Source organism: Ovis canadensis, chromosome 6 (assembly GCF_042477335.2).
Source record: "Ovis canadensis isolate MfBH-ARS-UI-01 breed Bighorn chromosome 6, ARS-UI_OviCan_v2, whole genome shotgun sequence".
NCBI classification, from domain to species: domain Eukaryota; kingdom Metazoa; phylum Chordata; class Mammalia; order Artiodactyla; family Bovidae; genus Ovis; species Ovis canadensis.
Window position 1 is genome coordinate 36255848 of NC_091250.1, and position 72089 is coordinate 36327936.

Consider the following 72089-nt stretch of genomic DNA (forward strand, 5'->3'; position numbering starts at 1 on the left):
TGCTTTTTGAGAGTACTGTAAAAATACGCAAGTGGCCTCATATCACATCAACTGAATGCAAAGAAAAACTATGAAGCCAGGCGCATTTCCAGGGACAGCAGAGTGGGGAGAGGGGAGCAAAGAAGATGACAAAGCCTTGGTTTAGTGCCATCTGGAGCCCGCCTGCCTGGCTGAGAATTCTGGATCATCGTATTATCTCAGGAAGTTGTTTAAACACTCTGTGCCTCATTTTCATCCTCTCTAACATGAGGTTTTTGTTGTTCAGCCACTCAGTCATGTCTGACTCTTTGTGACCCCATGGACTGCAGCACATCAGGCCCCATTGTCCTTCACCATCTCCCAGAGCTTGCTCAAGCTCATGTCCATTGAATCGGCTGTGTCATCCAACCATCTCATCCTCTGTCAGCCCCTTCTCTTCCTGCTTTCTATCTTTCCCAGCATCAGGGTCTTTTCCAATAAGTTGGCCCTTTGGAGCAGGTAGCCAAAGTATTAGAGCTTCAGCATCAGTCCTTCCAATGAATAATCAGGGTTGATTTCCTTTAGGATTGACTGGTTTGATCTCCTTGCAGCCCAAGGGACTCACAAGAGTCTTCTTCAACAGCATAGTTTTCAAAAGCATCAATTCTTTGGCACTCAGCCTTCTTTATAGTCCAACTCTGACATCTGTACATGAGTACTGGAAAAACCATACCTTTGACTATATGGACCTTTATCAGTAAACTAAGGTCTCTGATTTTTAATATGCTGTCTAGGTTGGTCATAGTTTTTCTTCCAAGGAGCAAATGTCTTTTAATTTCATGGCTGCAGTCACCATCTGGAATGATTTTGGGACCCTAAAAAATAAAGTCTCTCACTCTTTGCATTGTTTCCTCATCTATTTACCATGAAGTGATGGGACCAGATGCCATGATCTTACTTTTCTGAATGTTGATTTTAAGCCAATGTTTCACTGTCTCTTTCACTTTCATCAAGAGGCTCTTTAGTTCTTCTTCGCTTTCTCCCATAAGGGTGGTTTCATCTGCATATCTGAGGTTATTGATATTTCTCCCGGCAATCTTGATTCCAGCTTGTGCTTCATCCAGCTCAGCATTTAACATGATGTACTCTCTCTGCATATAAGTTAAATAAGCAGGGTGACAATATACAGCCTTGACGGACTCCTTTCCCGATATGGAACCAGTGTGTTCCATGTTCAGTTCTAACTGTTGCTTCTTGACCTGCATACAGATTTCTCAGGAGGCAGCTCTTGTGGTCTGGTATTCCCATCTCTTTCAGAATTTTCCACAGTTTGTTGTTATCCGCACAGTCAAAGGCTTTAGCATAGTCAGTGGAGCCGGAAGTAGATGTTTTTCTGGAATTCTCTTGCTTTTTCAATGATCCAGTTGATGTTGGAAACTTGATCTCTGGTTCCTCTGCCTTTTCTGAATCCAGCTTGTACATCTGGAAGTTCTTGGTTCATGTACTGTTGAAGCCTTACTTGGAGGATTTTGAGCATGACTGTGCTAGTGTGTGAGATGAGTGCAGTTGTGTGGTTGTTTGAACCTTCTTCAGCATTGCCTTTCTTTGGGATTGCAATGAAAACTGACCTTTTCCAGTCCTGTGGCCACTGCTGAGTTTTCCAAATTTGCTGGCATATTGAGTGCAGCACTTTCACAGCATCATCTTTTAGGACTTGAAACAGCTCAGCTGGAATTCCATCACCTCCGCTAGCTTTGTTCATAGTGTTACTTCCTAAGGCCCACTTGAGTTCACATTCCAGGATGTCTGGCTCCAGGTGAGTGATCATATCATCGTGGTTATCTGGGTCATGAAGATCTTTTTTGTATAGTTATTCTGTGTATTCTTGCCACCTCTTCTTAATATCTTCTGCTTCTGTTAGATCCATACCATTTCTGTCCTTCATCTTTGCATGAAATGTTCCCTTGGTATCTGTCTCTAATTTTCTTGAAGAGATCTCTAGTCTTTCCCATTCTATTGTTTTCCTCTATTTCTTTGCATTGTTCACTCAAAAAGGCTTTCTTATCTCTCCTTGCTATTCTTTGGAACTCTATTCAGATGGGATATTTTTCTTTTTCTCCTTTGCCTTTCTCTTCTCTTCTTTTCTCAGCTACTTGTAAAGTCTCCCCAGACAACCATTTTACCTTTCTTTTTCTTGGAGATGGTTTTGATCACCACCTCCTGTACAATGTCATGAACCCCATCCATAGTTCTTCTGGCCCTCTATCGGATCTAATCCCTCGAATCTATTTGTCACTTCCACTGTGTAATCGTGAGGGATTTGATTTAGATCAAACCTGAATGGCCTTGTGGTTTTCCCTACATTCTTCAATTTAAGTCTGAATTTGGGAATAAAAAGTTCATGATCTGAGCCACAGTCAGCTCCCGTCTTTTTTACTGACTATACGGAGCTTCTCCATTTTCAGCTGCAAAGAATAGAATCAGCCTGATTTCAGTGTTGACCATCGGTGATGTCCATGTGTAGAGTCATCTCTTGTGTTGTTGGAAGAGGGTGTTTGCTGTGACCAGTGCACTCTCTTGGCAGAGCTCCATTAGCTTGTGCCCTGTTTCATATTGTACTCCAAGGCCAAACTTACCTGTTACTCCAGGTATCTTTGGCTTTTTACTTTCGCATTCCAGTCTCTGATGAAAAACATGAGGTTAGAAATGGTATCTAGTGTCCCAAGAATGTCCGTGTTGGGTGTGCACTGGTAAAGCTGGTACAGCCAAAGGAGGGAGGCTTTGAAGATGTTGATGATGCCCACGGTTGCAGAGAGGGGCTACTGAACATGTCCCAGGGCTATGGGGGTAGTGCTGGGTCCTGATCAGATGGCAGAAGGCAGGAGGGAGAGGAGAGTCTGAGCCATGATTTTTGTTGGGATTTCCTTGGGAAAGGTAAGGCAGGCAGGGTAAACATTTTACAATGGATAGGTTTGAATAATTCCTGTGGCTTTCAGGCTAAAGGAGCAATTTCTTGTTGCCTGGTCCTGAGGTGATTTAGTGCATGGGAAATATTGGCTTGGTGTGCAAGAATTGGGTATAAAGAGGTGTCTGGGGACTCGGAATTGCCTGGCTAGTATATGAGAGATGTGAGTCTAGTCCAGCCTTTTATTATGTTTAACAATTGGCTAGCCATGCGGGGGCCATTTCTCCCCAGGTCTGGGAGGGGAATCTCTCCCCGGGTCTGCAAGGCCCCCAAATGCCGGAGCACATGTAGCCCAAGCTGTCTCAGGTCCCCAGTCTAGCTGCCTGAGAGGCTGAGGAATGGAAAGAAGCAAACTCTGTGCCTTAAGGAGACAGGGCCCAGACTAATTTGGACTTGTAGAGTATGTAGGAGAGCGTGCAGAGCAGTTGAAGAGGTGTAAAATTAGTCTGGGATAAGTGGCATATTGGGATTGTACAGAATAACAGAGATGGAAAAGCTTATATATGTACGTAACTTTCAAGCAGCTAATTAATTTTTTAAAATGTAGGTCCAATCATATAGAATGTCAAATGAATTAAGAGTTATTTACAGCATTTAACTGCTTTAGAACTGGACATGGAACAACAGACTGGTTCCAAATAGGAAAAGGAGTATGCCAAGGCTGTATATTGTCACCCTGCTTATTTAACTTCTATGCAGAGTACATCATGAGAAACGCTGGGCTGGAAGAAGCACAAGCTGGAATCAAGATTGCCAGGAGAAATATCAATAACCTCAGATATGCAGATGACACCACCCTTATGGCAGAAAGTGAAGAGGAACTAAAAAGCCTCTTGATGAAAGTGAAAGAGGAGAGTGAAAAAGTTGGCTTAAAGCTCAACATTCAGAAAACGAAGATCATGGCATCTGGTCCCATCACTTCATGGCAAATAGATGGGGAAACAGTGGAAACAGTGTCAGATTTTATTTTTTGGGGCTCCAAAATCACTGCAGATGGTGAGTGCAACCATGAAATTAAAAGATGCTTACTCCTTGGAAGGAAAGTTATGACCAACCTAGATAGCATATTCAAAAGCAGAGACATTACTTTGCCGACTAAAGTCCGTCTAGTCAAGGCTATGGTTTTCCAGTAGCCATGTATGGATGTGACAGTTGGACTGTGAAGAAAGCTGAGTGCCAAAGAATTGATGCTTTTGAACTGTGGTGTTGGAGAAGACTCTTGAGAGTCCCTTGGACTGAAAGGAGATCCAACCAGTCCATTCTGAAGGAGATCAGCCCTGGGTGTTCCTCGGAAGGACTGATGCTAAAGCTGAAACTCCAATGCTTTGGCCACCTCATGCGAAGAGCTGACTCATTGGAAAAGACTCTGATGCATGGAGGGATTGGGGGCAGGAGGAGAAGGGGACAACAGAGGATGAGATGGCTGGATGGCATCACTGACTTGATGGACAAGAGTTTGGGTGAACACCGGGAGTTGGTGATGGACAGGGAGGCCTGGTGTGCTGTGGTTCATGGGGTTACAAAGAGTTGGACACGACTGAGCAACTGAACTGAACTGAACTGCTTTGATTGGCATTTTGTTGACATCCAGGAAGAAGAAAAACAAGAAATAAGCTAATAAGAGGTGTTTCCTTTTACCTGCAGTTATCATGGTTGACCGGCATTTGGGACAGCCGCAGTGTTTGCACTGAGGGACACTGAAGGTGATGTGACCTTGAGGATGCCATGGGTGCGACACCATGAAGGGCATGCCATCCGTGCCACTGCGTATGAACCCTAGTTACACGGTGGGGTGTTAGACTTGGATCTACACGATCTGGCTGTGCATCTGTCTCTGGTGATTCCTAGCTATGTGACTTTTTGTATATCTCGTCTGTAAATGGGAACAAGGATGACTTAACAAGACTGGTGGGGTTTCAGTGATATGTTTTTGATTATTTTCAGAGAGAGCTCATTCTCACCATCTGTGGCTTCTGTGTCTAGTCACAGTAGCTGTTCCACAGACATCCCCTGATTTCTGGTGGACTTTACTATGTAGGTAGATGCCACTTTTGGGTACTCAATTCTTAGATTCTTCATTGTGGTTGTAATGGATGAGAGTTCAGGCTTTGCCTTCTATTTGACTTTATTCCTCTAAGCCTTAGTTTTCTCATTATTAAAATGAGGATAATAATAGTATCAACCTCATAGGTTGTCATGATAATTACATGAAATTACACATGTAGAACACTTAGCTTAGTACCTGACACATAATCGTCACCCAATAAGTGGTTGTTATTACTAATCTCATTTAATGGACACATGAAGGGGTTTGATCTACACTTCTGGATTCAGATACAAACTAATCTATGTCTCATTAGCAGAATCAATGAGAAAAAAATAGAAGTTAACCAATGTTATTAGATAATGGGTTAAAAGAGCTATAGAAAAGGACAAATGAATCTATTGTATTTTCAGCCAAGCCCTACTATAACTCAGGGTGTTTGAGAAAACATAGCATTCTACTAAATACCTAGGACACTCTTAAGACATATGAAAAATAAAATTTATTTTTTATTTTTTTATTTTTTATTTATTTTTTTTAATTTTTATTTTTACTTCATTTTACTTTACAATACTGTATTGGTAAAGAGCCCTTTGTTTTAGCACTATCACTTGAGTGATACCTGCAGTGAATGCTGTAGAAATTCCACTTAGTTCCTCTTCAAAGAGAGCTTCTGGGGGAGGCGATGTTTACGTTCATGTGTGCCACAGAAGTTGTGAGATAGTGCCTGATAATTAGCATAAGCTTGCAGCCAAATAGCTGGAAAAACATGTTCCAGGACATTGCAGATCAAATCATATTTCTATAAAAAGAAACTGCTGGATGTTCAGCTGACAGATCATCAACCATAAAAGGATAGTTTAATGGATTTCCATCATTATCTAAACACAAAATCACAGAGCCAAGTTTATGTGCATTGTTAATCATATGCTGTGAACCTGGTAAAAGAAAATGCAACAGAAGTGTCAGATGAGATGGTTTTCCTTTTCTGTTTTTTAAATTGCAATATTCGATTTTTTGAGAATCACTGGAAAAAAAAAATGGTTTCTTGGAGCAGTTGCTCTAAGGGATGTGCATTCTCTTGTTGGAGAAACAAAATGGTGGAACCAGAGGAAGAGCTCTGAAAATTTCATGCTTTATAAAGCTACTAGATTCCTTGCATTTGCTAATATTTAAATTCAGAAGAAAGCATGTCCCAATCCAGAGGATTTTTATGTGTATATGTGTGTGTGTTTTAAATCAGACACTTTTAAAATTTTAAATTATACTGATCACCCAATTATTTTCTAAACTATTTTAAACTAACTGACCTTCTTTGAAAATATTTATCTTGCAGACTTATTAAAATTTTAAGAAAATAAGGATATTCATTATGATAGATGGTTACAAAATAAAATCAGTAGCTTTCTGATATTGTACATTCTTACAAGGAAAACGTAAAGGGAAAATGTTCCATTTATATTTACAAATAAATGCATCTAATATTTAGGATAGTCTTAAGAAATATGCAGGAACTGAATGAATAAAATTATAACATTCTATGTAATAGCATAATGAAAAGTTTTGAAAACACAACAAAAGACTTGAATAGAGGGACGTACCTTGGAAAGGTAGGCTTAATTTTTGTAAAGAGGTCAATTTGGTTTAAGTTTATTCTGTACACAGTATATTATCAATTAAAATACTTATTTATTGTGGAGAGGTTGGTGAGGAACTTGGCAAAATGATTCTAAACTCACTTTGAAGGACAAACATGCATGTAGAGACGAAAGAATTCTGAAAAACAAAAATACTGAGAAGGAATATTGCCTGAACAGATGTTAAATTATATCATAAAAGAGCTGAAATTAAAACAATGTGAGTGTTTATCCTCAGCCTCAAATATGTGTAGGGATTTAGCATCTGAGAAGGTTAGACTCTTGAATCAGTAAGGAAAATATATATTCGTGAATAAAATATTTGTCCAGTATGCAACCAGTTGGGGAAGGGTGTCAGTTTACAGTGCTCTTTACATTCTTGATACTTGTTTAAAAAAAAAAAGACAAAAGTAACAGACAAAAAATATGGGCAAATTTTAAAGAGAATATTGGGGTGGAGAAGGATGATTTTCTTCAGTATGATATGAAAGCCAGAAATGATTAAAAAAAAAACCAGATTGATAAATTTAAGTATGTACTCAATCACTTCAGTCACATCTGACTCTATGCGACCTCATGGACTGTAGCCTGCCAGGCTCCTCCGTCCATGGGATTCTCCAGGCAAGAATACTGGAGTGGGTTGCCGTATCCTTCTCCAGGGGATCTTCCCAAACCAGGGATCAAACCTGAATCTCTTACATTACCTGCATTGACAGAGAGGTTCTTAACCAATAATGCCACCTGGGAAGCTCTATTTAACAATGAAAGTTAAATTTTATAAATGGAATGAATACTGCACATGAGATTTAAAGAACAATGGGCAGGAGGAGAAAGTATTTTTCACATGCATGATAGCCAGAGGTCTACTATGCTTAACCTACAAAGTGACGTGCAATGAAAGTCGCTTAGTTGTGTCCGACTATTTCTGACCCCATAGACCATACAGTCCATGGAATTCTCTAGGCCTGAATACTGGAGGGGGTAGCCTTTCCCAATCCAGGGATTGAACTCAGGTCTCCCGCATTGCAGGCAGATTCTTTACCAGCTGAGCCACAAGAGAAATCCTAACATACAAAAATATCTTGCAAATTAATAAGAATATAACCCCCAACAGAAAAAAATGGGGAAAATTAAAAAGATACAGCCTACCCAAGAAATGTTTTGGCTGTGCAATAAAATTAGTGGAAGATGAAGATCAGAAAAGGAGGAGAACTGACTAAACTTAAGAGGTAGAAGTAAAAAAAAAAAAAAAGCAAAACAGAATTCTCACTAGTTAGTGGAATAGTCAAATGTTTTTGTTACGGTATAACTATTTCAAATTTTATTACATTGTTATATAAATGCTTGTATTATATACTGAATGTGATTCTAGTTTTCACCAAAGGTGAAGGTCTTTTAAAATTAAACTTAAGGAAAAAAAAAAAAAAGTTAAGCAAAAATGGGTAGCAATTGGGTCACATAACTGAAAAGTCCAGAGAGTGAACTACCTTCAGGCATGGTTGAGTTTAGGACCACAAACTTTTATTCCTCTGCACTGACTCCAGTCCCTGATTGGCTCAATGTGGCAGGCCCTGTTTAAGAATTTCATCTTATAAAACTAAGCAACCTTAGTAAAAGGAGTTTTTCTTCCTGCACAGTTCAGTTGAGTACCATTGTACCAAATTGAATCATGTGACCGTTCTGGAACATGTCACTAGGATTCAAGAGATGGAGTAGGCTAATGAGGTCTGAGTCTCATGTCTACCTATAAATGAGACCATCTGAACCTCATGGACTGAAAGTAGGGACAGATGGTTCCAAAAAACATGAGGCCTTGTTATAAGGAGATGGGATGGACTCCATAAGGAGATGAAACAGATTCTGGGCAAAAATTAAACCTTCATTTTGAGATAATTCTAGGTTCAATTTGCAGTTGTAAGAAATAATATAAAGAGATTCCTTTAACCAATTTCTCCCAATGGGAAATCTTGCAAAGCTATAGTACAATATCATAACCTGGCTATTGTTGTTAATGGAGTCAAATGCCAGAAGGTTTCTATCACCACAAGGATTCTTCCTGTTGCTCTTTTATAGCCACACCCACTTCCCCTCTGCCTTTTTCCCATCCTAAACCACTAATCTGTTCTCCATTTCTATAACTTTGTCCTTACAAGATTGTTGTATGAATGGAATCATACAGCTTGTAACCTAAACCTAAAGTGATTAGTTTTTTTCACTCAACATAATTTCCTGGAGATTGATTTAGGGTTTGTTGTGTATATCAATATTGCTTTTGGTTTTTGAGTAGTATTTCATGGTATGGATGTATTGCCGCTTGCACAACCATTTACCTGTTGAAGGTCATCTGGGTTGTTGCCAGTTTTGGGTACTAGATGTAAAGTTGTTAGAAACATTAGTATATAGGTTTTTGTGTATACCAAAACCTGGGATTTCATTTCCCTGAGGGTAAACTTGCAAAAGTAAAATAAAAGTGCTTTTAAAGGAAGACTATTTTATCCTAAAGAATGTCCCCACACTTTTTAAAAAGTGTTTTCCAAGGGTGTTTGCTTGTACTCAGCTAAAGGGCTGCTGATGAAAACAGAGTTAAGGGGGCAAAGAGAAAGTGCTTGGTATACTCACAGAAATAGAACGGATGTACAAACAAGTAAAAAGACAATGGGAAATCACTCTGCTCCAATGATTCCTTAGGATGATAAGGTAAGGCAACTTCGAGCAAAATTCCATAAAGCCAAAAGACTTCCTAGGAAGTTTTGAGATATGACAAATGCTGTGTGACCATCTCAGGACTTTTGACTATGCCGTTTAAAGTGAAAGTTATATGAATGAGTTTGAACTTTTTCTTTAACAATTATATGCTCCTTATAAATGTAATAGTTTCAAAAATGGCTAAAATAAAATCTCCCAGGAATGCTTTTAAGCAGAGGTAGGACTTAAGCTTATTAAAAAAATATTTACTTTTATTTTTGGCTGTGCTGGGTCTTTGTTGCTCTGCTCGGGCTTTCTCTAGTTGCAGTGAATGGGCTTCTCATTGTGGTGGCCTCTCTTGTTGTGGAGCACAGGTTCTGGGTGCACGAGCTTTGGTAGTTACAGCTTGCTGGCTCTAGAGTGTCGGAGCTTCAGTAGTTGTCCACAGGGGTTCATTGGTTGTGGCTCAGGGGTCCTAGAGCACGCAGACATTGGTAGTTGGGGTGTGTGGGCTCTAGAGCATGGGCTCAGTAGATGTGGCACCTGGATGGGCTCAGCAGCTCCAAAGCATGTGAAATCTTCTCGGACCAGGGAGGCAACCTGTGTCCCCTGCATTAGCAGAAAGATTCCTATCCACTACACCACCAAGAAAGTTCTAAGCTTTCTTTTTTATTCAAAAAATCTTTTTTGCCCCATTTTGGATTTCTTGTAGGAAAGAATAATTTTTCTCCCCTAGAACTGAGAATCATTACAGCTTGATAATGTTTTTGAGAAGTAATTTATTATAAGTTAGGAAACTGACACTCTGCAGTTGAAGTCACACCAGTGTACATATTGAAAAACATCATTTGAGCCCAATACATTCCTAATATGACCTGGCTAGGCTGACTGACAGACTGTATGTAACATGCATTCATATCCATAAAACATTTTTATTATAGGATCTCATGTACTTCAAAAGCATAAAGTTGCAACCATGTCAGAGAATCTGAATAATATCCATAGCAGTATTATTATAATTTAATATTCGCTGAGTGCCAGCAGTGATCTAGGCTTTCTATAAAACACAGGAGAGCTGGTTCCTGTCCTCTGGAAAACCACTCTGTATATAAAACTTTTACTGAGGGCTTTTGTTTGTTTGTAAAACAAAGCACAAGAAATTGTCATTGGAAAAGTATAGAATGATTCTGATTAGAAAGCTCAAAATTTAAATCAGCTATAGCACCATACCTTATGTCTCATCATTTCAGTTCAGTTCAGTCGCTCAGTCATGTCCGACTCTTTGTGACCCCATGGTTACTGAATAATTTTTGATTGATTGGTCTAGTCATTGACCATTTATTTAAACTTCAAATTTTATCAACCAGATCACATCCTATATTTTACACATTTATTAAGTACTTGCCATATGCAAATCTAAGTGGAGAAAAGATAGGATGGTAAGAAAGTGTGTGATGTTTGGGCAAGGATTAATTATCCAGTGGGACTGCAGTACATGAAGCAGAATTGACCAGACAGGCTGCTTTGGCTGCAAGTATCAAAAATTGCAAGTAGTAGAGGCTTACATAACTAGGGTTTCATTTTTTCTCACATAGCAGGAAGCAAGAAGATAGATGGTTACTGACAATATTTACATTGCTCACAATGCTATCAAGAATATAGGCTCAGTCCAGTTTTCCATTCTGCCTTCCTTCATTTACTGGGTTTTCCCTCTTCTGCTTGAGGCCCCCATGATTTTTAATATCACTACCATAGAGTTTCAAAGCAAGAAGACATAAGAAAGCCTTCTTCAGCGATCAATGCAAAGAAATAGAGGAAAACAACAGAATGGGAAAGACTAGAGATCTCTTCAAGAAAATTAGAGATAGCAAGGGAACATTTCATGCAAAGATGGGCTCGATAAAGGACAAAAATGGTATGGATCTAACAGAAGCAGAAGATATTAAGAAGAGGTGGCAAGAATACACAGAAGAACTGTACAAAAAGGATCTTCACAACCTGGATAATCACGATGGTGTGACCACTTATCTAGAGCCAGACATCCTGGAATGTGAAGTCAAGTGGGCCTTAGAAATCATCACTACAAACAAAGCTAGTGGAGGTGATGGAATTCCAGTTGAGCTGTTTCAAATCCTGAAAGATGATGCTGTGATAGTGCTGCACTCAATATGCCAGCAAATTTGGAAAACTCAGCAGTGGCCACAGGACTGGAAAAGGTCAGTTTTCATTCCAATCCCAAAGAAAGGCAATGCCAAAGAATGCTCAAACTACCGAACAATTGCGCTGATCTCACACACTAGTAAAGTAATGCTCAAAATTCTCCAAGCCAGGCTTCAGGAATACGTGAACCGTGAACTTCCAGACGTTCAAGCTGGTTTTAGAAAAGGCAGAGGAAAGAGAGATCAAATTGCCAACATCCGCTGGATTACTGAAAAATCAAGAGAGTTCCAGAAAAACATCTATTTCTGCTTTATTGACTATGCCAACACCTTTGACTGTGTGGATCACAGCAAACTGTGGAAAATTCTTCAAGAGATGGGAATACCAGACCACCTGACCTGCCTCCTGAGAAATCTGTATGCAGACCAGGAAGCAACAGTTAGAACTGGACATGGAACAACAGACTGGCTCCAAACAGGAAAAGGAGTACGTCAAGGCTATATGTTGTCACCCTGCTTATTTAACTTATATGCAGAGTACATCATGAGAAACGCTGGACTGGAAGAAACACAAGCTGGAATCAAGATTGCAGGGAGAAATATCAGTAACCTCAGATATGCAGATGACACCACCCTTATGACAGAAAGTGAAGAGGAACTAAAAAGCCTCTTGATGAAAGTGCAAGAGGAGAGTGAACAAGTTGGCTTAAAGCTCAACATTCAGAAAACGAAGATCATGGCATCTGGTCCCATCACTCCATGGGAAATAGATGGGAAAACAGTGGAAACAGTGTCAGACTTTATTTTTTTGGGCTCCAAAATCACTGCAGATGGTGATTGCAGCCAAGAAATTAAAAGATGTTTACTCCTTGGAAGAAAAGTTATGAGCAACCTAGATAGCATATTCAAAAGCAGAGACATTACTTTGCCAACTAAGGTCTGTCTAGTCAAGGATATGGTTTTTCCTGTGGTCATGTATGGATGTGAGAGTTGGACTGTGAAGAAGGCTGAGTGCCGAAGAATTGATGCCTTTGAACTGTGGTGTTGGAAAAGACTCTTGAGAGTCCCTTGGACTGCAAGGAGATCCAACCAGGATCCAATGAGGAGATTCTTTCTAAAGGAGATCAGTCCTGGGTGTTCTTTGGAAGGAATGATGCTAAAGCTGAAACTCCAGTACTTTGGCCACCTCATGTGAAGAGTTGACTCATTGGAAAAGACTTTGATGCTGGGAGGGATTGGGGGCAGGAGGAGAAGGCAGTGACTGAGGATGAGATTGCTGGATGGCGTCACTGTCGATAGACGTGAGTCTGAGTGAACTCCGGGAGATGGTGATGGACAGGGAGGCCTGGCGTGCTGCGATTCATGGGGTCACAAAGAGTCGGACAGGACTGAGCAACTGAACTGAATACCAGGTATCCTATCCATACAGGAAGAAGAGGGGAAAGGAACTTTCAGCAAAGCCTATCCCTTTTTATCAGGAAATATGGTCACTCCTAGTTGCAAAGGAGGGTGGAAGCATAGTAAATATTGACTTAAAATGATCATAATCCACCCCGTGGAAATGAATCCATCCAGACTAGAGTTCTGAGAGCAGAAACAGGGCAGACAGACTGCTTGCAGAGAACTTAAAAGTATTCCACAGAGGTGGAAGAAAATCAAGTTGGTTGCAAAATCCTGGAGTTCTTTCAGGCAGGTTAGGAGGTTTAGGCTTTATCAACAAAGATTAGTATTTGATAAGAGTCTCTTGTGAATGGATTGGGTGTTTGATTGCATAAACTACTGGAATACTTCTAGGGTTTTAGGTTGCATTGTGATTATGAAAATTTTCTTGGTATTCTAACTTTACGTCATAGAAAAATACTTGGCAAACAGGTTTTACAGAGGGAAACTTTTGCAACCTATTTGGCAAAATAGCCTAAAAATTTAGGAGAATGTAAGAAAAGATGGACCTATTATTCATCCACCACAAGACAGCTTTACCCTGGAGCAGCCTATGTAGCTTCAGAATTCCCTGAAGATTTGAGGGAGAGAGGTGCAAGTGTTCCCTACAACCTGGCAGTTTCAAGTGACTGGCAGGCTGTTTTCCCTCCAACTCATGCACTGACTGGCTCTAAGGGAATTTGTGGATACTCAGTCAACACGTACATACTCAGTGCCTCATGTCTAAATGTGACATGAAGGTAACAATGGAATGTTTTTGAAATAACATCTGTATACACAGAATTTTCCTATGTGTCACCATGTTATGCTAAAAGTGTTCATTTAATTAACTCTCAACATAAATTTAACTTACTATTAAAATACCCTGGTGGCTCAGATGGTAAAGCGTCTGCCTACAATGCGGGAGACCTGGGTTCAGTCCCTAGGTCGGAAAGATCTCCTGGACAAAGAAATGGCAACCCACTCCAGTATTCTTGCCTGGAAAATCCCATGGATGGAGGAGCCTGGTGGGCTACAGTTCATGGGGTCACAAAGAATCGGACACGACTGAGTGACACTCATTCACTCACTTATTAAAATACCAATAATCTTTGACCTAATATGGCAGATACTAGGAAGTCTAAAATACTATGATTTATGATGTTTGGGGAAAGATTCCTTTTAAGGAAACTGTTACAAAGGAAATCTCTGAGAATTTAACCAGTTGTTTTCCTACCTAGTGAATATGCCTGTCCTTGGTGTATGTATGTATGATATGGCACTTAAGATGTGGTGGTGGTGAGTGGCACCTATCTTTTTTGGTATTACTTGGTCCTAATTTTTAGTGATTATGTAAATTAGATAAATCTTTGACCTTTTGGAGGTTTGTTTCCTTTTCCATTATTGTTTAAAGAGTTTTTAATAAGTTCTAGATCTTTGTGAGAAATGGGATCAGTATTGGGATGATTTCTTAAAAGCTAAAATCCTTAGTGGTTTTCTTATTTTGAATGAGAGAATATATAAAAGGAAGATTCAGACTTCTTCAGGAAAGAGGGGAAGATCATGATGCGTTAACTTGCTTCTGTCATACCATGTTCCTTTCCTGTGGGAAAATATGAAAATGCGGTGGTTCATTAAGACACGTTAACCAGGAAGTAGAGTCCCTATGGCCATCTCACATCTAGGAGCAAAATTATATAACTGTTGCTAAGACAGATTTAGTCAGCAAGAACCAAGGCTTGAGGCAATCACAGATAAACAGAGATATAAGTACTGGTGACATTGTAATTTTAAAAATCTAATCATTTTTAGCTGATCTAAAAGACCATCTAAGAGCATTTTTTAAGACGTCTTGTATCATCATTGTCATATAGGCTATGCTACCATTTCCATGGACTGCTGGTTCGCTAAATCCACTGGAAATTAGGGACTTTAGTAATAGGGGCTAGCTGATGCAGCCTGGGTCTAGAATGTACATTTTCAGAGCAACTATGCAAGGGTCTACCTATAAAGACGATAGATCTAGGTGAATTCTGAACGTTATCTCAAAACCTCTGCATCTTGAAGTTGCAAGCATAACTTTATTTCTTACATTGGGATTTTTCTTTGTAATAATGTTATTACTTTTTATCTTTTGTGTCTGTGGTATGCAGATCACTTCAGTTTTCAGTGGGCTATTTAAAGTTTTCAACACAGATATGTTCTGTAAATACAGGTGAACCTTGAAGGTTAATCTGCATCTAACTTAGAGCTGGACCTCTATATGCATGGTTCTGTATCCGAGGATTCAACTGATCATGGATTCTGTAGCGATGGAGTATATTTTAAAAATGTCTGCATGTAAATGGACCTGGATAATTCAAACCCTCATTGTTTAAGGGTCAGCTGTAATGATGGCTGTAGTTGGGTTGTCAGAGGATGATAAGATCTGAGAGTGTTCCTTTGGCATTGTGGAGCAGGATGCAAGAGGAAGAGGGTTCCTCCTTCCCTCTGTCCTTCCTGGCTTCCTAGATAGCTTGAATTTCCTCTTGAACGAAATATTTCAAGGCCTATAATTAGAAAATAATTGACAAAAAAGAAAACTGAACATTGAGTGGCTCATAGCTGCAGAGTTAGAAATACTGGTCAGGTCTTCCCTCTTTTGACTCAATGTACTTTCTAACACAGCATTCTTTTGGGTACAGCATTGTTTTTCTGGCATATGTAGTTTCAGAAAGTATTCAGTTGAATCTCAAAATGTAATCTAGGCCATTAAATTTAGTCTATGAAAGAATATTTACACATGTTCTTTATCCTGCAGGTTTCCCTTGTAGCTCAGTTGGCAAAGAATCTGCCTGCAATGCAGGACACCCCAGTTTGATTTCTGGGTCGGGATAGTCAGCTGGAGAAGGGATAGGCTACCCATTCCAGTATTCTTGGGCTTCCCTTGTAGCTCAGCTGGTAAAGAATCCACCTGCAATGTGGGAGACCTGGGTTCAATCTCTGGGTTGGGAAGATCCCTTGGAGAAGGGAACTCCATATTCTAGCTTGGAAAATTCCATGGACTGCATTAGTCCATGGGCTCGCAAACAGACGGCCATGACTGAGTGACTTTTGCTTTATCCTGTTTCTGGCTTTAATGGGTCTGGGGTTTCCTAGGTGGCTCAGTGGTAAAGTCACTGAGTGGTAAAACTCGCTTGCCAATGCAGGAGACGTGGGTTCGATCCCTGAGTCGGAAATTCCCCTACTCCCCTGGAGTAGGAAATGGCAATCCACTCCAGTATTCTTGCCTAGGAAATCCCGTGGACAGAGGAGTCTGGCGGGCTACAGTTCATGGGGTCTCAAAGAGTCAGAAATGACCGACTGAGCACATACACACACATGCATTTACCCAGAAAATAGCTCCATTTGAGGAGACTTTCCACTAAAAAGACACCACGATATTTCCAGTGTGGTGAAATAAACTGCTTCTGTTCTGAAGAGCACTGGATTGCTTATGAAGGGTGTTGGCCCATTAGCACTATATAGCAAACAGGGTAAGAATTTCCAAATCACCTTTGTATTCAAGTAGGTAAATGCCAAAAGCTTACAGAAGAATTAATGCTTACTTTATGGGAAGGGTTGGTAGGAAAGCCTTCTTATGAATCATGTGTTACAGGGAAACTGCTCTCTGGACTCCAAGTATGGTAAAAAGCAAAGAAGGAGATATAAGTTGCTTTCAATTACTGGTGGAAGGATTTCATAATGTGCTAGGAGGACAGTGATGAATCTCCAGTGTGGAACTATGAGTGTGAACTGTACATTCAGGGTGAAAATAACATCAATTATGGAATTCTTTAAGTTGCCTGACATGACATTTTATACTTTAAGCCTGTCTGCTTTCAAATATATCTTAAAGGCAATACTATATATAAATATAAATATATAGATAGATAGATGGAGAAGCTCTATACAGGCAGGAAAAACAAGACTAGGAGTTGACTGTGGCTCAGATCATGAACTCCTTATTGCCAAATTCAGACTGAAACTGAAGAAAGTGTGGAAAACCACTAGACCATTCAGGTATGACCTAAATCAAATCCCTTACGATTACACAGTGGAAGTGACAAATAGATTCAACAGATTAGATTTGATAGAGTTCTTGAACTATGGATGGAAGTTTGTGACATTGTACAGGAGGCAGTGATCAAGACCATCCCCAAGAAAAAGAAATGCAAAAAGGCAAAATGGTTGTCTGAGGAGGCCTTACAAATAGCTGAGAAAAAAAAAGACACAAAGGCAAAGGAGAAAAGGAAAGATATACCCATTTGAATGCAGAGTTCCAAAGAATAGCGAGGAGAGATAAGAAAACCTTCTTCAGCGATCAGTGCAAAGAAATAGAGGAAAACAACAGAATGGGAAAGACAAGAGATCTCTTCAAGAAAATTAGAGATACCAAGGGAACATTTCATGCAAAGGTGGGCACAATAAAGAAGAGAAATGGTATGGACCTAACAGAAGCAGAAGATATTAAGAGGTGGCAAGAATACACAGAAGAACTATAAGAAAAAGATATTCCTGACCCAGATAACCATGATGGTGTGACCACTTACCTAGAGCCAGACATCCTGGAATGCAAAGTGAGGTGGGCCTTAGGAAGCATCACTATGAACAAAGCTAGTGGAGGTGATGGAATTCCAGTTGAGCTATTTCAAATCCTAGAAGATGATGCTGTGAAAGTGCTGCATTCAATATGCCAGCAAATTTGGAAAACTCAGCAGTGGTCACAGGACTGGAAAAGTTCAGTTTTCATTCCAATCCCAAAGAAGTTCAGTTCAGTTCACTTCAGTCGCTCAGTCGTGTCTGACTCTTTGCGACCCCATGAATCGCAGCACGCCAGGCCTCCCTGTCCATCACCATCTCCTGGAGTTCACTCAGATTCACGTCCATCGAGTCAGTGATGCCATCCAGCCATCTCATCCTGAGTCGTCGCCTTCTCCTCCTGCCCCCAATCCCTCCCAGCATCAAAGTCTTTTCCAATGAGTCAACTCTTCACATGAGGTGGCCAAAGTATTGGAGCTTCAGCTTTAGCATCATTCCTTCCAAAGAAATCCCAGGGCGGATCTCCTTCAGAATGGACTGGTTGGATCTCCTTGCAGTCCAGGGGACTCTCAAGAGTCTTCTCCAACACCACAGTTCAAAAGCATCAATTTTTTTGGCGCTCAGCCTTCTTCACAGTCCAACTCTCACATCCATACATGACCACAGGAAAAACCATAGCCTTGACTTAGACGGACCTTAGTTGGCAAAGTAATGTCTCTACTTTTGAATATACTATCTAGGTTGGTCATAACTTTCCTTCCAAGGAGTAAGCGTCTTTTAATTTCATGGCTGCAGTCACCATCTGCAGTGATTTTGGAGCCCCAAAAAATGAAGTCTGACACTGTTTCTACTGTTTCCCCATCTATTTCCCATGAAGTGATGGGACCGGATGCCATGATCTTCATTTCTGAATGTTCAGCTTTAAGCCAACTTTTAGGCAATGCCAAAGAATGCTCAAACTCCCACGCAATTTGTACTCATCTCACACACTAGCAAAGTAATGCTCAAAATTCTCCAAGCAAGTCTTCAGCAGTACATGAATCATGAACTTCCAGATATTCAAGCTGGATTTAGAAAAGGCAGAGAAACCATAGATCAAATTGTCAGTATCCATAGGATCACAGAAAAATCAAGAGAGTTCCAGAAAAACATCTACTTCTGCTTTATTGACTACACCAAAGCTTTGTTGTTGTTGTTTTTTTTAATATTTATTTTTACTTTATTTTACTTTACAATACTGTATTGGTTTTGCCATACATTGACATGAATCCACCATGGGTGTACATGCGTGGATCACAACAAACTGTGGAAAATTCTGAAAGAGATGGGAATACCAGACCACCTGAGCTGCCTCCTGAGAAATCTGTATGCAGATCAAGAAGCAACAGTTAGAAGTGGATATGGAACAACAGACTGGTTCCAAATAGGAAAAGGAGTATGTCAAGGCTATATACTGTCATCCTGCTTATTTAACTTATATGTAGAGTACATCATGCGAAATGCCGAGCTGGATGAAGCACAAGCTGGAATCAAGATTGCCAGAAGAAATATCAATAACCTCAGATATGCAGATAGCACCATCCTTATGGCAGAAAGCGAAGAACTAAAGAGACCCTTGATGAAAGTGAAAGAGGAGAGTGAAAAAGTTGGCAAAAATTCAACATTCAGAAAACTAAAATCTTGGCATCTGGGCCCATCACTTCACAGCAAATAGATTGGGAAACACTGAGAAACTTTATTTTCTTGGGCTCCAAAACCACTGTAGATGGAGACTGAAGCCATGAAATTAAAAGACGCTTGTTCCTAGGAAGAAAAGCTGTGACTTACCTAGACAGCATATTAAAAAGCTGAGACCTTAGCCAACAAAGGTCCATCTAGTCAAAGCTATGGTTTTTCTGGTAGTCATGTATGGATGTGAGAGTTTGACTATAAAGAAAGCTGAGCACGGAAGAACTGATGCTTTTGGACTGTGGTGTTGGAGAAGACTCTTGAGAGTCCCTTGGACTGCAGGGAGATCCAACCAGTTCATCCTAAAGGAAATCATTCATGAATATTCGTTGGGAGGACTGATGCTGAAGCTGAAACTCCAATACTTTGGCCACCTTATACAAAGAACTGATCATTGGAAAAGACCCTGATGCTGTGAAAGATTGAAGGCAGGAGGAAAATGGGACGACAGAGGATGAGATGATTGGATGGCATCACCGACTCTATGGACATGAGTTTGAATAAACTCTGGAGTTGATGATGGACAGGGAAGCCTGGCAAGGTGCAGTCTGTGGGGTTGCAAAGGGTCAGAAATGACTGAGTGACCTAACTGATATATAAATAAACCTGCTTGTTTTATTTTTTAAAAAATATTTACTTATTTGACTGTGCCAGGTCTTAGCCACAGCATATGCAGTCTAATTCCCGGATCAGGGATCGAACCTGGGCCCCTGCATTGGTCCTGAGGCTCTGGACCACCAGGGAAGTCCTGAGCTTATTTATATTAGATAATTGGTTACAGGAATAATGCATAACATCTCCATCATCTTCTATGTTTAATTTAGCTGGACTGAATTCGTGTGTGTGTGTGTGTGTGATGGGATTAACATTTGGAGGTTCTGCCAGGTATCTAAAGGCAGGCCTTCTGTGGCTTTCAAAGCCCACAGAACTCTGCTATCTCAGAGGAGTTGGCTTGATTTACAGCAGCAACCAGGTACAAGAGGAAAAACAAACACCAGATCTGGTTCATTCTAGATTACTATCTGCCTGCTAATGTTGTGTTTGAGCAGCTAGTGGAAAAGGATGGTGAGTGCATGTGTGTATGTATTGGGTGTGGGGGTTAGTTTTGACTCTCACAGGTGGCTTCTTGTTTTGTTCAATTTGTTGACTCTCCTTATAGAAAACAGCCATGTCCTGTTTATCAGGTTTCTTTAAAATCCTTTTTCTCAGTGCTATCCAAAATGCATTAGCTATTATTCGCTTGTGTGTCAACATGCCTTTTTTCTTGAGCATAGAAAATAAGGCAGCTTCCTTCAAATGTAATCCAACCCCTGAAGGGCAAATTTTTTTGTCATCATTTACTTGGGTAATTACAGGTATTTCTGCTGTAATTTATAAAATTATAGGAAGTTTAATTTTTCTTAGTTGTGGGTTTCCAGCACAGAAAGTTGTCTGACTAGTTTCAAAGCTTGCCTTTCAAATCTGTTGTAATACATTAAATTTTGACTTTAAATTGCAGTTCTATTGTTTTCCACCACCATGATGAAAGTGGATGGTAAATAAGTTAGAAGAGCTTAAATCTGAAAAAAAAAAAAAAAAGTCCTTCAGCTAATTCGGATTCCAGTCTATCTGTCTAGAAGTGTTTTGTTTTGTATTTATTTATATATTATTTAGCCAGTAGATTCAGCTACTGACTAACAATGTGCTACTATTGGCTTAACAAACATGCAGTGTAAGAATAAAGGTTAGGTTATTCTACTCCTGTTTCCTCCCGGAGTGTTAATTTATAAACATAAAGTTTTAGCCAAACACAATGAAAGAAATAGTGGTAAATTTTAATCATGTTTCATTCCAGATATAAGATTTTTGTTTAATCATAATAACATTATGTTTTCATTCTCTAGAGCAGTTTATGCACTTGGTTCCTAGAATCTCTTCTGCATAAAAGAGGCTAAGATAAATCACTAGATGGCTTTAAGGAAGTCAAAGTAAAATTGAAGTTACTATTTGAAACAGTCTAAGTGTAAATTCTGTATGTGTTTAAATTTCCCATTGATTATTTCATGTGAGAGTAATCAGTGTCTTTGGCAATAAAAATATTTGAGTGAAACATTGCTTTTCTACTAGGAACAAAAGTAGAAATTTGAAACCCAAATGGGTTTCTCCTGGGTTCTGACATGACCAACTTAGATAAAAGTATGCAACATAAAGTTGAAGAATATTTCTTTTCTTAATTAAAAACAGAGAATCTCTTTTTGAGATAAATATAAATGAGATATATTTCCAAAGTGACCCAAGGAAAGATGGAGGTGGTGGTGGTGATTGTTATAAATGTTCTCAGGAAGAAATCTTCAGAAATATTTAAACAGGACCAGTCATTTAATAAATAGAAACTAATTGTATTCTCCCTGTTTGTGTGTGTGAGTCACTCAGTCGTGTTTAACTCTTTGCGATCCTGTGGGCTGTGGCCCACAAGGCTTCTCTGTCCATGGGATTCTCTAGGCAAGAATACCGGAGTGAGTAGCCGTTCCCTTCTCTAGGGGCTCTTCTCGACCCAGGGATTGGACCCAGGTCTCCTGCATTTCAGGCAGATTCTTTACTGTCTGAGCCACCAGGGAAGCCCTCCCTGCTTAAACCTTTCCTATAGATGTCGTGGGGATGTATTCAAAGGGTCAATATATCCTCAAGCAATCTCTTTTTTGAGGTGTTTTTGTCTTTCCTCTGTATATTCCAGTAGCATCTCAGCTCTTGCAGCACTCTGAATTAAAATTTTCTGGATGACATTTTTGTGGCCTGAGTGAATTAACTATTTCTTCTCTTTAAACCAACAGTAAGCCTTTTCATTACTAACTGACATATGTAAGTTAATATCTAAGTATCATAATTTTTCATATTAATAGTTTTAAGCTATAATGTTAATCTTAAAAAATCAACACATGCCCATTGCAGATTACTAATAAAATGAGAGGCATGAGGAAGTGATGGCTGTGCGTAGTTACATACCTTTCACTTCTCCAGATTAAATGAAGAGAGGACCAAGTGTCCCCATGCTGATCTACTTATCTCTCTTTTGGGGGTTCTCTCTCTCCTAGTGGTCCATTAGATTTTCAGACCAAGAAGGTGGTTATTCTTGCTGCCATTATTTCTGGCTGTACCCTTGTGGTTCTGAAAAGTGATTACCTCTCTTAGGACAACCATTCTTTTTGGCCACTGCAGGAGAGTCTTGCTCTTTCTGCCCTTGCTCCCAGTTTGGACCTATGAGGTATTTCAGTTTAATTTCAATTCAGGTTGCCTCTTCTTGGAGTCCAGGGTTTGTTCTCAGCACCCAGTGACTTGACTCCCCCATGCCAATCTTCTTTGAAAGGACTTTAGTCCCCAGAAGTCCTAGGATAAAATTGATTTGCCATGTCCAGTATGGCCTACAGCCATGTCCATCTTTCTAATCCTGAGAAATCCATCTAGCCATCAAGTGATCTTTCCTTAGAGCCTTCAAAGTGCACTTTTCCTCAGGTGACTTATCCTCCATAGATGACTCTCTGGTATTTGCTCCCAGGAGTCAGCAGGATGAAAACATTCTTATATTTGAACCGAAAAGGCAAAACATGGAATCATTAGTGTAGCAGCCCTTCTATCTAAGCAAATAAAAATTACCTAGTGTCATTCATCCTACTGAGAGATAAGAACCATCAGAGTCACTGGGTGGGCAGCAACAGGGGGTGCTTTTCTTAGTGGAATCCATGTAACTGGCTCCTCTTGGAGTTGTGCTGTGTATAGCTGTTATGGCTCTGAATACTACTTAAATGGACTAAAGTTAAATAATTGTTTTCCATGCACATTTTTGAATCAGTTCAGTTCAGTTCATTGGCTCAGTCATGTCCGACTCTTTGAGACCCCATGAACCACAGCATGCCAGGCCCCCCTATCCATCACCAACTCCATGTTCATAGAGTCGGTGATGCCATCCAACCATCTTATCCTCTGTCGTCCCTTCTCCTGTCCTCAATCTTTCCATATTCATATATATCCACATATATACATATACATGAATACACACACACACACATGTATGTAAAATAGGACATTTTTATTCAAGTGCCCTAGGTTCAGGCATCCAAGACAGTAGCAGTCAAATGACCCTCCCTGGCATATCTCTTGGAACACAGAGACAGCATAGATTTTGCCGCAAGAAAAGTTGGCAGCCTTTTTGCATAGAAGTGTATAGGAACAGAGGGACTTAATAGGAGGAAACTGGAGCCTGGTGCACTGTAGTCCGTGGGGTCGCTAAGAGTTGGACACGACTGAGCGACTTCACTTTCACTTTTCATTTTCATGCATTGGAGAAGGAAATGGCAGTCCACTCCAGTGTTCTTGCCTGAAGAATCCCAGGAATGGGGAAGCCTGGTGGGCTGCCGTCTATGGGGTCGCACAGAGTCGGACATGACTGAAGCGACTTAGCAGCAGTAGAGCCTCAAGATATTTTCCTTTTCAGTTTAAAATTTATTAAAACCTGTAGGATAGACCAAGGTGATGCTAACCAAGTTAAAGTATCAGTGAAGTGTAAAGAAATGTTGATGTGTAACAAGAATGTATTGATAAGGTGTGGCTAGGTTAAACTAGCAGGTAGGAAAATGCATTGAAGGAAGGTTGATTCTGGGTCTACAAGGAGCTTGACTCAGAACGTTTTGAAACCCTACCACTTGGAAATGAAAGTGGGTGTGTGCATGAACCCGAAGAGATGCATCTTGGAGATGGAGCTGGATTTGACACAGGTTGTAGTCCTGCATTGTTTAGAACTTCTTTTCCTAGGTCAAAATCTTAGCTGGAACTTCTGGCAAAGATTAGAGTAGTGTGTCTCAATCCTACTGTGCAGCACAGGGAACTCTGCTCAATGTTATGCGGCAGCCTGGATGGGAGGGGAGTTTGGGGGAGAGTGGATACATGTGTATGTATGGTTGAGTTTCTCTGCTGTTCACGTGAAACTATCACAACATTGTTAATTGGCTATACTCCAATATAAAATAAAATGTTTTTTTAAAAAATAGATGTCTTGGTGCAAACTCACTCTGTGGTTGACCCTGGCTTACTGTTCACTGTGGTGTTGGGCAAGGACACCCAGGGCATGGTCTATTCAGGAAGCATCAGGCATGGCTACCAAGTGTCCAGCACTGATCACAGAACAGCAGTACAGAAGAAGGCTCTGGAACAAACAACACTGAGACAGCAGTCATTAGGTGGACCTCTAGCTTAAGAAGAAATATTTTGCTTTGGGTCTTAGGGCAAGACTATAACAAACAAGTTTGATTCTTTGGGCAGAATAAGTACCATGGGAATAACTGCACATACTGGGGAGAAGAATTAAGAAATAGGCTGGGCAACTTGGAGTTATACTTAGAAATTTTAATACAGAGTCACCTTGTTTGTATCTTAGCTGAGGAAGATAATACCAATTATCTATTCACACTCACTGGTCATATGGAAAACTTTACTTTGTATCTCCCAAGTCATTAAAGGCTTTTCAAAATCATGAGTTTGAATGATTAAATTGTTCAATTTTTTCATCTGTAAAATGGGGTTAATAATACCTCCATTGCTTTACTGTGTGGTTGTAAGAATGAAATAAGACAGTGTTTGTTAAAGAACCTAAATAACAATAGGCAGCCAATATGAGGTAGCTATTGTAATGGGCAAATTAATTCTTTAACTTCTTATTTCAGCAGGATTTAAATTTATACCTTAATGTAGTGGTTAGTAAGGCACACATTTTTAAAAATGATATTTGTAAGTCCTTCCTGTATTAAAAAAAATTGCTGAAAGTAAAAAGAACTGAAACAAACTCCTTGTGATAGCATCTCTCTCTAAATATTATTGCAAAATTGTTGGTTTGCAACACTGCATTAGCTTTAAAAAGTTAAATAGAAATGCAGCATGTTAAAGCGAATATTCTAAATACAGAAGTGACTTTTATAATTCTCAGAAGTCCATATAGATAATACTACAATGGAAAGTTTTACAAGATAATTAACAGTTACGTAATTTTGCTTCTTAAAAATTTCATTATACATACAGCATTACGTTAAGCTAAATTTATAAATTTGAAAGTAAAGGATTAAAACAATTATTTGGAAAACAAATCTCTTGAGGAAAAGGTGTTTGTGGGTCTCACAGATGGCTTGGCTTCTGTGAGCTATCTCATGACATGGAAAGGACTTATCTTTTATCTAGGGTCTTTTTCTAAAAGGACAGTTACATTTAGCATTTGAAGTACTCATGGGGTATTTTTTAAATTGATTTAGATATGTTAATATTTGTTTCAAAACCTCACTTAATTTAAAATTATTATAAAAATATAGTCATGATAGAAAATCTGGAAAATATAGATAAATAGAAGAAAATAAAACCAACTACAATTCCATCAGTTAGAGACAGTTGCTGGATATCTGAGTCTTAAAAAATGTGTTTATATCTGTTTTAGTTTGGGCTGCTCTGACAAATCACTATTGACCAGGTCGCTTATAAATAATAGAAGTTTATTATCTCATAGTTTTAGAGGCTAGAAATTTGAGATCAGAGTGCCATCGTGGTCCAGATATGGTGAAGACCCTCTTCCAGGTTGCTTCCCTGATAGCTCAGCTGGTAAAGAATTCTGCTGTAATGCAGGAGACCCCAGTTCAATCCCTGGGTCAGGAAGATCTGCTGGAGAAGGGATAGGCTACCCATTCCAGTATTCTTTGGCTTCCTTTGGGCTCAGCTGGTAAAGAATCTGCCTGCAATGTGGAAGACCTGGGTTCGATCCCTGGGATGGGAAGATCCCCTGGAGAATGGAATGGCTACCCGCTCCAGTATTCTGGCCTGGAGAATTCCATGGACACAGTCCATAGGGTCACAAAGAGTCGGACACAACTGAGTGACTTTCACTTTCTCTTCCAGGTTGCAGTCTGGTGGCTTGTTGCTGTATCTTTACATGGAAAGAGAGGGAACTAGCTCTCTGGGCTCTTATAAGGGCCTTAATCCATGTGAATACTCAACCCTCATGATTTAATTACCTCTCAAATACCATCACATTGGGGGTTAGATTTCAACAAATGGATTTTTGTGGCCCACACACACTCAATCCACAGCAACACCTTTATATACATGTTTAAAGCAAAAACACAGTCACACATTGAAATATTTACTTTTTCAGCGTAGCGATGTATTTTAAACATTTGGCCATAGTACTTAATGTTTCTTCATTTCCTTTTTAACAACCATAGGTTTCATTTGTATGAATAAGCTGCAATTTGTTTAACCAATCTTCTATCATTAACCTTTTAACTTTTTACAAAATTTCACCAGTTATAAATAGTATTTCTACATTTCTGTGGCTCTTTGCACACATCTGTGATTTTGTATAGAAGGAAATTATGGTTCAAAGGCAATAGGCAAAAATATTGGAAATGTTTGATATATATATTGCATATTGCCCGTCAGAAGAAAGTTACAAAATAACATTCCTTCTTCTGATCCTTCAGTGCATATTTCCTTAAGTCTTCAACACTGCTAATTACTTCTCTTAAAAAATTTTTCTAAATTGATAAGACTAAAATGCATATAATTTTACATTTGTTCTTATTTATCTATGATTATATTTTCTTATATTTGTCTATTACTGGCTGTAAAGGTTCCTACTTGAATGTGCAAATGAATGTTGAATTGTTTGTGTTGAATGCTGAACATAAAAAAGATATATGCTGACTTGTTTTCTTACATTTATTGTCAAGTCTTTACTTTTCTCAGCCCCTTTTGTATAGGATCTCACTCAATTCCTTAAGTAGTCATATTTAATTTAATTGATTAATTTTTTATTCAAGTATGGTTGATTTACAACTTTGTGCTGTATAACAAAGTGACTTCGTTTTATACAAACATTCTTTTTTTATACTGTTTTTCATTATGGTTTATCCCAGGAGATTGGATATAGTTTGCTACACTATACAGTAGGACCTTGTTGTTTAACCTCATTAAATGCAATAGTTGGCATCTACCAATACCAAGCCCCTAGTCTATCCTTCCTCCTCCATCTCCCTGCCTTGGCAACTGTGTATCTGTTCTCCATGTCTGTGAGTCTGTTTCTGTTTTGAAGATAGATTCGTTTGTAATGTATTGTAGACTTCACATACAAGTGATATCATATGGTATATGTCTTCTTTGGATTTACTTCACTTGGTATGATAATCTCAAGTTGCATCCATCTTGCTGCAAATGGCATTATTTTGTCCTATTTTATGGCTGAGTAATATTCCATTGTGTATTTGTACCACATCTTCTTTGTCCATTCGTCTGTCAGTGGACAGTTAGCTTGCTTCCATGTCTTTGCTATTGTGAATAGTGCTGCTGTGGACATAGGGATCCATGTATGTTTTTGATTATAGTTTTGTCTATAATATTATAATATAATATTATAGGTTTATGCCCAGGAGTGGGATGGCTGTATCATATAGTAGCAACATATTTAGTTTTACAAGGAACCTCCATACTGATCTCCATAGTAGCTGCACCAACTTGCATTCCCATCAACAGTGTAGAAGGGTTTCGTTTACTCCGCATCCTCTCTGGCATTTGTTATTTGTAGACTTCTTAATGATGGCCATTCTGACTGGCGTCAAGTGGATACCCTTCCTCATCACTTGTATTCAACATAATACTGGAAATCCTAGCCACGGAAGACAAAAGAAAGAAATAAAAGGTATCCAAATGGGAAGGGAAAAGGTAAAATGTCACTATATGCAGATAACATGGTACTGTATACATTAAGCCATAAAGACTCCACAGAAAATTACTCTATCTAGTAAATGGATTCAGCAAAGTAACAGGATACAAGTAACATTCAGAAATTGGTTGCATTTCTTTACACTAACAATGAAAGAACTGAAAGAGAATTAAAAAAAAAAAAAAAACCTTTTAAAATGCACCAAAAAATACCAAGGAATAACTTGACCAAGGAGATGAAAGACATATACTGAGAAATATGAAACATTAATAAAATAGAGAGGATTCAAAGACACACAAAAATATCCCATACTCTTGAACTGGAAGTATTACTATTATTAAAATAGCCATACTACCCAAAGCAATCTACAGATTGAATGTGATCCCTATCAAATTACCTATGACATTTTTCACAGAACTAGAACAAATAATGCAAAAATTTATGTTGGTGTTCAGTCACTAAGTTGTGTCTGACTCTTTGTGACCGCATGGACTGCAGCACTCCAGGCTTCCCTGTCCTTCACTATTTCACAGAGTTTGTTCAAACTCTTGCCCATTGAGTTGGTGTTACCATCCAACCATCTTATCCTCTGTTGCCTCCTTCTCTTCCTGCCCTCAATCTTTCCCAATATCAGGGAATGAGTTGGGTCTTTGCATCAGGTGGGCCAAAGTATTAGAGTTTCAGCATCAGTCCTTCCAATGAATTTTCAGGGTTGATTTCTTTTAGGATTGACTGGTTTGATCTCCTTGCTGTCCAAGGGATTCTCAAGAGTCTTCTCTAACACCACAGTTCAAAAGCATCAATTCTTTGGCACTCAGCCTTCTTTATGATTCATCTCTCACATCCATACATGACTACTGGAAAAGCCATAGCTTTAACTATTAGACTTTTGTTGGCAAAGCAACAAAGGTTGCTTTTTAATACCTTTGTAGGTTTGTCACAGCTTTTCTTCCAAGGAGCAAGTGTCTTTTAATTTAGTGGTTGCAGTCACTGTCTGCAATGATTTTGGAGCCCAAGAAAATAAAGTCTGTCGCTGTTTCCACTTTTTCCCCAACTGTTTGCCATGAAGTGATGGGACCAGATTCCATGATCTTCATTTTTTGAATGTTGAGTTTTAAGCCAGCTTTATCACTCTCTGCTTTCACTTTCATCAGGAGGTTCTTTAGTTCTTCTTTTCTTTCTGTTTTTATATTAGTATCATATGCATATCTGAAGTTACTGATATTTCTTCTAGCAATCTTGATTCCAGCTTGTGCTTCATTCGGCACGGCATTTCCCATGATGCACTCTGCATATAAGTTAAATAAGCAGGGTGACAATATACAGCCTCCTTTCCCAATTTTGAACCAGTCTGTTTTTCATTGTCCGTTTCTAACTGTTGCTTCTCGACCTGCATGCAGGTTTGTCAGGAAACAGATGAGGTAGTCTGGTATTCCCATCTCTAGAAGAATTTTGCACAGTTTGCTGTGATCCACACAGTGAAAAACTTTTACATAGTCAATGAAGCAGAAGTAGATGTTTTTCTGGAATTCTCTCGCTTCTTCTATGATCCAGTGAATGTGGGCATTTTGATCTCTGGTTCCTGTGCCTTTTCTAAATCCAGCTCATACATTTGGAAGTTCTTGATTCACATATTGTTGGAGGCTAACTTGAAGGATTTTGAGCATTACATTGCTAGCATATGAAATGAGCACAGTTGTGGAGTAGTTGGAACATTTTTCGGCATTGCCTTTCACTGGGATTGGAATGAAAACTGAGCTTTCCCAGTCCTGATGCCACTGCTGAGTTTTCTAGATTTGCTGGCATGTTGACTGCAGCACTTTAATAGCATCATTTTTTAGGATTTGAAATACCTCAGCTGGAATTCCATCATCTTCACTAGTTTTTGTTTGTAATAATGCTTCCTAAGGCCCACTTGACTTCACTTGCCAAGATGTCTGGCTCTAGGTGAATGAACACACCAAAATTTTATGTGGGATGATAGAAGATCCAGAATTGCCAAAGCAATTCTGAGGAGAAAAAGCACAAGGCATAACTCTTCCAGACTTCAGACAATACTACAAAGCTGGAGTAATCAAAACAATGTGGTATCAGTACAAAAATAGGCATATGAATTAATGAAGTGAAAGAGAGCCCAGAAATAAACCCACAAATCTATAGACAATTAATCTTCCACAAAGCAGGCAAGAATACAAAATGGATAAAAGATAGTCTCTTTAGCAAGTGGTTATCGGAAAGTTGGACAGCTACAGGTAAATCAATGAAATTAGAATGCACCCTCACACCATGCACAAAAATAAGCTCAAAATGACTAAAGACTTAAACATAAGATATGACACCATAAAACTCCTAGAAGAGAGTATAGGCAAAACATTCTCTGACATAAATCATACCAATGTTTTCTTGGGTCGGTCTCCCAAGGTAGTAGCAAAAGTAAACAAATGGGACCTAATGAAACTTCTAAGCTTTTGCACAGCTAATGAAACAAACAAGCAAAAAAAGACAACCTAGGGACTGGGAGGAAATATTTGCAAATTATGTGACAGACAAGAACTTAATGTCCAAAATATACAAACAGCTCATATAGTTTAACAACAAAAATATTCAATCACAAAATGGGCAAAAGACCTTAATAGACATTTCTCCAAAGAAGATAGAGGGCCAGCGTATGAAAAGATGCTCAGCATCACTAATTATTAAAGCAATGCAAGTCGTATTTTAAATTGGAAGTTCAAATGGTAGCTCAAATTCATGATTTAAGCTAGTAAAGAAAAGTCTTGGTCAAATTCAAACTCTATAAACATACATCACCTCACATTGTTCCTGCACCTTTCCTCTACAGACCAGGTAGGTTCAAAAAGCATAAATATAAATAATGTGATTCATCATTCAGAGCCCTGAAATGGTGAGCAAAAAGGGCTTTTAAAGTTCTGAAGTTCACAACCTAGTTAGTTCACAGAGGAAGAAATTAAAACTTGGTATAATGGAAAACAGTTAGGCTTCAGAGTTAAGAGTTGGGGGTTAGAGTTAGAGTTAGGGGCTTCCCTGGTGGCTCAGATGGTGAAGAATCTGCCTGCAATGCAGGAGACTCAGGTTCAATCCCTGGGTCGCAAAGATCCCCTGGAGAATGAAGTGGCTACCCACTCCAGTATCCTTGCTTGGAGAAGTCCATGGACAGAGGAGCCTGGTGGGATAGAGTCCATAGGGTCTAAAAGAGTTGGGCATGATTGAATGACTAACACTTTTACTTTTTAGAGTTAGGTGCTTTGATTCAAACCTGGATCCTGCAACTTTTCAAACGTAAAGAGAAGGAAAATACACTCAGACTCTTGCAGTTTATAGTTTTGCTATCTCAAACACAGTTAACGTTAGCTAGTTCACTTAGATGACTGTAAGGTCAGTTCCTTTCCTGCCCTTCAGTGTCTTACCTGAGGTCACTTAACTGGTAAACTGGACAGAGCAGATTAGAGCTTTTGTCCCTTGGTTCTTTTTCATATGCTCTGTTCACTATATCCTGACTCCTTTTCCATTTAAGGATTTTGAAGTCTGACCTATTAGGGTACACCATTTTAATTAGACTAGAATGGAACAAAGTTGTGGCAAATACTTCTTTGGTTGACTGAGTCTTAAATGCCTTCCAGCCAAAGACCACCAGAAACATACCTGTGATTGAACAAATTGGATTTAGTAACATATGACAGGAAGAAGGCCCACAAACCATGGGAAATGTCAGGCATTTCAGTAAAAGGTATTTGAAAGGATTCTCATGGGATGGGGACACACACTAGGGAACTTTGGGGGAGGGTTTTAAAAAGTGGCTTTGTTATGGATTACATGCTTTTGGGAATTGAGGATAAGCCAATAATTAGATATTTTTAAAATCTTATAAGATGGACAAAATAAAATGAGGCTAAAGCTATGGTTGGGAAAGGAGTGACAAGGCTTCAGATTAGGGTGTGGAGATATTTGGAATATTTGTGGTTTGTACAATGGCCTTGTTTCTGTGCTTAGAAGATTATGGACTCATCTTGTTTTTCTCACTTCATCTTGATAGCTGGTGATTTAGAAGCTGGTTTGTGGTCAACAGAAGAATACCAAGGCCTAGTATGAGTGCTGCAATAACTTTTCACAATGTTAAGGTTCAGCTGCGAATGTTAGGTTGATTTCTGGGTGTCAGAAGCTTTTCTTGTTCTCTTTGTCCCCTTTCTCTCTTTTCCTCACCTGTAGGCCAGCGATGACTCTGGGGCAAAATTCTGGTCAATGAAAAACAAACATGTTCTGGGAGCTTCCTCATATAGTGTTTACTTTAGATATTGGCACTGCCTCTTCTCAGTCTTCCATCTTCCTTTTTCATGGTGGAAGAGGGATATGATTGCTGAAGCTGCAGCAACCTTTTTGTAATTATGAGTAATTACAAGGAAATCTCAGGGTCTTTTCCACCATTGATCTACTGATTTAGTTCAGCATTGGTAATTCTGGATTTCTCAGTATGGGAAAAAAAATATTCCCCAATTTTTAAAAAAAAGCCACTCTAGTTAGACTGTTTTTTACCTGTAGCTGAAAGTATTCCTAAAACGTTAGATATTCATGTCCGTTATTTACTGAATTAGACACTCTTCTAGTAGCCAAATATTTATGATGGCTCAGAGCACATTCCATTTGGAAATAGAGCTTGGCAATCCATTCCCCCCACCCCCATGTTTTTTAAATTAGGCTTATGTTAGGTGAATAAATTATTGTTCTTTCTGCTTCATAAGGTTTGTCATTATTACTTCATTCAGATGCAATTGTTTTCTTGGTTTGAGACACCTGCATAAAAATGAAAGCTTTAGAAACCTTCCAGATCAAGTTCAGCAGGAAGAAGAGGATGCATTTGTAGACTTGATTATTGAAAGGGTGAATATAAATGTAAACCTAATTGCTGGATAATTGTAACTTCACTATTGCAATTTGTAGGTCCCTATAGCCTTTGTGATTTGTTAAACTTAATGTGTTGGTTGTTTTAATGATCATTGACTTAGAGGTGGAAAAAACTCCTCTCCTCCTAGGGGGATAATTCCCTGGTTACTCTACCACTGTGGTTATCACATTAGACTCCATCGCACAGAATCAATGCCCACTGGAAAACTGCTAATGTATTGGGAGGTGGGAATAAGAAAGAGTTTATGACCATTAATATTCTGTGTGCAGGAAAGCTAAACCACCATGCTAGTAGGAATCCAATGTCTGCTGGATGCTAGGTGAGAGTTCTTAATAAAAGTGGAAATGTTCAGGAAAACTTCATGTGCTGACAGCTACGATTTGTCTCTTGAAAATTATGTTCCTGTGGTTGGAATAAATTTTACTGTAGCAGACAACTGATAATTATTCTACACATGTTTCTGACTGATCTCTGCACCCTGCACATAGTAGGTACAAAATAGTTGTTCAAGAATTGTTTGAAAATGTATTAAAATGTACCTTTGCATGATGGTTCCATAATAGTGACAGTAATAATTTATCAAAATATTCTCTATAACTAGTAAATTATTTAGCAGATCACCATTTATATATTACAGATATATGACCAAGTAAAATATGTTAATGTTCACTGTTGTGAATATAAAATATCCAGATGCAGGGAAATTAGTAATCGATAAGAAGAATTCTTGTCTACTTAGTTAACTGGAATATGAATCTTGCATGGAGTGCTTGGCTATACCAGGAAAATGTGTCAGTGCATGAAACAGACTAGTGGCTGTCTTTTTCAAGAAAATGGTAACAATAAATTACAACAAAATAGTTTCACAAGGTATATTTAACATGTATTTCATAAACATTTGAAATGCTTATAAAAAGACTGATGTTTTTCCTCTAGTTCTTATAGGCAGATGAAATAAATCTATCCAAATAAAATTATTCATATAATTTAATACACTGCATGTTATGCGTTGTAGGTATATGTTGAAGTTTATGGGTACTGTACACCTTCATGCATGTTTAGTAAATTGCAGAAATTTCCTAACAGAGGTACGTGCAGAATCCTGGTTCCGTGATAGCCATATTCAGTATGTCATTATGCAGGCTTCTCAGAGTTGCTCTCCATTTTGTTACTCCAAGAAGTATGCTCTTTGAAAAGAATAAGAGATCTATGCTGGAAAAGATATTGCAAACAGTTTAGAGGCTGGTCTGTTTTTCTTATTTTGGGATTTTTATTGTGCTGTCAATTTTCCTGCAGAAAACTTAATTCAAATTCTGGTGAAGTATGTGTTTTGATGAATTGATTTTGAGAGAATGAATGAATGAATGCATGAAAGAGAATTCTCAGCATTTATTTAAAAGCAAGTTTACTAGGAACTTCGCTTTGAATTTGTTGAAAGCCATAATTAGGGCAGCGAAGGGACAGTTGCGATTCATTGTTAACAACTACTAGTTTGGATATATATACTCCACAGTAAAGAGAGGAGGGAGCCTGGGAGTGACCTTATTTTCTGGAATAATATTTGAGATCACTTTTAGGGGAGAAGTGGGAGTTTTCCAGATGATCAAAGAATAGGGAGGGCAGAACAGTTTTCTACTGTAGCTAGTGACATTCTTAAAACAGGCCATGGCATCTGAGAAATCTGATGACATTTTATCAGGACTCCTAAGGCCTTTATTTTTTTTCTTTTTCTGGCAGAGAGAAATGTCAAGAGGTGAGCTTCCCTGGTGGCTCAGACTGTAAAGAGTGTGCCTACAATGTGAAAGACCTGGGTTTAATCCCTAGGTTGGAAAGATCCCCTGGAGAAGGAAATGGCAACCGACTCCAGTATTCTTGCCTGGAAAATCCCCTGGACAGAGGAGCCTGGCGGGCTGTGGTCCATGGAGTCCTAAAGAGTTGGACACGACTGGGCAACTAACATTTTTTTTTTTTTTCAAAGCCTTTTTTTTTTTTTTCTCTCTTTCTGGCAGAGAGAAATGTCAAGAGATGGTATGTAGGCTGTTCAGCATTAGACTGTGCAGACATTGAATGACTTGGGAGAGTTTAGACTGTATTCTGTAGTCTCTGTACTGCTAAGCATCGAAGCAGGAAGCGTGTCTGCCTTATTCAGGGCAGCAGTCTTGGTGACGGGAGGGTGTCTGACACATTGTAATTGTTTAGTGTGTATTAAGTGAATGAATGAGGAGCCAATAAAGAATTCAAAGAAAAGGAGCAACCAATTAAGATTTAAATGTTGGGGCCGTCACTGATAGCAGTAAGAACCGAGAAGTGAAGTATGCATTTATTTTCTATTACTACTGTAAAATATTACTGCAAACTTAGTGGCTTAAAACTACACAAATGTATTGTTTTACAGTTCTTTGGGTCAGAAGTCTGACACCTGTCTCACTTGCCTAGTATCAAGGGCTTGGCAGGGCTGTGTTCCTTTCTGGAGGAGAATCCATTTCCTTGCTCTTTCAGCTTCTAGAAGCTGTCTGCATTCTTGGCTCATGGCCCCCTTCCTTCAAACACATTGCCTCTCTTGGACCCTTCCTCCATCTTCCTATCTCTCTGACTTTCATTCAGAAAGGTTCTTCATTTTTAAGGGTCCATGTGATTATATTGAACCCACTTTGGATAATCCAAGAGACTCTCCCCTGTAAGATTCTTAACCTTAAAAACATTTGCAAAAGTCCCTGTTGCTGTGTAACGTAACGCATTCACAGGTTCTGGAGAATAGGATGTGGACATATCTGGGAAGATGTTATTTTGCCAATGACAAGAGGCATTAAGGCCGTTCATAGGACAGGGCTTGATATAGGAGACCAGTTAGGAGGAAGGTTGTGACAGGGATAAAGATAGTTCACTAAGCTATTTCACTTTTCCTCTTTGGCAGAAAGGCTGGCTACATTTGGCACCTTGTTTTGCACTTAAAAATGATTAAGTTCTGATCAATAGGGTTATGTCGACCTCCTCCAGGCCTGACTCATAAAACACCTCCTACTCAATCCTCCATGCTGTTTCTTTTCTCTCATCTGTTGGCTGGATGAAGAGGGATCCAGTCTGCTCTCTGAGGCCCTGAGGGGTGGTAGGGTGTCTAGCTAGAAGCAGCTGGGTTCCTTTGTAGAGCAGAGACCACCCCCAACCAAACACCCGCACCATGATTTGCATGATAAAGAACACCTCTGTTATGTTAGCCTCTGAAAGTGGGAAGCGTTTGCTAAGGTAGCCTATCCTGACTAATACTGAAATTTGTGCCATTTCAAATTTGTAACAGTGGGGTGCTTCTTGACAGCAACAAATGTGGCACTGACTCCTGCTTGGTCAGTGAGGGCCCTAGTATTAGGGGCTTGAAATACAGTAGCTCATGTTCTGAAGGGGAAACATCTTGGATAATCTGATGTTTGGAATAACTTGAAAGGCAAGATTTATGCCTAAAAATCTTAAAACTTTAGGATAGTGATTCTTACCCTTGCCTCTATAGTAGAGTCACTTGGAGGATTTAATAAAACTATCCATGCTTGGACCTGCTTCCAGAGATTCTGATTTAATTGCTCAGTGTGTATATGTTGGGGGAGGGGAAAGGATACTGGTTTTATTTTAACTGTTTTCCAGGTGATTTCTAATGTGCACCCGGGCTTGAGAACCAAAGCTCTGGAACAGGGGTCAACACACATTTTCCATGAAGGCAAACTACTAAATGTTTTGGGATTTGGGGAGCAATATCATCTCTCTTATAAATATTCAGCTCTGCCATTACAGCATAAAAGCAGCCGTGACAACATGGAAGTACATGGGTGTGCCTGTGTGCCAATAAAACTTTATTTACGTAACAGGCAAGTAACTGGATTTGACCTGTGGGCTGTATGGTCCCTTCTCTAGGACCAAGATTCTCAAATGTTTTCTTCTCAGCGCTTCTTCACCCTTTGAAAAACTTTTGAGGATCCCCAAAGCTTTTGCTTGTGGGTTATATATAGCAGGAATTACCATCTTAAAATTGAAGTTAAAAAATACTAATGAATCAAAAATAGTCATAAATCCATTATGTTAATGTAAGCAATATTTTTATGATAACTGTGCTTCCAAAAAATTTATCGAAAAGAATGGCATTTTCTTTTTCACAAAACTGTACTGTCTAGCTTAACAGAAGGCAGCTCGATTCTCATTTGTTTCTTCACTCTATTGTGATATGTCATTTTAACTGAAGTATATAAAGAAAGTCTGACCTCACAGAGATGTATATATATTTCTTGTTAGAAGACCAACCTCCTTCTTTTAAAGGAATATTTTAATAGCCTTTTCAGATAATTGTAGATATTCTTGGATACCACCTAGTAATTCAATAGGTGATAATTTGTTAAAAGTTGATTGCAAGGTGGAATCTTGAAATCATATCAATGAACTTTTCACATGCTTATAACATTAAAATTGGTTGGTATGATTGCACTTTAAAGGAGTCATTTACCTACATATGTTTTAAAGGTATCTTGCATTGGTTACTTAGAAAATATTGTTTCCTTGAGTTTTATCACTGGTATACTTCATTATATTGTATTTTAAAAATCACATTTGCTAATATCACTTACTGGTCTGTTCAGAAAAGTCTTTAAGAATTCAGAAGTTGTCAAGCTCATGGTACAAGTTTTCCAAAATTCTAATTTTCACTTGAAAGCTGAAGTTTTATCATTGTCAACAAATAGTGTCAGGTTGTTCGCCTTCAAGTGACAGGCTCACTTCATTTATTTTCAAGAAAATGACTGTCAAATACCTGAGTCTAAGTAACCATATTTTGTTTATCACTTGTTCTCTCAAGTGAAAATAGTGTTCCACAAAAAAAGAGATAGTTCAGTTCGCAACTCAAACAATCGCACACTGCTTTTCCTCAAGACAAACATTGAATTCAGGTATGCAGCAGAAGTCGTGTGTGTGTGTGTTTTCCTTCCGGTCTCACAGAATATTTAGGACTTGTTCTCCAGGACTGAGATTTAATAAAGTGAATAATTTTTACTGTTTCAAGTACATTTCAAGATGAAACTGGCTTTTAAAAAATCAACTGAGTACATGAAAAGATAGGATGCAATGTTCAATCAATGATACAATACAATGATACAGTTTGATGATATTGTTTTGATTTGTGTTAAATATCAACAGCTTTACATGAGGTCACTTTGGTAGTATCTGTGGGAATGTCAACACAGTGAAAAAAGAAAATAACCTCTTAGTATTATGAAAGTATTTTTGACGTAGTGGATCCACTAAAAGGGGTCTCTGGCATTCTTAAGGTTGGGCAGAGCACACTTTGAAACCTCTGCATTAGGGGATGTGCTTTAAAGACAGTCTGTGTTAGTGTATGATAGCTATTATTGGCTGCCTTTGGTAAGGTGTTTCATAAAAGGCATGAACCCAAAAGAATTGGCCAGTTATCAAGCTGAACAGAAAATGATGGAGCCCAAAGACTTGCAGTGAAAAATGGCTGGAAAGTCAATTGCTTCCAGATCCCAAATAGAGCCACAAAAGGTCAGTAGAACTTCCTAGTTGGACAACATGATTTACTTCCATGGAAAAGGTTAGAATAAGGGTGTGTCCTTGCAGGAAGAAATCATCAAAATAGCTGCAGTTAAGGAGAGAGGGGGCGAGAGGAGAATTAAACCTGAGCATTATAGATGGAAGCAAATACAACAGAAACCTATCAAGATTTTGAAGAACTTGTATTGTCAAGAAGTGCTGAACATCAGACTAAAAACTCTTGGAGCTGTAAAATCACCTTTTGGCTTTCAAACTTTTGAGAACATTCATTTCAGTTGTGTCCAAAGGGAAGAAATAGACAATAAGAACTCCTAAAAGCTAAGGAAAAGGAGTATACCAAGGCTGTATATTGTCACCCTGCTTATTTAACTTCTGTGCAGAGTACATCATGAGAAGCGCTGGGCTGGAAGAAGCACAAGCTGGAATCAAGATTGCCCGGAGAAATATCAATAACCTCAGATAAGCAGATGACACCACCCTTATGGCAGAAAGTGAAGAAGAGCTAAAAAGCCTCTTGTTGAAAGTGAAAGAGGAGAGTGAAAAAGTTGGCTTAAAGCTTAACATTCAGAAAACTAAGATCATGGCATCTGGTTCCATCACTTCATGGGAAATAGATGGGGAAACAGTGGAAATAGTGTCAGACTTAATTGTTTTGGGGCTCCAAAATCACTGCAGATGGTGATTGCAGCCATGAAATTAAAAGACGCTTACTCTTTGGAAGAAAAGTTATGACCAACCTAGATAGCATATTGAAAAGCAGAGACATTCCTTTGCCAACAAAGGTCCATCTAGTCAAGGCTATGGTTTTTCCATTGGTCATGTATGGATGTGAGAGTTGGACTGTGAAGAAAGCTGAGCACCGAAGAATTGATGCTTTTGAACTGTGGTGTTGGGGAAGACTCTTGAGAGTCCCTGGGACTGCAAGGAGATCCAACCAGTCCCTTCTAAAGGAGATCAGTCCTGGGTGTTCCTTGGAAAGACTGATGCTAAAGCTGAAATTCCAATACTTTGGCCACCTCATGCAAAGAGTTGACTCACTGGAAAAGACTCTGATGCTCGGAGGGATTGGGGGCAGGAAGAGAAGGGGACGACAGAGGATGAGATTGCTGGATGGCATCACCAACTCGATGGACTTGAGTTTGGGTGAACTCTGGGAGTTGGTGATGGACAGGGAGGCCTGGCGTGCTGCAATTCATGGGGTTGCAAAGAGTCAGATGCGACTGAACTGAACTGAAAAGCTAAGGACCAATGAGGAAATTATTTTCAGAGAGCAGAATTAAAGTTTAACCAAGTAACTCACCCTCTCTCCATGGTAGGGCACTTCCTAAGGCCTTCCAAGTAGGGTTTCAGAATTGTCATGTGCTAATGAACACTGTGCATCTCCCGGTATTACATACCCATTTTGAAATGGGAGTTTTAATTATATTTTTTTACATCTGTGGTCCACTACTGTATTTAGGCTAATCCCATAACTGAATTCTACCTTCCCTTCTCTCAGTCATTTGCCAATTATGGTGGGGGAGGGGGATGTTGGTCTGGTGGGGGATTCCTCTAGGAGGTGGTGTGGCTTCTAGACAGAAGAAACCTAGTCACCCAAATGGAGCAGATCTTATCCAACCATTTGCACTGGATTGTAACATGAGCAAAGAAAAAAAAAAATTCTTTACTGTGCTAAAGCACTGAGACTTTTGTTATAATCCTTGTTACAAATGTTCTTTGTTGCAATATTTAGACTACTGTGAATAATGCAGAGGCCATTCTATTAATCTAAACTTGTGGCCTTGATTACTATAGTAGTGACATAAAGAATAAGAAGCAATAGCATAGTTTAATGGTAGAATCAATGTTTTTGTAGACCAGGGACTGTGAGAGCAGAATAAAGGGGAAAGAGAGGTCTAACTTCTTATCTTGGGTTGAAGTGGATGGAAGTTTGGACGGTACTCCTAGGACAATCCAATGAAGTTGTCTGACAGGCAGAGACAATTTGGAGACAAAGAGCTTGGGACAGAGGTCTGAACATGAGGCACAGGGGAAAGAGTCATGGTGGATAGAATTTGTTGGGAAGATAGTTCAGCGGGAGAAGAGCACAGAGGTCATTTAATTAACAATATAGAGAGAATAGTCTATCAAACAAGAGTGATAATGAACAATAAGGAAGGGAGAAAATGGCAGAAAGTGGTAGATCAAACTGTTTTCTCATTTGGTTTCTGGGAAGACTGATGAAATGGTTGAGTCAAATATTACAAAGATATTAAATATGATAAGAGCTAAATATTAACTTTTAAAGCTAAGCGTACTGGTGAACTTCATGAAGATAATTTTAAAGGAGCATTGATGTAAAATTCATACCATTTTAGGATAAGTGTCTTATGATTTTATGGATGAAAATGCAGACTGAAGATGTTAGATCATGACCAAAGTCCACAGCACATGTTGGAGCTTGGCTTGGTTCTTTTGCCTATCCGGTACCACAGCCCACGCTCCTTCATTCTTCCAAACTGAACCAGAAAAGGGCACTTCATTAAGATGCTGATTCAGATATAATTTTTAAAGCATGATAAAATAGAAGGTTTCTAACAATCATAAGGATCAATATGTATTTTCAGAGAGAAATGTGTAGGGAGGTTGCTAATTCTTATAGTTCCCAAGAAAGGGTTTTCCTCTTCCCTCCCTCTTATTTCTCTTAAGTTGATTATATTGTCAACTGGAGTTAAATTGTATAATATGGGTATATCAGTGTCATATTTTTAAAAATAGGGTTTTTTTTTCAGTTTTAGAACACAGGGTGTACCATATGCTGAAATAACTTTTTCCTAAAGCTATAATATCTAAGTAAGTTGACTGACAAACTGTTCTCTCTCTAAAGTCTTTATAAAACTTAATTAGCAAGATCAAAGGCTACAAAAGTTTAACAGCCACCTTCACATTTACCAGATGCCTTGTTAGTAATTTTGTATTTAAGGTATAATCTCTAAACAAGCCAAAAATGGAGCCAAATGTTTTTTAGGAGATAGTTATTATAATTTTTTTCTTTAATAAACTTAATAGAAACCCCTAAATGCTGTCATAGAGCACTATTCAAAATAAGCTCCTTAGCAAAATAAATGAAAGACATGTAGAAACCTGAAGAAGCATTTATTCCTGAGAGCCAAGATGTCTGCAAATCTTGTGTAGGTAAATCTCACTTTCTTTCATTTCATAAAGAAATTTTGTGTGAAATGAAGGCAAGTAATTGGCATCACTTGAATCCATTATTCATTAAATTTTACTATTTTGTACAAAGGAAACTTTCTTGGCATGTACTGATTTCCTAATCTGGAATGCCAGCTAAAATATTTTCATTAAGATGTACTATTTTTAGCAGTAAAGAACCTTCCAATTTGGGACTCAGCACATTCAATTTGGAGTATACATAAAGTCAAGAATAAATACAGTCAGCATTCTTAAACATAAACCTTGATACTGCCTTACTTCAGTTGCAGTTTTGGATAGCATAATTGAGTATTATTTATCCCCTTTGCTTTTCTATAGCAACTACTTCTGTGCAACTTAGGTGTTGGGTTGAAATGCCTTAGTAGAATAGAAAAGAAGTATTTATACTTTTTCTGAAGGTTGTGTTGTAATGATGAGGAATGGAGAAATGGCCTGTCTTGTATGAAAGACTAAAAATATATCTCTTTATATGTGTACAAATGTGTGCACCTACATGGGTGATGCATGTCCCATTTTAAAGACATTAAGTCTCATCAGATTACCCACATGCTCTTAAAACAGAGTGGCAGATGATAATCTCATTTTAAAATGTGTTAATTGTGAGGAAACAATTTAAAAAGGAAAAAGAAATATGCGGTCACATCTTCAAAAATCTGTATTATTTTTAAATTGCACATGTGGATCTTAGTAAAATATTAGTAGAAAAATGTAGCTGTCAGATAACTATTATACATGCTATATAAGAGTTAGGGTAGCAGGGTATACTTCTCATTTTAAGAGACAGTATTTTGAAACTCAAACTGCCACATAGGAAATCTAAACAACCCCCTCCCTCCCAAAACAAACCTGAAACAGTTTATGAAAAAACTAAGCCAAGATTATTTTTGTTTCCAAACCAAGCTTATTTCTTTAGCAATGTTAAAACATTTTTCTTGGTTGTTCTCATCAAGACTAAAATGTATGCTGGTCTAACAATGAATTCAGATGGTCCCAAAACTTCTGTACTTATGAAATTGAGTATCTGAAGAGGTCTAAATTTTACAGAATGTTTTCAGAGTCTGCTGTATTATATGCTGGCATCACGGCTTCTGAATCTCTTGCCAAGTGTCAAGACTGTTTAATACAACTTATAAAACCAGTGAAAACAGAAAATTTCACATTTTAAGCTACATATTCCTAAAATATTTGAACAATAAACATGTTTTGTGTGGAGATGAAACAGTAAGGCTGAAACTTTGGTTTTTAAAATTGAAATAGTTGTCTTTTGCAGTATCAGTTATATACAGTAAAAGTGAACTATTTGGTGATTTTATAATACTAATTGTATACATCCATTCATTGATTGTGACAGGTTATTATACTTATATTCCTACATGTATAACAAATGGTTAGCTGCTTAACATTGTCTGGCATTTCAGGACTAATTCTTAATGTCCCTCTGAAGTGAGACCATTTGTAGCATATACACAGCAAAAGAAAAACAAAACAAAAAGTATGTCAATGAATAACAAAAGCTACTATTTAACTGGGTTGGGATCAAAGGTTGTTAGTGCTGTTGACCCATTACTATCTGAAAAAACCCCAAAATGTCAGGCTGACCTCTCTGTCATGACTGGGTGAATACCGAGTGTCAGTGGTTTGTTCTGGGTGCACATCCAAGCATTTGGATGTCTGTCCCACATTTTTAGTTAAGAGTTCTCTTCTTCTATTAACATAGTTTAGAAAACCATAAGAGTGACTTTCATAGACCACTCGTGGTTCTATTTTTATCATATTAAAGAAATGAAAGCAGCCCATTTTTTGGAAGGTACTTCCTTAAGTTCACATGGGGTTGAAGTATGTCAGTTATTTATGAATTGCTGTTGATAGCAGGTATACAAATACTGTGAATTCAGAACTTGAGAGATAGGAAATAAATTATTATGGGCTGTGACACACTCTGTGAAAGGCAGAAATGGGTAATGTGGAGATAGTAACGGGGGCAGAGGGGAGAAGAAGGGCCAAGAAGAATCTCTCTCAGAAGGTAGCATATACACTGTGGTCTGAAGGATGAAAAGTCATAGGAAGGGCTAGGAAAAGAGCCTTCTAGGGAGAGAAAACTGAAAGCCTAGGACTACGCAGGAAGGAGGGTAGCTGAAAGTCCGCTAGAAAGGATCTGTCTGACTTAGAAGATCTTGTATCTAACGGAGAATTCCCTGAGATCAAGCAGGAGAGCCTAGGTTATGCCACAGTAACTAACCGTCCCCTCTGTCAGCCGCTCTAATTAACCAGATGGATTTCTCACTCACTCAGTCTGCCTGTTGCAGGTTGGCCAGCGCGCTGGTCCGCCTCCTTCTCACTCCACGACGCACGCTGACAGATCAGTCACTATCCGCAACGCAGCACTTACAGTGGCAGAGTCAAAAGAGAAAGCATTGCACATTGAGTATAGGCTCTTAAGGCTTCCACACACATCACTTCCACTCTCATTTCATTGGTCAAAGACACTAACCTCAAATCACAAAGAAGTGTAATTCTCCAGCGTCCCCAGAAGAGGAGTGGAACTGGGAGTGTTGATGAGCAGAGAACTATCTCCTCCGAGAAGTCCCTGAACAAGCTGGAATTTTATGTAGAAGTGTGTGTGTGTGTGTTTGTGTGTGTCTGACACAATAACAATTAAAAACTGCTGGACCAGTTGAAACTGTCATGTAAACAACTAATTGCCATACAAGGCAATTTGCAGCATGAGTGAGAGGCTGAAATGATTAAAGAATTGTGGGTTTGTTTATATGCATGCAAGCGTATGCATGGTGATGAGGAAAGAAGTTGGGCAAATTTGTAGACCGAAGGGTAGAAGCCAGAGAGCACGGAGTGATGGATCAAAGACTAACATGTGAAGGGAAATGACTGATGTCATGAGGTCCCCACAAGATGGCTGAGGAGATGTGTCCAATGTCTTATAGAAGTGCCAACTTGGAGGATGAGGAAAGATGACTCTTCTCTGATTTAGGAGGAAGGGAGGGAAAAGATGGGCACCCCGGTGGGTGTCAGGCAGGCTGCAGGCAGAAGGGAAAGAGAGGGCTTCTGTTTTGTTTTTGAGAATGAGGGGATCTCTGAGCATGTTGAAAGGTTAGGACAGCTGTAGGGAAATCTGAAACGGAGCTGAGTCGGGACAAACACAAGGAGTGCCAGTAGCCCTGGGGGCCCAGCCACTGCTGGGGATCATAGACTTGTTGCTGTGCCAGTAAATAGAATTATGGGATTTTTCTTTCCCTGCCCAGCTGCCTGGAAGCAGGAGTGGAGAGTTAGCGGTAGAAGTGACCCAGGGCTGGGGATTGGCAGAGCAGGTGCAGCAATATGTTTTGCTGATAATCTGAAGTTTAAGACTCTCTGGTTAGGGAAAAAGGACTACTTCTTTCACAAAAATCAGTCAGTCAAGAATGGCGAGAAGCAGGTTTACAATTATAGTTACTCTTTGTGAGTTGTAATCCTCAATCCCGGTATGATTTGTTTTGAGCTGACAGCAGATAGAACTGTCTAGTCATGTGGTGGAAGGTAAGTGGCATAGCTCATCCCTCACTGTTTAAGTAAAATTAATCATGCTGCAGCCACCTAAAATTTTATGTGTTCTTAATACTCCCTGACTCCACTAGTAAAATCTGACAGAGGAAGGCAAGAGAAAAAAAACAAAGCTCCAAACACATAATTACATACTCAGAGACAGGATTGCTGACCTAAGCATCTTGCTATTAATTAGTATGTTGTAAATTTTGCTGCCTTGGCTGATACTGAGACATTGTATTTAAAGGAACCATTAAATGAGGACAAAAGGAAAATGCCTGGAGTAGCCTAGCTCCAGCACAGACTGCAGTCTGAAGTGGCATGGTATTGCATTTCTCTTTTCCCGCCTGCCAAATCCCTGAATTTCCCTGATTTGGGTGCCATTGCATCATAAGCATTTGATAAAAAGGTGTTGCTGTTCATGAAGTCTTCGTATGGATCCTGAAGGCAAACATAGCCGTGATCATCATTTTTGTGGTTTGTTGCACCAGTGTCCTTGAAATCTGTCATTTTGTTCTCCATTTGCTCAGAATGGAGGTTTTGTCTCTGACACATCTTTTGATGATGGACAAGTGAGGTGAGCAAGCCAAGTCTGATCATCTAGAATTGCATTTGAGGCTGAAGTTCAATGCAACCACCTTTTGCATCCTTCCTCAACAGAAAAGTCATCAAGAGACGAATAAGTTAATATTCTCAAATATATTGTTGCTGCAAATGGCTCCTCTCCAGAAAACCCTCTCTCAGAATTTCAGTTGTTGAAACTAGCAGGTTTTTTCCTCCGGGAACTAAGATAAATTTCTCTTCGCTCTGGTCTGCCAACTTGTAGACTGTCTTCAGCTGAGGCAGAGCTGCCAGGATGAATAGCTGGAGAATCTATTCGACTCTCTATTTATTTTAGAGTATGATAATTTGAGGGAAAATTAAAATTGTCAGTTTTTCATTACACCCGAAAGCTCTCGGAGCCGGTTATCCCATCAGGCCTCACAAATATACTTCTGCAGAAAATTGTATAAACAGATGGAAAAGCCAGGAAGAAAAAGATTCATGTCTTGCCAGAGCCCACACAGTGTGTTCAGGGCTGAACTGGACACCAGAACCTCCTGACTGTTCTGACCAAGGTCTGCCCATTCCAGCCCCACAGCAGGGGAGCATGTGGGTGCTGGGGTCACAAAGTAACAGCTGGGCAGGGACTTGGTTAAGCAAGCGGCAAGGAGAATGGCTTTTAAGTACATACAAAATGACCTACAGCAAGCTGTACCAGGAGCCCAGAGACTCTGAGTGTTCTGAGGACTGTCTGTTCATTTTTACATGCCGGGCCCCAGCTCAAATGCCTGGCATGTCCGTAGAAACCCAATCAGTGGTGAATGCATTTTGTCAAATTCAGAATCTTTAAAAACATAAGTCAGATAATCTCATTTCTGTGCTCAAAATGCATTATGCCATGGCTTCCCATTTTCCTCTGAGTGAAAGTTAAAGCCCTGACCTGGACAGTCTGGCCTTGGCTGCCTCTCTGGCTGTGTTACCCATTCCCCCTTCTTTGCTGCCTCCTCCGGACCCCGTCCTTTTACACCTTCTCTTACAGGGGACAGCTCACTTTGCACTGGCTGTTCTTCAGGCTTGGACTCTCATTCTACGTATGTAAAAGGCCACCTCTCTTATTTCAAGATTTTTCCCAAATGTTGCTTTTCATAAAGTCACTCCCACTGCCGTTTTAAAAACTTGCAGCTCTTTCCCTGGCCCCCTGACCACACATACTCTTGATCTTCCTTAGTCTGCTCTTTTTCTTTCATAACCCTACTCAGCTGTTAACTCTTATTGACTGTGTCATTTACTATGTGTTAGGTTGTTTTATTATCGGTCTTCCTCTTGCTAGGATGTCCAGGTCTGCCAACAAGGGTGAGGGGTTTTGTCTCTTTGGTTCACTGATATCCCTAGTGTTTCATCCAGCACCCCGACACCCAGGATGCTTTGTAAAAAAAAAAAAGTGTTGAATGAATAAATGAATAGAACCGAATAGTGAAGCAAATGAGTGGGCAAGGAGTTGAAGAAGAGTGAAAATGACAAAGCATCACAGCCAAGTGTAAAGGTGACTGGACCATCAATTGTGATGAATTTAGAGAAATAAACACTCATTTTCACATTCAGAAAGCTTTTGCAACTTTCAGAGTCAAAGCTACAGACATTCAACCTAATAACTGTCAAACCTTTTTTGTTAATGATGTGTAGTTCAATCTCTGGTAAATTTAGGCAGAAAAGCACGAGTATGACTGGTATTTCTCAAAGTGTGGTATGAGGCCCTCTGTATTAGGGTTGCTTGGTATCTATTCAAGTTCCTGAGCCTTATCTGAGTACTGAAAAATCACTATGGATTAGATCCCCAGGTGATTCGAATGCATGCTGAACTTTGAAAATTGCAAATATACAGAAATTTATGGAAAATGATCAAACTGTAGTGTAATGGGATTTCCTCCACTGTAGTGTAATTGTTCTATAAGATGTTGAAAATATTTCAGTTAAAAAAAATTCCATGAATTAATAAAGTAGGGTAACATTAAATTAAGGGATTTTTTTGGTAACAGGAATTCTCAAAATATTTTATAAGCTGACATCACTGAAAACTGCCAATGATAGGATATGGTATGTAGTATACAGTTTGACTCCATCATGGACATTTCTTTTTAAGTACCTCTTATTGAATCTTAGGGGAGAGGTTTTTCTTTAAATAAAAAGTCTGCATGTTACCATTTGGAATAATACCTAAAATTCATTTTTGGTTCTAACAGTCTGTAATTCTCTATAATTCTATTTTCTTTCTGGTTAAGTCCCCTTGGTTTATAATGTAACTGGGGCTTTTTAATCCCTTGAGGAAAAAGCATGCAATAGTATATCTGGATCTCATGGTTCTCAGGTCTCACCCTTGCAGATGGAAGAGGTATTTTGTATTTGTGTGTGTGTGCTCGCGCGTGAGTGAGAGGGAGCAAAGTATGAATGCTAGTTGGAGAGGGCATACAGGCTAGCCTTTACATACAGTACTCCTGAATGCGTGGATCTGCTTGTTAAGGTCCAGTTTGGTAGGTTAGTAAGTGAGGGTGCTGCCCCTTGTGTGGTGGGTTGTATACTAGTGGCATGCACACATATAAACATCTCACTGGGTTTAAGTACGTGTGGGGCCTGGTTGTCTTGTGTTGATCACCACTCACTATTCCTTATGCCGCTTTCCATTCCTTTGGCCTGGCCCCTGGAAACAAGATAGGTTTGTGCCTGGAATAAACCGCTTTCTCCCCCTTTGAAAGCCGTTCGAGCTCTACAGCACATTACCTCTTTCTGTGTAATGGAAGTATCCACACATGGGCGATCGCTGTCCACAGATGTAATGAACCAAGTGGGAGGTAATGAGAAGTGACTGTTAACGCCATCTCCAGGGCCCCGTTCTTCCCACCACACAATTACACTGTGACCCTAGAGAAACAGAGAAGACTATAGCACTCTCCGCTTTCCTAATGGTCTTAAAGCCAGCCCTTGCTTACCAGGGGGGAGCTGAAACACAGCGTTCTTCATTTGACAGTCCAGAGGCCATCCAAGGAAATACATGATGATAACATGGGAGGCAGTTCTATACACAATCATACACTGTTTCCTTAGTTCCGACTTGGCCTTTTGCCTGAAAGATGCCAGCAGACTGAGATAGTCCTTCCCTGCTTCCCCCGGGCATGTGTTTTGGGGGTGAGAACTGTTACTTCTTTCATAACAGAGTCCAGGAACAGGCTACTGGACAGAACTGCATTTTTGTTAGAGAAATACAGGCTGAAGATTTACCAGAAAAGCTCTTTTAAGTAATGATGATAAGTGCAGTGATAACAGCTCTTGAGTGCACCGTCTCACCAATCTTATTTCTGAGTTGCGTTTCACAGAGAGCTCTGATTATGATGTCCATTTCCACTGGCTTGTTCTCGTGGTGAGAGGGAGCCGGCAGGGTGGCAGAAAAGGTAGAATGTTGCCCGCTGAGCTGATCGTTAGAGAGGGAGCATACAGAAAGTGCAAAAAGGTGGAAGCCTTTTAAAATTCCTTTCATTGTCTTCATTTTGCTGCTATAGCTGAGGCTTGCCCAGGCTGTGAGGGAAGTCGGCCAAGTGCTTGCTGCACAGTGAATGGGAGCAAGCTGGGCTGCTGTGTTGCCTGGCAAAGAGAGAATAGTGGTGCAGGCTGGCTGCGGGCAGCATGGTTGCACCGTTTTCCACTCTACCCCGCTCCCCTCCTCGACCATGGCCTGCAGGAAGCCCCCAGGTGGCATTAGGGAGAATTAGCGTGTAAATCACAAGGCTTGCTAATTTCTCACCACTTCATTAGCTGACAGTTCGATGCAAGCCCTCTCCCGCCATTCACCTCATGTCCACAGCGCTGATGCTTCTCATCAGTGAAAACGGGGTTCAATCGTGTTGTGTCGACACGCTTGAGTTTTTGACCGCCCCCCTCCCCACCAGTGCCTGCTACTTTCTTCTCTGACCCTGCTACTAGCAATTACTGCCTAGGATTTCTCTGCAATCTCCTCTTGGTTCAGACATGAGTTAGTATCACCAGGAAAAGGTGGAAATTTCTCTGGATGCAGTTGTGTCTTTATACAGAATAGGTTTAAAGATAAGTAGCTAAGAAAGGAAAAAAATAATACACTATGTTTAAAAGGACTTTTTCTCAGAGCATTGCTAACAGCCAATAGTTTTTTAGTGTTTATCATGTACCAGGTATTGTTCTGAGCACTTTACAGTTCATTAAGTCCTGTTATTTCTATTTTATGCAAGGGGAAACTGAGGCACAGAGAGCTTAAGTTTATTGTCTAGGACATACAGCATTTGAATATAGATGATCAGGATCCAGAGGCCACACTCTAGGTATTTTGCTTTCATTAATCAATTACTTAGTTCCTGGATTTGTTCAGTAAAAATAAAGTACCAACTATGTGTCATTTACTATGCCAGAATTTCTTAGCTATCAATCCTTTGATTTTCATTTCCATCAATCAGAAGCTATTTCTTGGAAACTGCCTATCTCTCCAGGGTTGTGCTCATGCAGTTATAAGAGAAATGCAGGGCATAATTTTGCCATTGAGAAATTTACAGATGTGTGGACCAGGGCTTGACAAACTTTTCTTTTTAAAGGGCCAAACAGTAAATTTATTTTTGGCAATAAAGGACATATGGTCTCTGTCCCACAGATGTGAAAGCATCTATAGGCAATATATAAATAAACAAGCATGTCTATGTTCTAATGAAACTTGGCAAACATGCGCAGCAGGCAAAATTTGGCTCATGGGCTGCCTGCTCTGAAGGATAAAAGAAGCCCCGATGGAATTGTATAGGGGTTCCCTTGTGGTTTAGGGATAAAGAATCTTGAAGTGCAGGAGATGTGAATTAGATCCCTGGGTCGGGAAGATCCCCTGGAGAAGGAAATGGCAACCTACTCCACTCTTCTTGCCTGAGAAATCCTGTGGACAGAGGAGCCTGGCGGGCTACCGTTCATGGGGTCACAAAGATTCAGACATGACTTAGTAGCTATACAACAAGAACAAAGATAACCATATGGAGCAGCAAATAGTGATAGTGTGGCTAGAAGCAGGGCTGTGTGTTGCTGCCTGTTCCTGCCTGTGAGGACCACAAAGTGAAGTATCAGGGAGCAGAGATACTAGTGTGTGCTTTAGTCGGGCAAGAGGTGGAGCGTGACCTTTCCTATTTGATGGGAAGTATTTGATGAATGCCTGGGAAGTTGTTAGGTGGGTTTCATGAATCAGTTCCGTGGTTCTTATTATGATGGATAGCTGGCAAGTTGGTTGAGTGATTTCCTTTGTTGCTTCCTTCTTTGCTAACAGAACCTCAAATTTGTTTGGCAACACCACAGGTTCAGCTCTAAGCATTGACTCATCAGTGATTCAATTCAACTTTAATAATAGTATTCTTTAATTTCCCAGACATTTGGCCCATTTCTGATCAGTGAGATGCAGGGGATTCCTGTTGAGTGAAGTGGTGAGGGACTTTTCAAAAACCTTTTGCTTTTCTCATCCAAGGGACAGACAAAGCTAGTGCTGCACATCCCTTATGTTTTCCTTTCACCGCAGGAACACCAAGCTTCCCAGATGGTACTAGTGGTAAAGAACCTATCTGCCAACACATGAGACAAAAGAGACACGAGTTTGATTCCTTGGTTGGGAAGATCCCCTGGAGGAGGGCATGGCAACCCACTCCAGTATTCTTGCCTGGAGGATCTCCTGGACAGAGGAGCCTGGCAGACTACAGTCCGCAGGGTTGCAGAGTTACACATGACTGAAATGGCTTAGCATGCACACATGGGAACACCAAGAGAAGTTGTGACAGTCATTCTGGGACTTGGAAGAGCAGATCCACATGTTGAGGCCAGGTATGGGGGCCAGAGAAAAAGAGCCAGGACCTCTGATGATGCCACTGAGCTACTGCACATGTGCTGGGCTGCCGACCCCCAGCCTCCTCAAGAGCTCACTAGATGTTTTTATTGCTTTGTTGTTCAGTCACTAAGTCCAACTTTATTGCTCTAAGTCACTGTTAATTGAATAAAAAATGTGTCTCCAAATTTTTTATGAGAAGTAACAAAGAATGAGTTACTTCTAGAAGTTCCCTATTTCCTTAGATATTTCAGAAAGTTGTATGAAATCAGATAAGAATACTTTTCAATACATTTCATTTTCTTGATAATTTCCTTCTCTATAATATGCTAATTAGGAAAGAAAATATATTACTGAAGCATAGTCACTCATTTTTATTTAAAGGCATAAATGTCTTAAGATGTGAACAAGGGGATCATAGTTCTTGTGCATGGGTAATTGTTTCTTGCTAGATGTCAGAATTCAGTTTCAGTTCAGTCACTCAGTCGTGTCCAACTTTGCCACCCCATGGACTGTAGCACACTAGGCTTCCCTGTACATCACCAACTCCCAGAGGTTGCTCAAACTCACATCCATTGTGTTGATTATTCCATCTAACAATCTCATCCTCTGTCATCCCCTTCTCCTTCTGCCTTCAATCTTTCCAAGCATTGGGGTCTTTTCCAATGAGTTAGTTCTTTGTATCAGGTGGCTAAAGTTTTGGAGTTACAGCTTCAGCATCAGTCCTTCCAATGAATATTCAGGACTGATTTTCTCTAAGATTGACTGGTTTGATCTCCTTGCAGTCCAATGGATTCTCAAGAGTCTTTTCCAACACCACAGTTCAAAAACATCAATTCTTCAGCACTCAGCTTTCTTTAGAGTCCAACTCTCACATCCATACACGACTACTGAAAAAACCATAGCCTTGACTAGATGGACCTTTGTCGGTAAAGTAATGTCTCTGCTTTTTAATATGCTGTCTAGGTTGATCATAGCTTTTCTTTCAAGGATCAAGCATCTTTTAAGTTCATGGTTGCAGTCACCATCTGCAGTGATTAGCAGTATGTTTTTGTTTTGCTTTATTTTTCTAACCTTTCTACAGAAAATATATAAACAGAAAAAAATTTAAATGACTCTTGGAAAAAACCAAAACAATTTTGTTTCTAATGCAAGCTTCTTTCCTGGTTTCCACTATTTTCCTCTTTGTTTTTCTTTTGGTTTTCTAAGCTAACCTCTTATGAATTTTCTTTTGCATATTATTGTTTTTTTGTTTGTTTTAAAACCGTTGTCTTTCTAGACATATTCTGTTTTAATGGAGTGTTTAGTATGATGCTGCAAGTATAAATTATGTCTTTGAAGTTGGAGTCTTGTGTTATAGTCATTCATTTATTTAACAGTTATTTTCATGTTGATAGTTTATGTTTCAGAGAAGGTGATGGCACCCCACTCCATGGACAGAGGAGCCTGGTAGGCTGCAGTCCATGGGGTCACGAAAAGTCAGACACAACTGAGTGACTTCACTTTCACTTTTCACTTTCATGCATTGGAGAAGGAAATGGCAACCCACTCCAGTGTTCTTGCCTGGAGAATCCCAGGGATGGGGGAGCCTGGTGGGCTGCCGTCTATGGGGTCGCACAGAGGCGGACATGACTGAAGTGACTTAGCAGCAGTTTATTGGTGTATATTCTTGTCTGGATGGTGGACTCCTTTAGGGGAGCTACTCTGTCATTGCAGTTCCCCTAGTGTCCAGCCCTATGTTACTCTTTTCAACAGCCATATGTAGACCTGCAGTAAGGGCTGTGGCCACATGAATTGCATGCTCAGGTACATGCTTTCTGTGCATAATGCCTGAATATGCCCTCTCTCTTGTTACACCTTATCCTGACTGTCTGTTCTGACCAATGCACTGACTGTGCCCCTTTTTACCTTCCTCCCCTCCTTGCAGCAAGGACTTCCCTGGTGGCTCAGATGGTAAAGCGTCTGTCTACAATGAGGGAGATCCGGGTTTGATCCCTGGGTTGGGAAGATACCCTGGAGAAGGCAATGGCAACCCACTCCAGTACTCTTGCCTGGGAAATCCCATGGACGGAGGAGCCTGATAGACTACAGTCCATGGGGTCACGAAGAGTCGGACACAACTGAGTGACTTCACTTTCCCCCTTGTGGAGCCCTCTCCCCTTGTCTTTTCTAGCCCTTCTTGTCTGTGTGGCCTCCCGAACTTTCTTACTTTGAAAACAAGACCTAGATCTCAGGAGAATAACCTAGGGAACAATTTCATTTTATACTCAGTGAGCCCTCAGTCAATAATGTGTTTCATAGATAGGTGGATGAGCAAGTGAATGTTTGTAGAAAATATACATCGAAAAACCTGGTGCTGTTTATAATAAGTTTGGAGTAAGGGAAAATAAACAATACCATTGACTGCTAGTGTTATTTACTGAAATGTGGGAAGGAACACAAATATAGACCTGAAAGCTTCACTGTGACCCACCAGGCCAGTATTCTCCCTTCATCTGGCCCCTGTGCATCACATTCTTTTTGGTATAGTAATACTCTTTAAATAAGGGGGGAAATAAAGAAAATAAGAATACATGACTCTTTTCCAACTCAAGTTAGATCAGGAAATTAAGGCAATTTTTGGACTGTCGAGTAAAAAGGGAAGAATTAATCCTGCTAGCCCAAAATGAGAAGCTGTCACCACCAAAGCTGTAACTCTCTAAATGAATATAACACCTCTGAAAACTCCCAGATTGGTGCCAAGTATTTACATGTTCTCTTTGAATGTGGCATCTAACAGCAAGTGGTTCTGGTCATGAAGCACACCATCTGTGTGATTACCCACCCCTTGCGAGAGTGCTCTGAACTCCGCAGTTGTACAACAGATGCGTTTAAATATACAGTATTCCTCCTCACATAGTTCAGAATGGGTGTTAAGGACCGACGGAAAACAATCAGCTTTCTTTAAATGCTGGCTCCATCTGACATCTTTCCAGACACTTTCCATAACCATTCTATGCCACATGTAATCCTGGTAGATAAGATTATCCTAATAGATTTTAGATCGTTAAACAGGTCAGCTTGACAGAGAACATCAGCAGCTGCCTTCCCAATTGCTAATGAGTCTCTCAGTCTGGAAGGTGAAACCAGATGACTGTTTTGGTTTTCATTTAAGTGGACATCTATGTAGTCGTGGGTAATAGAGAACTATAGAAGTCAGTGTATATCTACTTCAAAGAGATGGCTAAAAGGAATTTCACTATAATTTGTCACTACTGTATTGGTAGATTCATCTCTTTGGAAAAATAACAGCAGGCTAAATAGTTTTTTGATGAATTATGAAGCTAAGAATGAAAGACCAAATTTCATCTTATCCTTTAAATTTCATTTATTTAGATAATCTACAGGTATTGAGCAAGATATTTTCTTTGGGGATTGGTTTGTCCTAATCGCAGGATGAAGGTCTGAAGTTCTGTTTCTAAGAATGTGAATGTCAGTCAAGGCTGTTAAGACTTTCTGAATCACATCCTCACTTGTCTCCAATTAGTGAGCTGACATCACGCTCTCTGAGGCTGGTCACAGCCACGCTAGGCCAAGGATGCACTTTCCTTACATAAAAGGGACATTTTTTTCACTTTGCTCACAAACCCCTCTCCCGTTTTCCTTCATGGTGGTGGTGTACAGGCAGCAGAGATGCGGTCAACGTTGAAAAGAACACATGCTAGAAATAACCTCAGGAATTTTAGAAATGGATGAAAGATTTGTCATTCTACATTGTGTGATAAAATTCCAAACAGTAAGTTTAACATGACCAGAAAATGAATTGCCATTCACATTTTCTTGCAAGCTCTTGGTAAGAGTTGCATTGTGACCGTCTTCATGGAGCGCGGTAGCCACCTTTGAGACAGTCACTGGAAAGCGGTATTCATGGGCAGCTCAGAGGCTGAGGAAGCATTGCTGGTGACGTAACCAGAATTCTGTAGATGATTTAGAGGTGAGATGATCTATATTGTATCAATACAAACAAGGCCCAAGAGCCTTGGCATTGTCTTAACAGCGATGCTGCTTTTCTTTCTCTCAGTGGGAAAAAAATACAAAGAGCATAATTATTTTTGAACTCAGATTAGGTCAGGAACTGGCAACAATTTCTGGAATGTGAGGAGTAAAAGTAAGAAATGGAGACTTAATCCTGTTAGGATTAAAAGGCTTATGAGAAGTTTGTGCCACCACCAGAAGATAATGACAAGATGGTTACCAGAATCTAAACTAAAAAAGATGGACCCTGAAGAATCTTTACCTCCGCAGAATGGTTAATAAATAAATATGTAAACCCATCTTCTCTATTTATGATTTAAAATTTTCATCCATAAATCACTGTACCTCACATGGGTGTATAGATTCTTAGTGCATTTTTAATAAAAGTCATTTAAATAGATAGGGGCTCTGCAGAAAACTATTTGCCCAGCATCCCACACACCTGAGAGGTGACCCTGACCTGGAGACCAAGATTGACTCTGAACTATATTTGGTAGTCAATAAGTAAACTCTAAAAGAACATTTATCAAAATGTAACAATCAAAATTTCCTTCAGAATTATAATATGCAAAGAGACTTTGTAAGGTGATTTGTATTGTTGTAGTTTAGTTGCTAAGTCATGTCTGACTCTTTTGTGACTCAAGGACCATAGCCCATCACGTGCCTCTGTTCATGGGATTCTCCAGGCAAGAATACTGGAGTGGGTTGCCATTCCCTTCTCCAGGGGATCTTCACCACTCAGGGACTGAACCCATGTCTCCTGCATTACTGGTGGATTCTTTACCAACTGAGCCACCAGGGAAGCCCTGTAGGGTGATTTAGGGAGTGTGAAAGGTGCAATCATAGGTCCAGGAAGGTTGGAAAAATGATGGAATTGTCATATGTGGATGGACAGTGCAAGTGGATGGGTGGAGAGCGCGAGTGGAAGAACTGAGTCTTCAAACATAGAGGGGAAATAAGAATGCTCATGTTTTTAGCAGAATTAGTGACATCTGAAGAGGAAAGATGCTTTTGAAGGGAAAGAAGATGCATTTGGAATTTTATGCTTTGGAACATTGGTTATTTAATTTGAATTTTAAGAAGGATGCCACTAGTGGAATATCTGAGTTTTGCTCGCACTGAAATCCAAAGGTCTTTTGGCTGCAATTTATCAGAAACATTCATTAAATCTTTGAATAATCAGAAAGTGTATTTAGACATTCGGCAGAGGTCTCCAAACCTGCTGATACCTAAGCATTTCCAAATCAGATAAGTTTCCCAAAACAAGTAGGAGAGAAATGGTCTGGCTTTTCTGTATTTAGAGCTGCTTGCATCCTCATCTATATACTGCACTATTTTTCGGTCCAACTGGAAACAGTTAAAAAAGTATCCAGGCAGTTTTAATGTTTCTGACTTACTTCTGTTGAATATAAAATTCAAACCACATTACCAAGTAATTATTCAGATAGAACTTTACAGAAACAAGTCCAATCAGTATTCACATGTCGGTAAAGGAACATTGCCAAAAGTGAAAGAAACTTATCTTGGGCTTTGTTGTGGTGTGTGTGGGGTGTGTGTGTGTACATGCCCATAAGCGCTTGTGTGCACAACACCCCAGGCTCTCACCAAATGGGAGGTGCTGACTTTGGCAAACAATTTAATGTAAAGCAAAGGCATGGGAGATTAAAATTATTATCCGTGGTTATCAACATTTGACTAATAGTTACACTGTTGTAATAAAGGTCCCAGACAGACTTAGTGATCAAGATTCTCACAACATGCTTCTTTCCATAACCATGTTGTATGTTTGCATACCTGATGACTGGTTCAGCAAAATTCTGTTAAGTGCTGCTCACTGATTAGCATGGCTTAGAGAAGTACCAGGAAAAGGACTACTTACAAAGAGTCACAATGTATTAGGTATTTTAAAATGTAGTAATTTTAGAGTATTACAATTTGAATTTAAATTAATGTTGTTTGGGGAAGAATTTATAATAATCCTACACTAATTTCGTTGCAGTTCACAAACTTTTTTCCCAACATTTTCCATATTACCTGTTCGTAACATGACTAATGAAAATAATAATACTTTGATGAGGAAATTGAAGCATATACTTTAAGAAACATTTGCACAGTTGTTTAGAGTTGAAGGCAGAAATAAGGAGTAGAACCTTTAGGGCCTTTCTACTAGATCATGCTTTTTCTCTATTCACTTTGATTCCCATTCAGCTTAAAAAGTATATATGTAGTAGGTGATGTTTAACAGATATAAAATCAATTCAACCTAAATGTCAGGTCTCTCAAATATTGGTTATCCCATTGTTTAAATTCTGTAACTGGTAAGACCAAAACTCTTGCTTGCCTGGAAAATCCCATGGACAGAGGAGCCTGGTGGGCTACAGTCTGTGGGGCTGCAAAGAACTGGACACGGCTGAGAGACTAACACTTTCACTTTTCACTTCAAAATAAAAATAAATAATGTGAAACTTGTTATACCAATGACTGACAGTTAGTCCCATTGTATAATGGGAAGATGTTTGACTAGGTATCAGAACTAACTCTAGAACCATCCTCTCATTGTCTAGTTAATTGTTATAGGAAAGTATTTCCTTCTGTCCTCTCCTCCCTGCCTCCCCTCCTCTTTCTTTACCTTTCTTTCTTTTCTCTATGAATTCCATGGTTCTCATCTGACAAAAGGCTGGGGAAAATAAGACCTACCATACAGCTACCTCAAGGAGCTATTAGGGCAGTTGCATGCCCCTTTCCTCTTGGTTCTTCTCTCCATGACCTGTCCAAGCGCAAGTCCTTTATGATGGCCTCCAGCAATTTCCACTCTTCTGCTCGCTGCTGCCATCCAGACCCCCCATCCTAGCAACTAACTTATCTCCCTGCTTTCTGTCTTGTCCTCATTCAATGTATTCTTTAGTAGCCGAATGATCTTTTAAAACCCAAATCCTGCTATTTCCATATTTAAAGCCTCTGGTGGCCTCCCGTTGTATTCAGAATAAAATGCAGAAAACTCTCCACGGACTCTGTAGCAGACTTCAGATGGCAGAGATTCTTTGACTCTGCTGCCTCTGAATCTGGGCTGGCCTTACGACTGTGTGTGGCAAAACTGGTAGAAGTAATGCTCTGTGAGTTCAGGAGAGTCATCAGGAATCCTGAAGCCTGGGTCAAGGCTTGCTCTGGGGGAAGCCCGTCTTCATGTAAGGAGCCTGCCGACCAGGAGACAGCCTTGATGCCACTTGGGAGAATAACAAGCCTCTTGGAGAGGCCTCAGACATGAGGTGCCCTGTAGAGAGAGGCCAGGGAGCGCCGAGGCACCAGGCACTGAACGAAGAAATCCGCAGGGAATGCGTTCTCTAATTTCAGCTGCCCCAGCTAGTACCACGTGCATCAGAGATAAACTGTCTGGAAGAAACTTTCCCATATTTCTAGTCTCCAAATTGTGAGCCAAATATAATCTTTGTTTTCATCCACTATGTTTTAGGGGTGATTTCACAAGAATTGGTAGCCCAGTAGCTTCGAATGACCTACAACTGTGGACCCTGCCTCTAAGTTCATCCCCTTTCATTTTTTCTCTTGCTTACCCTCTAGCAACCACATTCGCTTCTCTGAATGTCAAGCTTGTTTCTGCATCAGCCCCTTAGCCCTTGCTGTACCCTCTGCTCCAGCTCTGACCCCAGGTTTTTTCAGTGTTATCTTCTCCTTGTCGTGGGGCTCAGGTGTCAGGGTTCCTGCTGGGTCTTCCAGATCATTCCGTTTACATTTTCCTTACCTTCTCCATATCACTCTAGTTTATCACTGTGCTTTATTTGTCAAACACTGATAACTATCTGAAATGCTTTTGTTCATTTATTTATTTCTTACTGATTCTTTTGCTAACTAGAATGTAAACCTCTGGGATCAGGGGTTTTATCTGTGTTTTTCATAAATTTGTCCCTAATGCCTTTTATATTCAGGGTTTTTATTTTTTCTTCTTCATGAAGGTGTGTAAAAGTACTTCAAACCTACAAGTTTTCGTTATTATTTACTGCAAGAAAAATAATTGAGTGCTAGAAAAATACAGAGTAGGAGGCACTCAGACATAAAGCAATAAGATAATAGGAAATTAGAATTTTCTAAAATTGTAGAGAATTAGAAATATCCCGTAATATCAGTACATTTAAGTACACTTGAGTCAATCATAGTTGCTTATTTCCTCATTATTTTTTAGAAAACCAGCAGTTCAGTTGTGATATTTTTCTATCCCATCTAGGCACCTGGCTCAGTTTCCTGTTTTTCTGCATCTCTCCTTTAGGAATAAAGTGAAAAATAAGGTATTCTTTTTGGCTTACCCATTCATAAAGTCATTGACCAAAGACTCTATGAGAATGTCAAAAGTGTTAATCATTTAATGCAGAGGCACTGGCCCCCCTCAAAGAAGTGACAATAAGCCCACAGTCCAATCTGTGTGAATTTGTTTCGTTGTACATTTAACACCCAGTGATCTTAGGAGGGGCTTCCCAGGTGACTCAGTGGTAAAGGATTCACTTGCCAACGCAGGTAACTTGGGTTTGATCCTTGGGTTAGGAAGATCCCCTGGAGAAGGAAATGGCAACCCATTTCCAGTATTCTTGCCTTGGAAATCCAATGGACAGAGGAGCCTGGTGGGTTATAGTCCACGGAATTTCCGAGAGTGAGACGTGACTTAGCAGCTGAGCACAGTCGCCTGCACGCTCACTTAGAAAGAAGGCTGTTGCTAATCGATAGTTTTTAAGCTAACCAAGGGGAGGGAGAACACAGCTTTATAAATTTGTGGAAAGAGCATCTCTACAGGGATTTAAGAGACAAGTTTGATGTGATTTGATTTCAATAAACATTGGTGTGATAAGCTATGTAATTGTCAGCGTGTATCAGGAGAGCAAGTTTAATATATATTACTCTAGCACACATTTTAATATAGTGAGCTAGAGAAACTCACTGACTAGCAAGGAATTGAAATGTTGAAATGGAAATCCAGGCTTTGAGATTCCTAGAATCTCTGAAACCATCTTGCATCTTTCTCTCCATTTGCCTGTCAACATGACTTTCTGAAATAACTAATCTCAGAGGAATATTTTAGAAAAAAAAATATCATGTGGATGTGTTTCCCCCCCTCCCTAATAAATGCCAATCTCAGGCAGTGTTTTTGTCAGGAGACTCTGTTCCAGCTTTAAAAGCCAAAGGAAAGATGAAAATGAGTATACCAAAATGTAATTTAAAATGCAAATACAGATTCTGCAGAAAAGCAGCAAAAGCTAATTGTAGTTTTTTCTCATGCATGGCTCTGTAGACAGTGTGCTGTTACTTTCTTCCTGCTGGGAATGCCCAGACTGCAGCTGCACTGCCACACTTTGACCTCTCAGATAAAACACATTTGACCTAAAAAAAAAAAAGACAACACAAAACCCCAAGCCCTAGTCACAGAAATCAATAGGAACTTAACCCTCAACAGTACTAGGTGGAAAGTCAACCATATGTGACAGTATGGCTGTTAACTCATGAGAAATCCCCAGAATAGAAATAGCAGTTGCATTTTATAAAGAAAGGGTAGCGAATCTATGTTCTCCAAGAGTTCACATAGTATAGGTTAAAAAAAAATGCAACCCCTGAATTAGGGACACCATTTGTTTTCAGCCTAGCAAAGCTGCACGAATATTTCAAACTTAGATTGACTTGGAGTCAGTTCTGAAATGTGAAATTTTAGCTGTTTTTTGGTTTTATTCCTATCTTCCTTGGTGCAGTAGGCTCCATACTATGCTGAGCTTAGGTAAGCATATTATTTGCAGCAAAACTTTGTTCACTCTTTTAAATCTTAGGACTTGTTTATGAAAATGTATAAAATCCTGATTTCTTTACTGTCTGCGTTTTCTTCGAGTTGCTACTGCTGCTGCTGTCGCTTCAGTCATGTCGGACTCTGTGCGACCCCATAGACGGCAGCCCACCAGGCTCCCCAGTCCCTGGGATTCTCCAGGCAAGAACACTGGAGTGGGTTGCCATTTCCTTCTCCAATGCATGAAAGTGAAAAGTGAAAGTGAAGTCGCTCAGTTGTGTCCGACTCTTAGCAACCCCATGGACGGTAGCCCACCAGGCTCCTCTGTCCATGGGAGCTATAGTAAATTCAATCAGCATTTTGTCACACAATATGAGTTGTCTTATGTACAAGGAGAGCCTGCTCAAAGGTATTATTCCAAGAGAAGAATGAATTTGCCAAATGAAATAACTGCTGGGAAAGTCTTGACTCAATCACGGAATTAGAAGTTTGAATTCTATTCAATGATTCAGAAACTCAAGTGAGATCCATTCTCCATTATGTATGTTAATTAGGACCACCGACACTGGGGAAAAAAGAATTTAATTCTTCACTGTCAAAACTTTATGAACTCAGTTGAGAGTTCTATTGGTTCTCTGTGCCCTTTCCTGCCCTCTAGTGGGGGTGCTACTGTGCTAGAAAACAAGAAAGGGGCTGCGAGTTGGGATAGCTGCATTTATCGCACCAGGTGGGGCATCCACACGTGTGCCAAGACCAAGAGGCTGCTGGGGCTTCTCGGGGAGAGAGGGATGCAAAGGCCCTTGTTCAGGCTTAGGCAGCACAAGGGTTTGGGACCCACAGCAGTTATATTATGCTGCTTTGGTCCTACCTTTTTCCTCTTTCCAAGGAAAAAGGGAAAAAAAAAGGTAGGAACAAAGCAACACAGTATAATTGACAGGACTGAGCGACTGAACTGAACTATGGACTTATCGGGAAATAGTTGGTGTAAAGAGTGAGCGTTAAAGCAAGTTTGGCAGGTGTCAGTCATTTCTATATGCTGAATCTTAAAATTTTACCAAATGAAGCAGACTGTGGCTCATGCATAACTGCTTTTATTTTCCCTGCAATTTTTTTTTTGCCTTTAGTTTCAAAGATATTCTTTATTTCACTTTTTTTGGGGGGGGAAGGGAAGGAGGTGAACTCTGAGGGTCACTCCTCAGAAGCCTTATAACTGAGTTCATCTGTGTGAGAATAGAGGAAAGTAGATGTTTTATATTGGAGAAGGAAATGGCAACCCACTCCAGTGTTCTTGCCTGGAGAATCCCAGGGATGGCGGAGCCTGGTGGGCTGCCGTCTATGGGGTCGCACAGAGTCGGACATGACGAAGTGACTTAGCAGCAGCAGCAGACATTTTATTATACTGCTTGGAAATATATTTTTTCTTTTAGTAATTCTTTTTGATGAATATTGTACTCTGTTTTATACAGTGAAGACTGGAGCCATTCTTCAGTGTCTGTCCTGCAGAGAAGAGGGTGCATTCTAAACTCATTTGTTTATTATTCCTTTACGGAATACCATAACCATGGTATGTGTGACCACAGTACATATCAAATTGAAAAAAGACATTTCAAGTGAATCAGGAGGTATGTGAGACCTAAATGTAGGAGGGATAACAGGTCAGTTAGAAGTAGGAAAATTCTCAGGAAAATCCAGTTTAGGGCTAACTATGGTCAGACCAGTCCCTGGTGGCCCAGATGGTAAAGAGCAAGGCAGGAGACCCGGGTTTGATCCCTGGGTCAGGAAGATCCCCTGAAGAAGGGAATGGTAACTCACTCAAGCATTCTTGCCTGGAGAATCTCATGGACAGAGGAGCCTGGCAGACTACATTTCATGGGGTTGCGGAGCTGGACGTGATAGCAGCTATCATGGTCAGCCCTATCTCTGATGTGTAGTTCAGTCCCTTGTTTATTTTTCTTGCTAATGTTGCTTTATATAGTAGTTCCTGCCTTTCCCAAATGTGTGGATGCTTCTCCCCACCCTCAACCAAACTGAAGATTTATTCCCTTTTTCCCTCTTGCAGCCAGTTGTCATTACTTCTGATGTGAGTCTGGCAGTTTGAATTAAAAAAAGAATCAATTATTTTGCTAAACTGTAGCATATTTGAATTAAAAAAAAAATAATTTCCTTTACTCTGTTCCCAGCTAAGGACAAATCTTTATCCAAAATAACTGATGGATCTGAGACCTTATTTGATTGAGGGTCTATGTGATTCTTAAGTTCCTTTTCATTTTCTGTGACTCTCTAAGTTACTTATATTCTTCATGACTATCACATTAGAGTATTCCCACTTATGGAAAATTGTTCCCTCTGCAGCCTCTATAGGATGACTGTAATAATAATAATAAAACTACTACTAATGATGATAGCAAATGCTATAATATTGCTATGTGTTAGGAACTATTTCAAGCGCTACATATTAACCCATTTATTTTCTAAAAACCTTACTGTTACTATCTACACTTTACAGATGACAAAACTGGGGCACAGGTTGGTTCACCCAGTGGTGACCACACTGCCAGTAAGTTTGGAACTATGATTCAAAAGCTAGTGCTGCGGATCTAGAATTACTGTTCTTTTTTTAAAAATCATAGAATTTTAATGGCAAGAAAATGCTTATGTCATATGTTGAACAAGCAGCAGGGAACAGTACAGTATGATGAAGACTCCTTAAACTATCACAAGAAAAGACTAGAAGGAAGTATTTGCCTTGTGGGATAGTTTTTAAAAAATTTTATTGAAGTATAGTCGATTTACACTGCTGTGTTAGTTTCAGGTATACAGCAAAGTGAATCAGTAATACATATACATACATTATTAAAATCTAGTTTTTAGATTCTGTTCCTGTACTGCTCATTACAGAGTATTGAGTAGAGTTTCCTGTGCTATACAGTAGGCTCTTATTATTTATTTTATATATAGTAGTCTGTATATGTCAATCTCAATCTCCCAATTTACCCTCCCCTGTATCCCCTGATAACCATAAATTTGTTTTCCATATCTGTGACTCTACTTCTGTAAAGAAGTTCATTTGTGCCTTCTTTTTAGATTCCACATATAAGCAATATCTGGAGTAGGAAATGGCAACCAAGTGTTCTTGCCTGGAAAATTCCATGGACAGAGCAGCCTGGCAGATGACAGTCCATGGGGTCACCAACAGTCAGACACGACGGAATAACTGAGCACATCAGCAATACCATACCGCATTTGTCTTCCCGTGTCTGACTTCACTCACTATGACAATCTCTAGGTCCCTCCATGTTGCTGCAAATGGCATCGTTTTGTTCCTTTCTTATGGCTAAGTGACATTTCACTGTGTATATGAACCGTATCTTTTTTTTATCAGTCCCTCTGTGGATAGACTTCCAGGTTGCTTCTGTGTCCACGGCTATTCTGAACTAGTGCTGCTATGAACCCTGGGGTGCATGTATATTTTTGAATTATGGTTTTTTTCCAGATAGATGCCTAGGAGTTGGATTGCTGGATCATATGGTAGTTCTATTTTCAGTTTTTTAAGGAACCTCCCTACTGTTTTCCGGAGTGGCTATGCCTAGAATTAATGTTCTTAACAACCATAATGATGTCATTTTTATATAATAATTGTTAAAACTCGTTGTGTATTTACTGTCAACAATGTAAAACAATACATTTTCAACACTGTATGTGGTAGAGTAGCATTCACTCTACCTGGTACTTTGAGATGCCTTGACATTGAAGTGCCAGAAAAAACATTCATCCTTGTAAGTCACTAAAACTGCAGGACTGTGCAGGGTGTTAAATAGATCCCTAGGTCTGAAAAAGGGACTCTCTGCCAAGGGAGCTTTGCATGGATGTCTGAATCATCAGGAGGAGACCTGAGAGGCACAGCACCTACACAGGGGCCAGCCTGGCTTTAGTTGCATGACCTCAGGCATGTTGTCTAATCTCTAAACCTCAGATGCCTCCTCTATAAAAGACAGAAAATTTTGATCCCTTAGGTTGCTGGAGGCTATATTAGAAATTATAAACTGTCATTGTGTTGTACGAACAGAGATTTTGCTAGTGTTCTAGAGGAGAGAAATGCTGGTAGAACCAGCTCACCACTTGGGGTATAAGAGTTTCAGTAAGTAGAACCCAAAGCAGCTGTACTGTAGAGGTATTACCATTTTCACATTGTGAGTAGACATGCGATATACACTGCTGGGTATCTCCTTTACTGACATACACATAGCAATTCTGACACCAGCAGTGATTTTTTTTTTCCACATCATGTACTTCTATGACACCAGTTGGGTGACAGACAATTCGATTCAGCACCTTGGCTCTCTACCTGGAGTTAGCATCAGACCCCCACATGTGAAGGGCGCAGTTCCATACGATTGTTCTTACTTCAAACACTAATTACAAGTCTCAGGCTTTCCTGGGCATTTCTGACCAAATGACTATAAACTGAAATTCTCATGACCCATGCCTTGGGTGTTTTATTTTGCTAGAATGGCTCACAGAACTCCTGGAAGCACTTGTTTACATTCACTAGCTGATTTTATCAAGGTTACAGATAAGCAGGCAGATGGAGATACAGAGGGTGAGGTCTGAAAGAGTGGGGAGTACCACTTCTGTCCATGTGTGTGCCAGCCTGGCCTGTGTATGTACTCAGCAAAATCCTTGCTTTGGGGACTTTTATGGAGGCTTCATCCTGTATGCATGATCAATTATTAACTCAATCTCTAGCCCCTCTCCCCTTCCTGAAGGATGAGGGTAAGGCTGAAAGTTCTAAGCTTCTAATCATGGTTTGTTCTTTCTGGTGACCCATCTCTATCCTGAAGCTATCCAGGAACCCACCAAGAGTAGGCTCATTACAACAAAAGACATTCCTATAGCCCAGGGGATTACAAGAGTTTTAGGGGCTCTGTGTCACGAACAAGCAACAGAGACCAATATATTTTTTACTATTATTTCACAGACACCCAGAGAATGTCATCTTTGTGTGTACCAAATAGCAATAGTTTATTGGCAGTGTATGTAAGTGCTCCTGATTATGTTCAGTTCAGTTGCTCAGTCATGTCCAACTCTTTGTGACCGCATAAACTGCAGCATGCCAGGCTTCCCTGTCCATCACCAACTCCCAGAGTCCACCCAAACCCATGTCCATCGAGTTGATGATGCCATCCAACCATCTCATCCTCTGTTGTCCCCTTCTCCTCCTGCCCTCAATCTTTCCCAGCATCAGGGTCTTTTCCAGTGAGTCAGCTCTTCACATCAGGTGGCCAAAGTATTGGAGTTTCAGATTCAACATCAGTCCTTCCAGTGAACACCCAGGACTGATCTCCTTTAGAATGGACTGGTTGGATCTCCTTGCAGCCCAAGGGACTCTCAAGATTCTTCTCCAACACCACAGTTCAAAAGCATCAATTCTTCAGCTCTCAGCTTTCTTCACAGTCTAACTCTTACATCCACACATGACCACTGGAAAAACCATAGCCTTGACGAGATGGAACTTTGTTGGCAAAGTAATGTCTCTGTTTTTAATATGCTGTCTAGGTTGGTCATAACTTTCCTTCCAAGGAGTAAGTATCTTTTAATTTCATTGCTGCAATCACCATGTGCAGTGATTTTGTAGCCCAGAAAAATAAAGTCAGCCACTGTTTCCACTGTTTCCCTGTCTATCTGTCATGAAGTGATGGGACCACATGCCATGATCTTCATTTTCTGAATGTTGAGCTTTAAGCCAACTTTTTCACTCTCCTCTTTCACTTTCATCAAGAAGCTCTTTAGTTCTTCTTCACTTTCTGCCATAAGGGTGGTGTCATCTGCATATCTGAGATTATTGATATTTCTCCTGGCAGTCTTGATTCCAGCTTGTGCTTCTTCCAGCCCAGCGTTTCTCATGATGTACTCTGCATAGAAGTTAAATAAGCAGGTGACATTATACAGCCTTGACGTACTCCTTTTCCTATTTGGAACCAGTCTGTTGATCTATGTCTAGTTCTAACTGTTGCTTCCTGACCTGCATATAGGTTTCTTAAGAGGCAGGTCAGGTGGTCTAGCGTTCCCATCTTTTTCAGAATTTTCCACAGTTTATTGTGATCCACACAGTCAAAGGCTTTGGCATAGTCAATAAAGCAGAAATAGATGTTTTTCTGGAACTCTCTTGCTTTTTCCATGATCCGGTAGATGTTGGCAATTTGATCTCTGGTTCCTCTGCCTTTTCTAAAACCAGCTTGAACATCTGGAAGTTCATGGTTCACATACAGCTGAAGCCTGGCTTGGAGAATTTTAAGCATTACTTTGCTAGTATGTGAGATGTGTGCAATTGTGCGGTAGTTTGAGCATTCTTTGGCATTGCCTTTCTTTGGGATTGGAATGAAACTGACCTTTTCCAGTCCTGTGGCCACTGGTGAGTTTTCCATATTTCCTGGCATATTGAGTGCAGCACTTTCACAGCATCATCTTTCAGGATGATCATCTCAATTATGTTAAGAACTGCATCAGATTTTTTTTTTTAATGCAGACTTTAAAAATAAAACATGCTTCAAAGGTAGATAGTTGCCACTCCAGTATACATGTTCCTCTTTCATCTTAATAACATACCCAGGCCTGCAAACCAAAAACAAGCAAATCTGCATTGCTCTTTGTTTGCTACTAAGTATGGCCATACGATTGTGTTCATGCTAAGTTGCTTGTTGTGTCTGACTCTGTGGCCCCATGGACTAGTTGGCCAGGCTCCTCTGTCCATGGAATTCTCCAGGCAAGAATACTGGAGTGGGTTGCCATTTCCTTCTCCAGGGTTTCTTCCTAACTCAGGGCTCCTGGATTGCAGGCAGATTCTTTACTACCTGAACCACTGAGGGAAGCACATAGCCGTATAATTAAGTTTAGGCAAATAAAACATAAGTGTTAAAATTATGGCAAAACTGTTTAAAGGAGACTGACTCAATGGGAAGGAAGCTTTTGTCCCTTTCTATTTGCTCTCTTTTTTGCCTTCAGTGTGGATATGATGATTGGAATTCCAGCATGGGCTTCATGGACAATGGGGTGATCTGAAAAATGGAAGGTGTGATTTAGGAGCAGAAATACAGAAGCCTGGATTTTGGTTGACATCATGGCTTCCCTGGATTAGTCATGGGCTGCCTATTTCTAGACTACTTTAATGATGGAAATATTAAAAAATCCAAAGAAATTCAAACCACTGGTATTTTTTTATCTCTATTAGCAAATTAAACTTTATTCATGTACCATGATACTAATGGTACATGGTACTTGTACTAATTTTATCTTCAGTTAAACTGCAGACTGTCCTCAATTTATAATGGTTCATTTTAGGATTTTTTGACTTTATGGTGGTGTGAAGGTGATAAACCTTCAATAGAAATTGTACTTCAGAGTTTGAATTTTGATCTTTTCCTGGGCTTGTGATATTCAGTAAGTTCCTTTCTCATGGCGCTGGGCAGGACAGCCAGCCACAGCTTTCAGTCATCCATGCCATCAGGAAAGTGAACAACCAATACACGTACAACCATTCTGTCCCCTGGAAACCATTGTGTTTTTCATTTTCAGTATGCTGCTACTGCTGCTAAGTTGCTTCAGTCATGTCTGACTCTGTGCGACCCCAGAGAGGGCTGCCCACCAGGCTCCCCCATCCCTGGGATTCTCCAGGCAAGAACACTGGAGCGGGTTGCCATTTCCTTCTCCAATGCATGAGAGTGAAAAGTGAAAGTGAAGTCTCTCAGTCGTGTCCGACTCCTAGCGACCCCATGGACTGTAGCCTACCAGGCTCCTCCGTCCATGGGATTTGCCAGGCAAGAGTACTGGAGTGGGTTGCCATTGCCTTCTTTGCATTTTCAGTATAGTGTTCAATAAATTCCATGGGATGTTCAACACTCGATTATAAAATAGGCTTTGTATTAGATGATTTTGCTTAGTTGTAGGCTAAAATGTTTCTGCACATATAAGGTAGGTTAGGCTAAGCTATGGGGCTTCCCTGGTAGCTCAGCTGGTAAAAAATCTGCCTGCAATGCAGGAGACCCCAGTTTGATTCCTGGGTCAAGAAGATGCCCTGGAGAAGGGATAGGCTACCCAATCCAGTATTCTTGTGCTTTCCTGGTGGTTCAGACGGTAAAGAATCTGCCTGCCATGTGGGAGACCTGGGTTCGATCCCTGGGTTGGGAAGATCCCCTGGAGCAGGGCATGGCAACCCACTCCAGCATTCTTGGCCTGGAGAATCTCTATGGACAGGAGAGCCTGGAGAGCTAAGTCCATGGGGTTGCAAAGAGCTGGACATGCTGAGTAACTAAGCACAGTACAGGCTAAGCTATGATGTTCTGTAGGTCAGATATACTTCCTGCATTTTTGGTTTATGATATTTTCAACTTACAATGATTTCGACTTAACCCCATTGTAAATTGGGAAGCTCTGCAACCATTTTTATAAAGTTATTTACATTGGCATGTGAAAGTAGATCATTGTGGCTCTGATTAAATGTAAGTTCTGGAAATCTTGAAGTAGCAAAAATAAGAAGCAACATCTTGAAGTGATTAATTTCATTATATGCTGCATGCTTAAGTTGAAAAGGCATTTATCTACATTAATATTATGGAATTCAACATACGTAAATAGTTAAAACATAGAACCAAACCTGAGGGTATATTATCTATTATTTTTAATGCCAACACATTGGTTTAAGTAAAATGGCATTATCTATGATATTAAATTAGCTTGATAACTAGTTTATATTCATAGTTTGACTAATGCATAGATTAATTTTCTATTAATTTTATTTGTAAGCATAAGAAGCTTATATTTAAGTAGTATGAAAAAAGTCTTTATAATTATTTTCTTTTAAAAATGAAGAATAAATTTGTCAAATTGGAAAAATAACCCTTGAGTACAGCAAAACTTATATTACTAGATTAGCTATAAATTCTGAAAAATAGAATAAATGTAGAATCCAGGTACAAGAATCTTGGCTGACTTCTGTAGGTATCTAAAACTCTGTACATCACTTCTTGCCAGCAAACTACAGTTTCTCTTGTCTGATGTGCTAAAAAATCTACATTATCACTTTAGGTTAAGCAAACTAACTCTTGGATGACCTGAGAAATGTTTTCTTCCTAGTACTAATAACTTTGGAAATTGTCCCCATTTTCTTCTTCTAAATGTCCCATTCCAACCGTGGGCTCTTTCAGTCTACGTTGTCCTCAATTCCAGAGCCATTTCTCTAGTAAGAAACAAAAACACATCTTTTTATTTTGGCAAACAAACACACCTGGATTAGTCATGCATGGGTGTTGTTGCTATCGTTGTTATTAGCAAACATGTGTGTTTGTGCTACGTCACTTCCCTTGTGTTCCACTCTGCAAGGCTATGCCAGGCTCCTCTGTCCCTGGGGATTCTCCAGGAAAGAATACTTGGGTTGGTAGTCATGCCTTCCTCCAGGAGATCTTTCTAACCCAGGGTTCGAACTCATGTCTTACATATCCTGCCTTAGCAGGTGGGTTCTTCACTACTATCACCACCTGGGAAGACCATTAGCAAGCATAACCATATTAAAATAACTACGATAATGGCAGGGAAGGGCAGCTTTTTTTATTAAAGCAAAAAGTGGCAGGAATGGAGGAAACACATTCAGAGAAGGCTTGAGAGTCTGTTAAGTTTACTAGAAGGAATGATATACAACATAGCGGAGTAAATGTTGACTTTGGAAGCAGACAGTCTTGAGTTTGAAGCTCTGCTGCCTAATACTACACATCTGCCCATCAGTAATTTGCCCTCTCTGAACCTTAGATTCCTTGCATGTAAAATGGGATTAATAACACTTATCTTGGAGAGTTATTGTGAGGATTATGGGTTGCATAGACTTATGGGAAAATGATAATACAGTATTTGGCCCATGATAGATACTCAGTTCATGGTGATTGTTATTACCAGTCTAGATTGTGAGTCTCTCATATTGAGATGAAGACATGCAGTGAGAGCCTACACATCTCAAAAGATGGCAGGAGCAAAAAACTAAGAAAGCAGAGCAAATTACCACAGGTGCTATGGTCTGAATGTTTGTGTCCCCCCAAACACATATGTCCAATATGGTGGTATTGGGAGGTAGGACCTTTGGGAGGTGCTTAGGTCATGAGGCTGGGACCCTCATGAGAGGTATTCTTGTCCTCAGAAAATAGACCCCTCAGAGTTCCCTCTCTGCTTCCAGTGTGTGAGGACACAGTGCAAAGATGGCCATTCATGAACCAGGAAGTTGGACAGACATCTCAGCAGACACCAGATCAGCTGGTACCCTGCCCTAATCATCTTAGCTTCCAGAACTATGAGAGAAATTTCTGTTGTTTACAAGTTACCCAGTCTGTGGCATTTTGCTATAGCAGCCAACATGCACTAAGACAATAGAGAGAAAATCAGCTTACCTCCTCCTCAAGTCCTGGTTCCCTGTTTGCAAGGGGCAATTCCTGTCCTTTCTCCCTGCAGGTGTTCCAGGGCAAGCCAAAGCATTCCTAGATTGGGTGTTTATAATGCAGTACTCTGGTTAAAAAAATTGCTACTAACTACCAGTTGTAGCTTATAATTTGAGTAATGTTAAAATATTTAATAATATTTAATACCTGGGAATTCCCTGGCAATATAGTGGTTAGGACTCTGTGCTTCCACTGCCAAGGGCTGGCTTGGGTTTGATCCCTGGTCAAGGGACTAAGATCCCACAAACTGTGTGGTGCAGCAGAAGAACAAATCAAGACAAAATAAATCAATGGAAAAAACAAGTAACGGGGCCCCCTGT

General features: G+C 39.8%; 1 long non-coding RNA gene across 1 annotated transcript; it reads right to left on the reverse strand.

The window, feature by feature from the left end:
- Window positions 1–26761: 26761 nt before the first annotated feature.
- On the reverse strand, window positions 26762–44643 carry LOC138442098 (uncharacterized). Its single transcript, XR_011257544.1, has 3 exons — window positions 44053–44643; window positions 43850–43945; window positions 26762–27826 (listed from the first exon to the last, which is right to left on the reverse strand). It is a non-coding gene; the product is annotated as an uncharacterized lncRNA (long non-coding RNA).
- Between the last annotated feature and the right edge of the window lie 27446 nt (window positions 44644–72089).